The 72,089-nt window shown below is 39.2% G+C and overlaps 3 protein-coding genes across 5 annotated transcripts in view; 1 reads left to right on the top strand and 2 right to left on the bottom strand.

Annotated features, from left to right (window-relative positions):
• The window catches only part of ANKUB1 (ankyrin repeat and ubiquitin domain containing 1), a 10,655-nt gene extending 5,620 nt beyond the window's left edge, over positions 1–5,035 (bottom strand). Inside the window, exons 1-2 of the mRNA XM_081329597.1 lie at positions 4,808–5,035; positions 1,178–1,321 (exon numbers count right to left, since the gene is read on the bottom strand). Of these exons, the coding sequence (XP_081185723.1) occupies positions 1,178–1,321; positions 4,808–4,897 (234 nt within the window). The 5' untranslated portion in view covers positions 4,898–5,035. The remainder of the gene's footprint in view (positions 1–1,177; positions 1,322–4,807) is intronic.
• Positions 5,036–12,787: 7,752 nt separating this feature from the next.
• On the top strand, positions 12,788–60,637 carry RNF13 (ring finger protein 13; the record flags this gene model as incomplete). 3 transcript variants are annotated; one of them, XM_081329840.1, is made up of 10 exons in its annotated part: positions 12,788–12,879; positions 22,488–22,614; positions 24,532–24,612; positions 34,912–35,037; positions 40,622–40,709; positions 41,906–41,996; positions 42,964–42,988; positions 46,621–46,714; positions 59,456–59,536; positions 60,261–60,637. In XM_081329840.1, the coding sequence occupies exons 2-10, from the start codon at positions 22,501–22,503 to the stop codon at positions 60,635–60,637; spliced, it is 1,077 nt and encodes a 358-aa protein (XP_081185966.1). In that variant the 5' UTR covers positions 12,788–12,879; positions 22,488–22,500. The 3 variants fall into 3 exon arrangements, with proteins under 3 accessions (XP_081185966.1, XP_081185965.1, XP_081185967.1); XM_081329839.1 differs by having other exon boundaries at positions 42,964–43,069; XM_081329841.1 differs by lacking the exons at positions 12,788–12,879; positions 22,488–22,614; positions 24,532–24,612; positions 34,912–35,037 and having other exon boundaries at positions 40,420–40,719; positions 42,964–43,069.
• A 4,681-nt stretch (positions 60,638–65,318) lies between these two features.
• Positions 65,319–70,292, bottom strand: PFN2 (profilin 2). Its single transcript, XM_081329845.1, has 3 exons — positions 69,903–70,292; positions 66,935–67,127; positions 65,319–65,557 (listed from the first exon to the last, which is right to left on the bottom strand). Exons 1-3 carry the CDS (start codon positions 70,032–70,034, stop codon positions 65,460–65,462), a joined length of 423 nt encoding a protein of 140 aa, XP_081185971.1. The 5' UTR covers positions 70,035–70,292; the 3' UTR covers positions 65,319–65,459.
• Between the last annotated feature and the right edge of the window lie 1,797 nt (positions 70,293–72,089).

The raw sequence follows: 72,089 nt of genomic DNA, 5'->3' as shown, positions 1-72,089 counted from the left end.
GGCACAGCAATTCTTTATATTTAAAAAAATAATGTGCAATTTTGGCACATAAGTCATATCTCATTTTCACACTGCAATCATGGTATAACCATGATTTATTCAAGGTTCTATCTTACACAAAATTATGTATGTATCCTTCTGCTCCTTATGGTGGCAGAAAAGTATGATGGCAGTTAATTTTGTAAGACCAGTAAAATCATGACCAAAAAAAGTTCAAGAGTGGTAGGGCAACAGAAAGGTAAAGGGGAAAGCAGAAGAAATGCACAAGGCGTATTCAGGAAAATTCCCTCCTATAAGCACCACCTGGTATGGACTGCCATAATGACCCCAAGAGATGAATTATGCCTTTTGTACTTATCTCTCAATGTTGTACACAAGCATAATACCCACTACTGTGGGATTTGTACGGTAACGTCATTATATATACTTCCTCATTTTCTCCCCTGTCACCCTCCCACTTGGACCTGTTTCATCCCCAGTCCAGTCTCCATCCCATTGGGCTATGTTTAGAATTGTATTCAAGCATTGTTTGAAGGACCGGTTGCAGGGAAGGAGGAAAGGTTGTGAAAGATGATGTTTTGGGTGTGTTGCTTGGCTCTAACTGAAACCTATCAACTGGGCCTGAGATTAAGACTGTGTAATGAGGACAGTTTTAAAAAGCTGTAAAAACAGTTAGTAGGTATCTTCATGCTGCACTTAAGGGATGTGCGGATGAGCTATGTTTGTATGTTTTTTTGGAAACGTGCTGCTGCCACTAGAGAAGTGTATCAGATTCCACCAAAGACTGTTTTTTTTTTGCTGAAGATTCCATTAAACCTGATATACACCTCCATCCACCATTCTCAACCACTCTTATTAGGCATAGTATCAAGCTTTGCACTACAATGATGGAGAACAACTGATGAACAAATCAAATTTTAGAATACATAGCATACCAAGACCCCAAAAATATATGAATTGTTCATTTGAAAGAAAACATTTAAAAGTTCATTGCAATCAGAATGAGATTAAGGATTCTCACTGTCTTTATGCATTCTGCTTTATTATTTGAAGATTACTGTATTTCATTTGAAGATCAGATTCTTCTGATTACTCTTAAGTGATGCTAGCATAAGTTCTATAAAGTAGAGAGAGAATTTCTGTATTAGGCAGCCTTTTTGTTCTTTTTAAATCATACCTTGATGACACATTTAATTGAGGAAGAAACTGTAATGCCTACATCAGCAAGTACCCAGTTGTCCTTTAGCACTGCTCCTGCATATATCAGCTCCAAGTATCTCCTGCCTTTTTTGTCTTCAGAAAGTGGAACATGAAAATAATCCTTAACAGAAGAAAACAGATTCTTTTAATAAAAAAAACATAGACACTAAAAGTTTAAGGTACTATCCAAGTTATCATTCAATAGCCATAGTTGTAGAAACTATGGGGAAGGGTTGGAACTCAATAACAGGGCTATGGTTGACATATGGAATGTTTAGGCTCTATCCCTGGCATCTAAATGTAGAGTTGAAGAACCCTTTTCTAAAATTATGGAGAACAACTATCAGTCAGTGTGAACCAGTTTCCTTCAATCTGTCACTCTCTATTGCGACTAGACCAGAGCTCTCCAACCTTTCTCGGTTGGTGGACCTGAGGGAAAGGGAGGGGGGAAGCATTTTATGCATGTGCGTGCGCGCACACACACACACACACACACACACACACACAATCGGGGCCATGAGCATGCGCGATGCAAATGGGGCAGTGCTAGTGCCTGCATGACACTCACTAGCACCACCCTGTTTTCGCGCTGACGTAGTGCTCCGTTTTCACGCTGCACGGTGCCGCGTTTTTGCACTGCACGGCACCCCATTTGCATAGCGGCAGTGCCCCGTTTTTGCCGCATGGTGCCTCATTTTTGCCACACAACACCCCATTTGCATAGCGGCAGCAGCGCTAGCATGAGTGGGGGGTGAGTACATGCATTGGCCAGCCTGTTCTACGGTCTGATGGCCAGGAGGTCACAGCCCAGTAGTGGTCCACGGACCGTGGTTTGGGGACCCCTGCACTAGACCTGTTTCCATTATCCTACACAACATCCCATGTAGAAGTTAAAGTCCAATGCATTCAAAGGGCAAGGATTTGAAGAAGGTGAGTGCAAATATTAAGCTAGATAAATCAGTGCTTTGTTTTGGTATAAGGTACTTTCCTATGCCCATAACTAATATAAACATGTCACAGTCAACAATGAGATTAAACACAATTTAAGCAGAGCAGGGTAAAAAGCAACTCTCACATAGAATGAATGGCAAGTGTCAATATTGTACCTACATAGTTAAAAAAACTGGTTTATCTGTATGAGAAACATGGACCTTGAGCAAAGGCATAAAATAACTATGCCTGCCATACACAGATTTTGTTACTAATTTTTAGAAATACCAAGAATTGTAGCTCAGCAAGTTATAGGATTCCCTAGTCTTGTTTTACAAAGTGCCAAGAGTATACGTTTGGTTAAGATTTAACATTATTTCGATACTGCTGTTCTTCTTAGTTTACTGCCCCAAATAATTTACCATTAATATAAACTGACAGCAAACCGCACTCCTTACTAGTACCGATTATGTTACCTAGTTTGGATAATGAAATGTCTGCAAGAAAACAAAAGCTCAGAGAGCACCGTAGACCCCTCAGTTTACCATTAAACCAAAGAGGTTTGCTTAAAATTACTTGATATCAGCTCTGTGGCACAGTTATTCCAGTGCTTGATTTAACATGCATTTCCCTTTACGTGCCCTCTGATAAATAGTATAATGCAAGCAAGGATGTATGTTGCAATAGACAGTTTAACATCTTCTGCAAGATAAACTGGCCAGCAGTTTACAGTGGATTACAATGGATTCTGTGAAGAATCCCATATGCTTACCAGTTCTGCTCTGGCTCCAAAATTCTCTGAATAATATTCTAGGACTACAAAGTATTTAGCTAAAAATTTGAATCAGTAACAACAAATGATTTCTGCTCTTGCATTGGAATCAATCTGAATGGTCCCATTGTACTTGCAGTGGAAGGTGCAGTACCAGATCCTGTACTCTTGTTGTTTCTGTGCGGAGCATCTTAGCACCAGGCTCTGTTCTGGTAATATTAATGGTCTGAATTTTTTTATATGCACTCTGTTTTAAATCTGGTTTTTTTTTACTCAATGGTTTCTACTATTCTATAAGTAAAGTTAAGTTACATAGGACTGAGTTGTTTTAGCTGCAATCCTATGCCCACAGTCAGGCTTCTCTAAATTCTACTGTGTAGCTACAGCATTGCCTTCATGGTGTAATAAATAGTTTTTCTGCAGAAAAAGAGAGCCATTAACAAACAATAAAATCTGCAATTCACATCAGTTAAAGTGTGTGTGTGTGTGTGTGTGTGTGTGTGTGTGTTCTATACTCCAGGTTTAAGTCCTTGATTTCTTTTCATTCTACCTTTTGTGGCATTCTCTTCAAGGTCATGGAAAGCAGCTGCAGTTGAGATATGTTTCCATAATTATTCTCTCCAGCTTGAGAAGTGTATGGTCCCTTCCTTGCTAGTTTCAGCCCTTACATTTCCTTCATAGGGAATCCCTTTGAATTTAATACGGCATCATTTGGAGTAAACATGTTAAAAGGAATGCAGAGTGTGCATATTCTTTGTATGTAGCTATTTTGCTATGCCATGTTCACACATATTGATATAAGTTTAATGGTGGCATAATAAATTATGAAGATGAAAAAGATGACGTTTTACTTTTCTATTCTTTTCAACCCAACAGAATGTTAGAAAATGGCTCAGGACTTTGCTCATCTGTTTTTATGTTTATCAACAAGGTAACTGCAAAAACTGAATAGAACAGGGATCCCCAACCCCTGGTCCATGGACCGGTACCAGGCCATGGCATGTCAGCAACCGGGCCGCACAAACAAGCAAAGCCCCATCCGTGGGATGCAGGCAGCACACAAAACCGCACACCCTCCGGTCTGCGGAAAAACCTCTGTCCATGGAATGGGTCCCTGGTGCCCCAAAGGTTAAGGACCTCTGGAATAGAACAAGAGAAAATTTGGTGGGAAGAATCTGAAAAAAAATTGAGTTTGAAATCAGGTCAAATCAAGATTGGGGGGCTGCAGAGAAAAACATGTAGGAAAAAAAATCCTTCAGTGTATTTCTCTAAGAGAAGCATTTGGGCAGTTGCTCAGAATGCTGCTGACTGTTCCATTCTAAGTCTGCTTTCTCACATGACTAAGAGCAGGGCTATTATTAAGGAGTTGGAAAAAAAAATCCCAAGAGCCAAGTTCTGCATGCTTTCCCTATCTGGTTTGTATTCTGCAATTAAAGGAAATAATACTAAATCAAAAGCACAGGAATCCTTAGGTTCCTTATGTACTTCAGCTCCAATGAATTCTGTGTAAATATGCTACTCATGTAGCTTGTGTTACTAGTTATTTTTTTTCTTTTTTAACCTCTCACATTCAATCAACATAAACAACTCTCCCATATAATGTATGTTGAGAGAGTTTTCAAATTATTTGCAGACTAATTTTCTAGAAAGTAACTGCTCAAAAGGGAAAAAAGAAGTCCTAAGATAATTCTAGTTTCATGTAACTTAGTGATAGCAACTTAAACAAAAAGCCTACAGGAAGCATGGTAACAACAGTTCCTTGTTTCACAAAAAGCTTTGTATATGCCGTAAAAGAGATTTCTCTTCATTTTGGCAGTGAATTTTATTACTGATTTCAATTTTTCACATGGACAGAAAGTCAAAGGTTCTAAAAAGAAAGCAATTTGATAAAGTTCAAGTTCTTACCTTTATCATCAGTTTTACATCTTGCACAGTATTCTCCGGTGAAATATCAAAAGACTCACAGAGTCCTTCAAAAGCGACAAATATTCTCATTTTGAAAGATGTTATTTGAATTCTTCAAATGTCTTTAATAAGCCTCATCTTACCACAAAAGAGGTGAAAAAAACCTCCCAATTTTGTGCTGTAAGTATCCAGTCTAAACGTGCACATCCATCTTTAAAAGCAAAAGGTACCCTGGAAAATCCTCTGAAGCAGCCAGCCCATGGAATCTGAGAAATAGTAAGAAGAATTTGATCATAGGCTGAGTTAAAAAGAAAAAAAAAGTTTGCTTTACAAACCTGATTAAACTTTCAAACCACGTATTGACCAAGGCAAGCATGAACAAGATTTCAGCATGTATATGCCTGGTCCCAGCCAATCATACAGCAGTATTTGCTCAATGATATTTATTTAAGCTCAAACAAAATACAATCTCTTGGCTTAAATTAGTATGTTTACCTAATTGTTCAAAACAATCTTTAAACTTTCTGTAATGAAATCTAAGCTTTGTACTCGTGTTACCATGACAACCTTGTAAACCTGTTAATGTGACTAGCCTTGCCAGCTTAGTTTGGAAACCAGCGGTATCTGGCAACAGCTTGAGATTTTCAGCAATACGTAAGTAAGATAATCAGGGGGAAAACAAATGTATAACTATTTTATGTTCTTGTACTCTACTGTTTCCTTTAGAAAAGGGAAATATTTTTCTGTCTATAAGGAGGAAAAAGATTCTGGGAGAAGACCCCAGGCTTCACAGCTTTCTGAAAGGCCAAGAGATTTGGGGCCTCCCTGGTTATCAAGTGGGAAACTGACATCATATATCAATAAACACACTCAGCAAACCATAGGACATCAGTTTCTTACTCCCTGCTCAATGCTAAATCATTCACAAAGCATTTTATTTACTCTCAACATACTTTACTTCAAACACAGTGTTCCAATATCTCAGGGGCTGCCACAAAGAAGAGGGAGTCAAGCTATTCTCCAAAGCACCTGAAGGCAGGACAAGAAGCAATGGATGGAAACTAATCAAGGAGAGAAGCAACCTAGAACTAAGGAGAAACTTCCTGACAGTTAGAACAATTAACCAGTGGAACAACCTGCCTCCAGAAGTGGTGAATGCTCCAACATTGGAAGTTTTTAAGAAGAGACTGGACAGCCATTTGTCCGAAATGGTATAGGGTTTCCTGCTTGAGCAGGGGGTTGGACTAGATCAGACATGTCAAACACAAGGCCCGCGGGCCACAAACGGCCTGCCACATGATTGAACCCGGCCCGCACAACTCTCCCAGAAATTACAAAGGTCCGGCCCCCACCACCTTGGCGCCGGCCCAGCTGAGCACTTGCTCAGTAGGAGGCAAGTGCACGTGGGCTGGTGGAACCCAGCACCATTTGCATCTCATTAGTCTCCTGCGGCTCCAAAAAAAAAGTGGAGGAGGAGGAGGTAGGAGGTAAGAGGGAGTGAGGTGGGATGCGGGGGGGGGGAGGACGAGCAACACCCAGCCGGTGAGGGGGAGAGATGCCCAGGCAGGAAGGCAGACTTGAGGTAGCCGGAGAAAGAGCCACAGATGGCTCCTATGCCGGGCTTCTTTCGCACACGGGCTCCTTTGCCGGGCGCTGCTGAGAGTGAGCAGAGGCGCCCGACCCGGATCCTGCAAGGCCCGGCTGAGATGCGCCCCCAGCAGCGGAGCCGCTCCGGTTTCTCTGCCGGGATTCTTTCATGCACAGGCTCCTCTGCCGGGTTTCTTACGCGTGCGAGCTACTTTGCCGGGCGCTGCTGAGAGCGAGCAGAGGTGCCCGGCCCGGATACTGCAAGGCCTGGCCGAAATGCGCCCCCAGCAGCACCAAACAAAGTAGCTCGCACGAGAAACAAGCCCAGCAGAGGAGCCTGTGTGTGAAAGAAGCCCGGCAGAGGAGCCGGAGCGGCTCCACTGCTGGGGGCGCGTCTTGGCTGGGCCTTGCAGGATCCGGGACAGGCGCCTCTGCTCGCCCTCAGCAGCTCCCGGCAAAGTAGCTCGCACGCGAAACAAGCCCGGCAGAGGAGCCAGAGCAGCGAGCAGAGGGGCCCGGCCCGGATCCTGCAAGGCCCGGCCAAGACGCACCCCCAGCAGCGGAGCTGCTCCGGCTCCTCTGCCTGGCTTGTTTCGCGTGTGAGCTACTTTGCTGGGCGCTGCTGAGGGCGAGCAGAGGCGCCCGGCCCGGATCCTGGAAGGCCCCGGCCAAGACGCGCCCCCAGCAGTGTCAGGCAAAGTAGCTCGCACACGAAACAGGCCCGGCAGAGGAGCCTGTGCATGAAAGAAGCCCGGCAGAGGAGCTCCTCTGCCAGGCTTCTTTCGCGTGCGAGCTACTTTGCCTGAGGCTGCTGGGGGCGCGTCTCGGCCAGGGCCTTGCAGGATCCAGGCCGGGCGCCTCTGCTCACCGCTCCGGCTCCTCTGCCGGGCTTCTTTCGCATGCAATTCTGGGCCAGGTGCTTCTGAGGGCAAGCAGAGGTGCCTGGCCCGGATCCTGCAAGGCCCCGGCCGAGACGCACCCCCAGCAGCGTCAGGCAAAGTAGCTCGCATGCAAAACAAGCCCGGCAGAGGAACTGGAGCAGCTCCGCTGCAGCAGCTCCGCTGCTGGGGATGCGTCTTGGCCGGGCCTTGCAGGATCCAGGCCGGGCATCTTTGCTCGCCGCTCCGGCTCCTCTGCCGGGCTTGTTTCGCGTGCGAGCTACTTTGCCCGCCGCTGCTGAGGGAAGATCTCTGGAGAGGAGCATAAGGTGGCAGGGAAGCTGCATGAGGGAAGGCTGCTCCAACAAGCCAGCATCCTTTCCATGCATGAGTGGAAATGGGGATTCCCTTTCAAGAAGGGCCAGCCTCCCTCATGCAGGACTGGGAAGTGCTGCTCCCTGCCTCCTCTTGCTCTCCAGAGATCTGTCAAGGCAGAAGAAGGAACACACACACACACACACTCTCTCTCTCTCCAAGCTTGGAGACTAGGAGGCTATCTACATCTGAGCTAACAAACTACCAATCATGCCTGGGCTTGGGAAGAAGGCCCTTTTCATCCTCTGCACATGCTTGGCTGCAGATGTTTGGGGAGGTGAAGAGCTTGTGGGGCAATGAGATGTCCCCACATCAAATTAGCTGGTGCAACTTGTTCTCTCCTGACCCAGGCATTTCGAGTAAGCTGCGCTGAGTGAGCAGCATTGAGCTGGCCACGCCCACCCGGTCACGCCCACCCGGCCCCCTGAGGGCAACCATAATGCTGATGTGGCCCTCAGTGAAATTGAGTTTGACACCCCTGGACTAGATGGCCTCCGAAGTCCCTTCCAACTTTATTATTATTATTATCACATATTGTTCCTGAAGAATTCACCGATCAGCCTTCAACATTATATTCACACAAAACATTCTATAATAGAGGCTTATTCTGAAGCAGAAAATGTACAATGAGTCTTATGTCATTCATATATTACTCAGTGACTAAAAAGCACAAATATGGTTTACAGACCAATGTCTAGCATAAAACACTTTCTAAATGTTGCCTCTTGCAATCTTTTATATTCTTTCAATCAGATTTTTGCCAAACATCTTTCCATGTACATTTAATAATCTAATTAATACCTCATTTTCTACATTCACTTATTTTTATATTTATTCTTATCAGTGAATCACAAATGCAAATATTTTAACAACCCTAGTACTTTCCGAATTTGAACTTACAGTGTCAAATACAATACTCTATTTTCTAGTTCAAAAATCGTATCTTTAATAAATTTCCCTTCAGTAAAAAGAGTTGAAAATTGCTGTGGTCTGGTTTCCCTTCAATAAAGAGTTGAAAATTATTATGGTCTAGTTGACAATAACAGCAGAAGCACAATAGTTTTGACTTCCCTCAATGAGAGAAAAAGGGAAGTGCAATTGTTTTCCCTTTTCTGTAAAAAAAACAACACAGGAATTGGAGTTTGCGGGAGAAACATTGAAGTGAAACATTGAGAATGAAACCATTTTGATTCATGGTCCCATTTATTGTTGGAACCGCTATTACTGTTCTGTAAGTCCTAATGGAGGTAGTGACAGATTTTATTTTCTTGGGCTCCAAGATCACTGCAGATGGGGACTGTAGCCAAGAAATTAAAAGACGGTTGCTCCTCGGGAGGAAAGCCATGGCAAATCTAGACAGCACACTAAAAAGCAGAGACATCACCCTGTCAACAAAAGTGGGTATAGTCAAGGCTATGGTCTTCCCAGTTGCAATGTACGGCAGTGAAAGTTGGACCATAAAAAAGGCTGAGCGCCAAAGAATTGAGGCCTTTGAACTGTGGTGCTGGAGAAGACTCCTGCAAGTCCCTTGGACTACAAGGCGATCAAACCGGTCAGTCCTAGAGGAAATCAACCCTGACTGCTCTTTAGAAGGCCAGATCCTGAAGCTAAAACTCAAATACTTTGGCCACCTAATGAGAAGGAAGGACTCACTGGAGAAGAGCCTAATGCTGGGAAAGATTGAGGGCAGTAGAAGAAGGGGACGACAGAGAATGAGGTGGCTGGATGGAGTCACTGAAACAGTAGGTGTGAGCTTAAATAGACTCCAGAAGATGGTAGAGGACAGGAAGGCCTGGAGGAACGTTGTCCATAGGGTCGCGATGGGTCGGACACGACTTCGCAGCTAACAACAACAACAAGTCCTACTGTCTGGTATAACTTTATAGCATATTTTCTGGCCTTTTGATTTCATGAATATCTTGCCTCCAGAAAGTTGAAACCAAATCTGTCCTTGACTACCTTTCCACTGCTACATTCTGATATACCAGCAATAAGTCTAGATGTCCCGCTGTTTGAAGGGGGACAACCTCCCTTAACTCTAATTTCTTTATATATCCTATTTTTTTTATTTGAAACTCAAATAACAGGATTTCTCTCATTCTTCTTCTTGTTGTTGTTGGGAAGACTATTGTCTATCTAAAAAGTGGAACGAAAATGCAGTTAAATAAAAAAATAATTATTTAATATAAAATATGCATGAACTACATTTTTCCCTCTCTGTTCCCGCTTACATTCTTAAGATCCTCTTAAGATTATTATCCCAGTTTGGTCACTTAAAACAATTAAAACAATACAAGATCTATAATGTTCTTTATTTTTAATAAATTAAACCAAACAAGCCTATCAATAAAAACAACAAATGTTCTCTCAACCCGTTCATTATGAGATTAGGAATGTTTTAAAAAATTTATAATGACTGAAAAATTTGCAAGAAAGTTAAACATTCTAATTAGCACTCCAGAAAGAGCAAAATAATGATTGGTTTTCAAATGTTCAGGGGTTGTTTTGCTAACCATTCTTGTTGCACTTAAAAAAATTGTTAATATATAGGCCAGATCTTCCTGATATAGCACCCACAATTATTGCTATAACTGCAGACACTTCCCTGAGCATCTCTCAGACTTTCCTGTTCTTCTGTATTTTAGGGATTTAAAACACACACACTGTTGAAATGAAAAACAAACTTGTTTGTTTATTTCTACTCCCCCCATTATTTCTAATTCTAATGATCTGCAACATTAATTGTAAGGCTTTAAATACTGAAATGTGTGTTATTAGAATTCATCACAAATCATCCCTTCTTTGATTTTTCATTTGCCTCCATAAAGAGCCAAAGCAATGCTAAGAATTTGCATCCACCTGTTGCTGAAAGAGAAGTAGAAAGAAATCAAGAATATAGAACTTCTTGCAATGCTAATTTTTTGTGCATTTCCTGCTTCATTCTTTTGCTAGTGGACAAAAAATGACTCAAGCATTGAGCTGCAGTATTAAGAAAGAAAAAAAATCCCATTTTTTGCAACTCCAGTTTATTTATAAACTCGTTGTTTTAGCTTTGTGTATAAGCCAGCATGTGGCTGTCATGGTCTGCTGACACCAATTATTCCTGTGCAAAGATATCAGACAACTTGAACACTAATCTGCCACTAAGAAAAAAGAGAATATGTAAGCAGTCTAATATTTGTTTGGATACTGCTTTACAGAAAATATTTATTTCCAACAGCCATTTCCTCATGACAGGAAATGATTTAGTTTGCTTGCCTTCTGTGAAATTAAAAATATTTTAGTCAGTCTTATTGATATTAACATATGAACATTTTGAGCAATATTGTGTCCTATGTCTATGGGACCTGGGCCCCAAATTTTGTAAAAGATAAGCAACGCCCTTTATGTCTCAGACTAGCAATGACTTCTTAACAGATTGTTCTTATACTTCCTAACAGGAATATCAGGATATTGTGCAATTTGTAATGGCTTTAGCACGTGTGCATTTTGATAGTGTTGTTGTTTTAATAATCTGAATGATATATTTGCATTAAAAGCATGTCACAGAACTGAATTAAATACTGTATACAAACAATTGCACAGACGACATTAAATGTTTGAGAACTCCTAATTCAATAAAAATAATTCACAAAATAATGACTGTCTCTGTTGAATACTAATATTGCAGTATATTGATCTTTCCCCCCCCTTAAGGTATATTTTAATCACTAAATGAATTTTATTATCTCCAATGCCCTGACCATCTGATGCTCATCAAACTTGTAGTACTTCAATCCCCAGTTTGTGACAAAATGAAGGAATTGTTTAATGGAAGGTATATCATTCTTTCACATATAAAAGCATGACCCTATAATCTTTGATATCCTGGGAGGGGGGTTCTTAAAAATGAAGATGAAAATAATAATCCCTATTTGTTCAAGGCATACTGTTAAAATTCTTAAGTTGTTTACCGTATTAATACAGAACATTATATGACACAATTATAGTATATTATTTGGGAGTGTGTGATGCCATATGCAGAATCCTTGCTATGATTTAGTGCCGTGGTGGTGAACCTATGGCACGCGTGCCACAGGTGGCACGTAGAGCCCTCTCTGTGGGCACGCGCACCATCGCCCAAGTCCTAGGCTTTCAGCTAGGTTTTATAAAACCTTTTCGCTTTAGGCCTCCACTGTGTTGTGCAAAAAAGAGGTTCAATCAATCAATCAATTTCAACTTCTTGCAGGGGGGAAAAAAGATCTCGCAAAGTTGGAATTGATTGATTGAATTTTTTAGTCCCACCCAGTCTACTGTTACCACCGAAGCCATGCCCATCCAATGGGCCATGCCCACCCGGCACCCGATGATACATAAGTGGGTTTTGGGTTGCAGTTTAGGCACTTGGTCTCTAAAAGGTTCGCCATCACTGATTTAGTGCAATACGAACTAAGTCATTTCACAATCTATGGATAATTTTTAATGTTTTAATACAGCTAATTATTATTTAATAAATATGACTCATCACTTAATGATATATGTCATTATTTAATAAAACCAAGTATGTCTTAGCCTGATAATATTGTCCAAAACCAGCCTCTATGGTTTGTTTATATATTAAGGGAACCCTGAACTCAATGAAACGTGATTCAATCATAGATGTGCATGCTGTTTAAGTACAGCCAGCACACTCACTAATCTTGCTTGTCAACTTCAGTTTATAGTTTTAATATGTTGCATGAATTCTACCAATTATATTTTACTCCGTAAGTTAGGATTAAACTACACTTAGCCCAATGTCTAAGTGCCACCATTGCCGTCAATAGAAAAAAAAATCACGTTCATTATCATTGTAGTCCAGAATTAAATTCTGACACAGAGGAAACAACAAATTCCAAGTCACCCGCAATTAACCTTAATCGCCTACCCACCTTCCACACATCTGCATCTTCCTTGTCTCCTTAACCTTCAGGAGGTGGCTGCTTCACTCAAGCCCCACCCCTCCCCAGTAGTCGTCACGTGCGACCAGCCGTGCGCAAACACCGTCCAGTTTGTGAGTGACAGGCTGAGAAAGCCAATCCACGCCATCCGCTTGATCCTCTGTGCCTATACGCGAGCCGGCACGCAAACGGGGGTGGGATTTCTGCAGCTCTCGGCTGGATCGCTGACGGACGGAGGGTGGGCTCGATTATGGCTTCTGGCTGAGCCGCCCTGCGGTCCTTCGTCTGGTCTGGGACTCTCTCTCCCTTTTCGGTAAGGGTTTTTCCTTCCCACCCAGGGCTTTGGGGTCACGGTCAGAAAGCCTAGGCTTCTTTCCGGAGTTGAGCTCTGATTGAGCGTACGTGTTATTCTTTGAGCCCCGGTCGTGGGGAGAGGCGGGGAATCTTATTGCTTTCCAGGGCGTGATTTTGTTGCCTCTTCTCCCCCCCTCCCCCCCCTTCCCCGTTGATTCTTCTCTTCTCTTGTGGGTCTTTGCAAGCGCAGGAGATTGTTGCACGTTCAGGTTGTGCACGGTTAAAAAAGAACCGGGGCGGTGCGGCGGGGGGGGGCAGGGCTGTTTTCTCCCAACTCTTTCCATCCCCCCCACGCTCAATAAAGTAACTTTCGTTTGACTTTGGCTGCCTGTTTTCGCCTTTCCGTCTTCGTTTTGTGGTTTAGGCGGGTCGTCGTGCTGACCGCGTAACCCTGCGTGGATAGGGTTCCCGCGAGCTTTGTCGCAAAATTCTTTCCGCAGTGCCTTGGCTGAAAATCGCCCCGATTTGGGGGCTTGCTGAAGTTTCATCACGCGCGACTGGGGGCGGGAGGTTCTCGCTTATTTTTCCCAATAAGCAGAAGCCGAACACAGTTGCACGCAGTGTGATCCTGGCGTCTTTTGTGATGCAGTGTATGTTTGTGATGACACGACCCTTTTTTTAGGGCCCTCTATTGATTGGGCTTAGCGGGCGCGGGAGAGTTTTATGCGTGCTCTTCAGCAGCGCGTTGAAGATGGTAGAAAATCCTTCTCTTTTGTTAGTTGTGGCAGCGGATTTGGGTTGCCTCGAACTCTTCTCCAACTTTAATAACGTTGAATCGAAAACGAGGGGGGGGAAAAGTCAATACAGTTTGGATATCGTCATGCAGCTGTTTAGTTATTTGCCTCTTAAGTTTCTTGTAGGTTTATTACATAGAGGGAGTGGCTTTTGAAGACAGTCACACTTCTTTCTCTGTGTGCTTATACCAAACAAGGGATTGAGTAGTTACAGAAATATAAACTGCTGTACAAAAGTTTGAAGTTAATATCTTGAGAAATCTCAGTTCTATCACAGGAGCAAGCTATAATGCAGTTTTCCCTAACTTGGTGTCTCCAGAGGCTAAAGACTTTTTTGGACCAAGGGATAAAAGGATTGGCGGAAACGCTGCCAAATCTTAAGGCATACTCCTGATGTGATTGTATTGAAAGTCATTTTCTGTCTTCTGTCTCCCTCTATGTTATAATTTAAACCCATAGATTATTAATAAATAGTCTGGGGTCAAAAAGTGAGTGGTTCCCTTCTCTCATGTGCTTGCTTAAAAAGAAATTTAAATTGTTTCTATATTGTAGTATAATGTCTTAAATATAGCACTTAATAAGAAAAAACTTCTTTCTTTTCTGCCTTTCTGCCTTTCTATCAGGGCCTAGTTTAGAAATTTGGTAACGCCTGGCCTTCAATACATGCCTGTATTACACATTTTTAAACAAAATTCATAACTATATTGGGATAATTTTTCAGTTTTTATCACCGCTGAAATGGAGTGGATTTTACAACTGAAGCTATAAGTGCTGGAAATATTGAATTTGAATGCAGTGACTACATAATTCAAAAAAACATGGTACTTTCTGTGTGTAACAACTTCCACTGGAGTTCGATAGGGGCCCATATCCCTTTAAGAAATGCTTCAGAAGTCTACTTCTCTTTGCACACAATCATTGTGATATACTATCTGCTTAGATATGTTAAAACAATTATTTGTGCTTGTGATAATTGAAGTTTTGAACACTCTAATGTCTCTCCTTCCCCTGCTTAACAGGACGTTGTTAACTCACCTGTAGATTCAGTAAGCATATATTTGGTATATGCATGTATATGACAATAGTAGCAATTTAATTGTCATAAAATGTAGAAACCTCATTGTTGGATCTTACTACGTAGAAGGTACATTGCAAATGTTCTCCTTGCATTTAGATGTGCGTGATACATTTGTGTACCATGGAAGCTAAGTATATAATTACCATTATGCATATACTCACAAAAACATATATGACACGGAGAAACATCATAGTCTAGTTTGAATGTATACACATACATGGCGGGGGGGAAAAGAATCCTGCAAATTTACAGGATGGATGGTATAAGGAACAAAGCTGTTACAGAATCTAGTAGTTCTGCTATAAATACTTTGTAACTCCTCCCAGAGGGGAGCAACAGAAACAGACCATGAACATTAGGAACTGGTCTATTCAATCAGAATAATGCTGGAAGGAAGGTCTTTTAGTCCAGCCCCCTGCCCAAGCAGGAGACCATATACAATTTGAGACAAATTGCAACTGTTCTTCATATGTTTTGGGCTTTAGGCCTAGTTGCTCTTCTCTGCATTTTTTCCAAAGTCTCAGCATCTTTTTTGTAATATTGTGACCAAAACTGGATGCAGTATTCCAGGTGTGGCCTTACTAAGATTTTATAAAGTGGTACTAATACTTCATTTAATTTTGATTCTATGCCTCTTTTTATACAACCAAGGAGTATATTAGCTTTTTGGGTTGCTGTGGCAAGCTGCTAGTTCACATTTAAGTGATCATCCACTAGCACTGTCAGGTCCCTCTCACAGTTACTCTTTTTGAACCAGGTTTTTTTCTAATCTGTGGTTTTATATTCAAATTATTTTTGATCTACTCTAGATTAAAAAGGAGTTCTAGCACATGCCCACATTTGTGATTTGGGGCTGAAATTATCTGAGACAAGCCCATAGTTGTTATGCAGGCTCTGAAATCTCTAGTTGACCCAGGCATAGAAGTTCTAGTCTCCCAAAACCAAATTTCAGTTTTTCCAATAGCAGCAGCAAGATAACTCAAGGATCTCATCCAGGGCTGTTGAGTAGCAGGGCAGTTACCATACTAGAAACAATCTCAGCTTCTATCTCTGTCCCATTTTCCGGGAACAGGTAGTCTTCAGTTTACAATAATAATTGGGAGTGGATTTCTGTCACTAAGCAATGCGGTTATGTAAAGATTGACATAATATGACCACATTGCTTCCCATTGCTGTTATTAAGTGTGTCATTAAGCAAGTCCCAGAAAGCTCATAAGCAGGCTGGCCATCAAGTTATGCAGCGTGAATGCAGCAGGGTCAGGAGTGGCTGCTGCCATGCAGGGCAGGGTGCAAGTGTAAAATATACACCTGGAGAAGCTGTGGGAAGGTGTTTTGGCAATATGAGCTTTTCCAGAAAGGGCCCAGATTGAGAGACTATGAGTTGCCAAGATGGATTGAGGGGGAGGAGGAGAACAGGTTCAGGTAGCCGCACCCTAGATTCTTTCAGGATATATGTAGTATTAGAAAGTTACAGCTTTAAATTGGCAAGATTCTGTCCATTAGGTGTAAGCAAATAAAAGATTAGATTCAGTCAGGATTTTGCTGCGTTGTCCTTGGGCTTGAGCCTGAAATCAATCTTGCCGAACATTTATTTCTTAGTAAGAACCAGGAAAATTTTCAAGCATGATTACAGATCCAAAAGTGTGCCAATAACTCCACAGCGGCTAGCAGCATTCTTACTCCAGCACTGTCAGTAGGTGGACGTGCAGTCAATAATTTACAAGCTGCTGTAGTGCAGTTGTTGCAACAAGTTATCCAGCAGTCGCAGTGGAGCCAGTGCTGGTGCACTCTATGGAAGCTTACCAGAGAAATACAGAGGAGATGTAGACCAACTAAATCCTTCTGGTTCAGTGTAAAATGTTCTCACAGCAGAGCAGCAGAATTTTGAATAGATCACATTAGTGTGACCTTTTTATTGAATTTGCTGAAGGGGTTGGCTGTGAAATGGGCCATTCCAATGATAGAAGGCAATGACCTGATATTGGATAACTCCCAGAATTTTTGTCAGGAGATTTAGAAACACTTTCAGCATTCCCATTCAGAAATCACAGTCAGTTGGGAGATTTGGAAACTCAAACAGAACAACAGGAAAGTAAGCTTGTTCGTTTCAGATTTTAAATAGTTAGCCCTGGATGGTGGATGGAATGAAATGGCACTTGTCATCCAATTTGGACTCGGATTGAGTGATGACACTTGAGGTGAATTGGTATGACAAGGGTCTCTTGCCTCATTAGATAAACCAGCATTGTTTGATGAATTGATACTTGTTTGGAAAAACTGAAGCAGAGCAAGGGCTCCAGAGGCAGAGGTGCCTACAGGTTGTCAGTCTAAGGTTTCTAACGGTCGCATTTCTGGACATGGATGGGGGAGCCAATGCAAATTGGAGCTGTCAATATGACCATCTCAGAGGAGGAAATAGGAAAGGCAAAGAGATCTGTGCTTCTGTTTTTACTTGGAGTTTCAGGGCATATTGTCAGGACCGACATGGTGAGAAAACCAACAGTGGGAACTAGAGCATCTGAACAAGCAAGTACGTACTCTCATCCACAGGTGCTAAACAGAGGAACACCACTAGCCTCCATCATGAGAGCTCACTGGAGGGAACCAGCCAGCAAATAAAAGAGAGCTCAAGACGAAGGGGGTAAGAATAATTTTTCTTACTCCTGTCACTATAATCTTAGAATTGGGGTATAAGGTAGAAATAAAAGCTTTCATCTCATCACAAGCTTTATAGATGTAGAGGTGGTGCATAAATTGCAGCAAAACTACCAAGATTTGTAGAAGAAGAGACTATAGACAGCTAGACTTTGAAGGTGGGTCCTATTTTGCAATTCACTGCTCTAGTGCAGCTGGCAATTGACATGGAATTCTTGGCCTTGTATGTAACGGCTTCCTTGCAAGTACCTGTGGTGCTAGTTCTCTTCTTGATTTCAGCTCCATAAACCATGACTGGATTGTGTGACGAGCAATCTCATTTCCCTCGCCATTGAGCGCAAACTTGGTGCTTATAGTGACCATCCAGCCAGAGTATGTAGAATACCTACTAAGAATTCTGATTTTGCGGATGTCTTTGGAGAGCAGAAGGAGGCCACTGCACTTCCACCTCATAGGGACTTTGATTGCACAATTGAACTGAAACCTGGAGCAAAAACCCCAGGCAAGAGACATTATTACATTATACCAGGGTTAGGCAACCTTGGCTCTTTTATGACTCGTGGACTTCAACTCCCAGAATTCCTGAGCCAGCCATGCTGGCTCAGGAATTGTGGGAGTTGAAGTCCACGAGTCATGAAAAAGCCAAGGTTGCCTACCCCTGCATTATACCAAAGAGCTTAGTATTTTAAAGGAATACTTTGATGGTTTGCTAAATCTCTCTTTAAGATTTCCCCCTAAGTCCCCAGCCTCTGTTCCAATCTTTTTCGTTGCAAAGAAATGAAAAAGTGCATACCAATAAGAACATGATCTGGGATCATTATCTGTTTCCTCTGAATAGCAGACCTATCAGACAAGCTGCAGAACATCTGCATCTTTAGACCTGAAGAATGTTTACAATCTCAGTCAGATAAAAGAAGGACTTGAGTATCTCACTGCCTGCCTTCAATATAAGATATGGAAGTTTGAATATATTGTGATGTTATTTGGATTAGCAAATTATGGAGCATTATTGTTGAGATTAATGAATCATGTTGGAGTACTTCCTTTTTTTTAAAAAAAAGAATATTTTAAATGTCAAAAGAAAAGCTATGGTGTCCAGCACTGTCTTAATTTTCAACAGGCCCTCCAAACCTCTGTAGTTTAGTGCAGTGTTTTTCAACCTTTTTTGGGCAAAGGCACACTTGTTTCATGAAAAAAATCACGAGGCACTCCACCATTAGAAAATGTTAAAAAATTTAACTCTGTGCCTATATTGACTATATATAAAGTAATTCTCTTGAATAGGAATCAAATAAACACAAAGAAAGTATTTTATAATTACTTTTCAATTTTTCCCACGGCACACCAGGCAACATCTCGCGGCACACTAGTGTGCTGCGGAACAGTGGTTGAAAAACACTGGTCTAGTGTTTAGTTCTATGATGGTAGGGGTAGGCAACCTCGGCTCTTTTATGACTCATGGACTTCAGCTCCCAGAATTCCTGAGTCAGTTGACTCAGGAATTCTGGGAGTTGAAGTCTATGAGTCATAAAAGAGCCGAGGTTGCCTACCCCTGGCCTAGATAAATGAAATATTAATAAAGAAAGGCTCAACTTGCTTTGGGGTAAGTGCATCTTTTGTGACTTAATCAAGAAAGCTATTTTGTAAGGGCACTTACAACCATTTTCTAAGTGCACCTAAATTAATTTTTCAGAGTTCTTGATATGCCTTTGGGGCAAAGGTTATGGCATCTAGGCTGTAATTAGATAAACCTGTCAGGTTTCCCAGTATGGGATAGGCAGTAAAATAAGGTCTATTACTTTATAGCTTAGATCAGGCATGTCAAACTCGCGACGTCTCGGAACTTTTTCCCATTGCCGAAAATGGGATGGGCGCGGTTTCTCCGTGACGCTCCAGCCTGTGGGCCGGCAGTTTGACACCCCTGGCTTAGATCAACATCTTGGCTTGGGAGAAGATGCATAGACACATCCCTCTCTCTCAGTCTCTTTTAAACATGACATCAAGATTAAGTGGTGACTTGCAGGTTCCGAATTGGTAAAACTGATTTACACATATCAAGGATCAATGGTGAAGGTGATATCTGGTTAGGAGCTTTACTTTATTGTTATAATAACAGATTTTTGAAAGACTCCCAGAATATCCCTCTGTCTCCCTTTACACAAAACAGAATCAAACTGAGTTCACCTTGAGTTTGTTTCACACCTCATCTGTCCCAGGACTGAGTTGATATTTACTTAGTAGTTCTTGGATTTCTTCTTCATGGTTATTGCTGAACTCTTATGTGTGTGATGGGTGGATAGGAAGGGGATTATATGGCTTGTTGATTGAATGCTTTGCAGAAGCTTTCTTGGTGTTTGAATTGGTCCATCACTGTAGTGGAGCATGGTTTCTAGTGGGTGACTTGGATAAGGGGGTCAAAAATTGGGAATAATTAGGGGTAAGTGTGCAGGCAGTGATATGGTGATGGCAAGCATGGAGATTTATGATAGGAAAAGAAAGTGTGCTCTCAGAGAATGTGACCTTATCCTTAGTATTGATGCCACATTCCAGCCTCTGTACTTGGTCCCAAGGCCTGGTCATTGGAGCAAAGTTCCAGATGCTGCACCCAAATGCAAAGTCAATCTGTGATAAGGCTGTGAGAGGGCTGACCTGGTGTGTATTATCAACCTTGCTGTCTATAGCAGCAAAAGATATTTGAGCATCACTAGAGGAAGATGAAAATTGAATCCAATTGGGCAAAGGTATGAATATTTATTAGGGATTACCATGTGGCAAAACGACTTGTTACTCCACTTTTATTGCTGCCCAGATAGCCAGTCAATGCCTTCTATTGGGTGCCTGGCTCCCTCTTGGGTAAGGAGCAGAGAAACAGTATTTGTACACCCTTAATCATACTTGTGGTTGATTTTTAGCAAGCCAGGATGAGAATGGTGTCTAGTTATTCTTGATCTTTCAGCAGCTTTTGATACTGTTGATCTTGATATCCTTCTAATTGGTTTAGGAGTTTTGGGATGTGGTGTGCTGCCTTCCTTTGAGGCGGGTTCTAATGGGTTTTGGGAGGGGGAAGAAATTGGGCCATGAGCCATTTTTTACCCTTTCCTATTTAATCCATATGAAGCTATGAGATCATCTGTTGACAAGGGATTACCGGTAAGTGTTATCAGTATTTGTTTGTTCGTTTATTTTTATTCTTCCTTTATTATTTTTACAAATAACTCTAGGCAGAGAACATATCCATACTCCTCCTCCTATTTTCCCCACAACAATAGTATGCTGATGAGACTCAATTATATAACTCTAATCTAGGTCATTTAGTATCTGGTAGCTCACTAGATGAGATGGAACAGGCTTGGACTCAACTTTTTGTAGAGAGTAAGAAATAGGATTTAATGATCTCTCCTGCCCACTCCCCCACCCTCATTTCTGGAGAGTGTCTTTTGTTAACTCCAGGTGTAGTAGTACCATTCTCCTAGACCGGGTTGGGCAGGGCCAAGGGGTCCTTTGCCTAAATCCATGTTGTGCATAAGTTGTGCCTATTAGATTGAGAGATTCTGCTAATGGTCACTCATGCCTGAATCATTTTAGTCACTTCCCAGATGGACTGTTGCAGTGACCTCTACACAGGGATACCATTTTTAAGCATTTGGAAGCTGCAGCTTATCCAAAACATTTTGGGTGCACCATGTTATGCTCAGGTAACACCACTGCTGTGTGGGCTGCTTTGACTTTCAGTAGGTTTCAGGTGCAATTCAGCATGCTAGTTACCACTTTTAAAGCATTGGGCCAGAATACTTGGTGGGCTGCTTGTTTATCTCTGTTCCACCTGATTTGCCCATGTGCCAGAACCCTTGTGTGAAACACTGTTATCTGATGAGACCTAAGAGGTATGCCTTTTCTGTCACAGTGCCTGTCTTGTGGAACAGTCCTCAGTCCCACCCCTGAGGTTTGGAAGGCCTCAACCTTATTGGCCTTTCAGAAGTCCTTAAAAAGGGAGTCATGATGACAGTGGAATCCAATTTATGTGTTTTGCTCTGTGATGATTGAAGAACCAATTATTTTATCAGGAGTCTTTTATTGTTATTGTTGCTGCTTTTTAATGTGTTTATTTTTATTACTTGTTAGCCACTTAGAATTATTTAATTAAGATTGGTAGCCATGTACATTTGTAAAATAAATGCATCTTGGCTGGGTTAGAATACTTATTTCAGATAAAGTCATGATTGCCCCCTCATTGCCAGTGCAAAGGTGTACTTTTAGGGATTTGAACATAGGTTTCTTCTTCTTACCTTCATGAATTGTCTGATCCTTGGTGTAAATACTTGGTGGTCTGTGTGCAGTTCCTGCATGCTTATGTAATGCCCATCTCTGGCCTGGAAACTTGTTTTCCACCTTGCCAACCTTACTCTTTACAAAATCTGTGACAAAATTTCCTTTATAATTCAGGAATAGTATCATGCAGGTAGTCCTCTTTAATGGCCATAACTGTTACCTACAATTCTGTCATTAAGCAAAGCAATTGCTAACTGACACCATGACTGCGATTCTGATCGTGCTTCAGCTTTTCTTTGCTTTACAGGCCTGCAAAGGTTATAAATGTGAAGACTGATCATAAAATTTACTTTATCACCATCATAACTGTACATAGTCGTTAAACCAGAGTCACCTTTACTACACTGTTGTGACACCTAATACAATCATACTTCATGACTGTAAAGATAAAGGATTATGATAGTAAAGTAATAGAAAAGCTGTTTTTACCTTTAAATCTAAAAACACCCTGTGCTGCTTAAAATACCCTTTGTCAATAGCTTGTTAGACTGTGTGCTATTTATTTAACAACTGGAGACTTAGCTTGCTTGTATAACTTGTGGCTATAATAGGATCACCTCAAAGCATTTCTATACTTTTGTGATGACATGTTTCAATTATATTAGAGTGTGAATGCTTTTACAGCAACATCAATTAACAGGGGTTGAGGCTGCCAGAAGAGCCAGAACTTTGTATCTTCCTTGACACCTGAAGTGGTAAAAGAGAAAGTAAAGAAGAAGGAGAAGTGAATGCTTTTTTTTCATATCCCGATTCTTTTGTTCTTTTTTTCAGGAATTTCATTAAGATGCTGCTATCAATAGGAATGTTAATGTTGTCTGCCACTCAGATTTATACTATTCTCACAGTTCAGCTGTTTGCTTTTTTAAACCTATTGCCAGTAGAAGCTGACATCTTAGCGGTAAGTTTTATAATTATTTTATAGCATAAAATATTCTTCAAAAATGGTACTCAACCCTTTAAACCTAGTTGCATGTTAGATACACTCAAATAATTTACCAGATCCTATGGCTAAATTTTTCCTAGCACATATCCTGACATTTCCTACTGATCTCTACTATCTCAGCTATGTATGACATCCACTACCTCATTATATTGCTTCCCATTTAGCAATAATCCTTTATATTGCTGTTCTGTCCCTTGTCTTTCCCACCTTCTTGGCTTTCCTTTTATGAACCTTCTTGCCTTCATAAAAAAATGAAACTCTGTGCCCTTCTTTTGACTCTGATGCGACTTCACTCATTTGCAGAATGGCTCTATCTATCCCATTTAGAATTTAGCCCTAATGCTTTATTCAAAGGCCATTGCGGCCCTCAGTTCAATTTTGCTTTTCCAAAGTCTTATTCCACAGATGTACAAACTGTCAATGGCCAAATATAGTTTTAGCAAAATGAGTTGAGAGCCTCTTTGCTACTAGGGCAAAGTGGAAACTGTCCTTGCTTATAGCAGGTGAATGTATCCACAGAAAAGCATGCACACAAATTTTTGTTCAACCACTTTTTTTATAAATTGTCTTCCATCTTCTCCCAATTTAAGTCTTAAAAGCACTAAGTTAATTGTAACTTATGAGCAACATGTGATATATATGAGTAATGAGTTGGGGAGCCACACAGGGCGTAATCTCTGGGTCAAAGTGCCCATATTTTGTCTAGTAGTTGTTCTGTACCAGCAAGAAGGCAAGAGGCTGGAATTACGCCTGCCAAATTTATTGCTACAAAAACAAACAAGACACAAACCAAGAAACAGGAGCTTTAAGAAACAGGAACTATCCAAGCGGTTGCCTTCAGCAAACCAGCCCTCCCACACATTCCCCTTAAATACAGTTCAGGGCGTGGCCTCTCTCTGCCTCCTTCCGAGGTGCCCCATTGCCTTCCTCTGTTTACTCCTGATTGACTGCCTCCTGCGTCGGGCGTCCTTGAACAGGGCCAGCCGTGGGTCATCTTCATCCACACTGTCAGGCTCACACAGCTGGGTCTGCATCGTGACCAGATGAGAGGGGCCTTGCTGGGGGTTCTCATCAAGCTGTCCAATCCCCTCAGCAAGCTCTTCAACACCCCCCTCCTCCTCCTCTGAGTCGTCTGACCCAACTGCCGAACCCACAGGCTGACCCTGAATCACAACACTAGTCTCTGCAGAAGTCTTTTTCTCCAATATCTTTTATCCCAGAAGAATCTCTATTGCGCTTTTCTGTGATTTGCTTTTTCAATGCCTGCTATGTAAGCCATGTCTTAGTACAGAATATTTCTACTTAATAAAAGAATTTCAGTATTTCTCAATAAAAATTAGTGCTTAGATTTCTCTCCATGTTTATTCTCTGCTGATAACAGGTTTTCAATGCTGTAAATGCACTGTAAATAATAATTTTAACTTGCTCTAGTTTATGTTTAAGTTAAGTTAATATTGAAAAAGTAATATATAAAATTTAAGTAAATTTTATATAATTGTTAATTCCCTTTTTTGAGTGCAGTAGACAGAATAGAAGCAAAAAGCTGATGGAATTTCTAAATGTTGGGTTTTTCTGCCTTCCTGGCAGTTTCTGACTCTGATTTTCCATAAAAAGAAACTAGTTTACACTCTACAATTATTCATCAATTTGGTTTAAACATAAGTCTTAATAAATGAAAACTATATATATATTATATTTGAGCTATTTCAAAATTTCAAAATTAGAAATGTCTTGCTCTTTGCTTTGTAACCATCTTTTTTGCAAAAACTATGCTATTTGTATTCTACCATACAATTATATAATAACATTTTATATGGCTAATTTTGCAGTTTAAAGCATGATATATGTTTTTGTGTTTCTTGTGTATTACAGTTTAATTTTGAAAATGCAACACAGACATTTGATGACTTACCAGCAAGATTTGGTTACAGGTTGCCTACTGGAGGTTTGAAGGTAAGAAATAATTTGAAACAGATTATGGAATATTTTTTTTTAAAAAATCCTAATTTATGACATTTTATGACTCTTTATCATAAATTTAAATAGGTTGTGATTTATTGGCCAGAGTTAACTGCAACAGATTTGTCATAGCTATGCTTTGAAAAACTGTAAATATAAGCACATAAATTTATGACATTTGATTCAATTACACAGCATGTATAAGTATAGATATATTAATTACAATTTGATCTAAAAATAGTGTAAGAAAAAACCTTCGAATTTCCCCAAGATTTTATTTTAAACTGGAAACTAGATCACAATTCCATTGAAACAGATTGTTTTTATTATGAAACAAGTAGTCCTGGACTTACAACCGCAATGGAGCCCAAAATTTCTGTTGGTAAGCAAGACGGTTGCTAAGTGCCCCATTTTACGACCTTTCTTGCCACAGTTGTTAAGTGAATCACTGAAGTTGTTAAGTTAGTAACATGGTTGTTAAAGTTAATCTGGCTTCCCCATTGACTGCTTATTAGAAGGCCATAAAAGGTGATCACATGACCACAAAACACAGCAACCATCGTAAATACATGCCAGTTGCCAAGCATTTGAATTTTGATCACATTAGAAGAATCTTTTACTTTCTAAAATTGCAGCCAAAATTAAAATCATAAAATTGAAATGGCTAGTGTAGGGTGTTGAGTCTTTACCCTATGCTCAGTGTGTAAATTTAGTTTTGAAATATTCTTCAATCCCAGTTACTTCTTGGAACTTTATTCCATGAGACTGGAACACTGCAGTGATAGTGTTACCCTGATTGTAATTTACTGACTATACAAATTGTCATCTGCTGCTCAAAGAGAAATTTGGGGATTCTTGTTTAAACAAAACATTAAATTCTTGCCATTTGAAATACTAATTGAATGCTTTGAGGTAATGTAACCTAATCCAGCTGTAACTGAGTGCATCATCTCTTACTCTTAACTACACTGTTAGATCTCTGTATTAATGAACATCTTCAGCATATTTATGTTAAATGTTGATTCTCTGACTGGATTGTTGCTCTGAGTGCAGTTCATCGTAGAAAAATGGAAAATAAGCCCATGTATAGTTTATAATTTTCTCTAGTGTCCCATAATCCAGAGTTCCCCAACCTTTCCAGGTTGGTAGCCTGGAGCACGGGGAAGGGGGAGGGATGGTCTTCTTGGGGGGGGGGGTAATGTATGTACATGTGTGTGTGCACATGAACACCCATTGCTTGCGGTGACACCAGTGCTTGCACGTGGACCTGCGAATACCCACAAGACTCGCAGCGACGGCGCTTATGTGAGTGGGGTCACAAACGCCCATGATGACAGTCGAACAAGTAGGGTGTGAATGCTTGCAACGATGGTCATGCGAGTGGGGCTGCAAACACCCATGACAACACTCACCACTCATGTGGCCAATAGCCCATGGCCCAGAGGTTGGGGACCCCTGCTTTATTCTCCATCACCTTGTCTTTCTGAGTAAGAACTCTCATTGTTCTGGCTATAGATGATACATTGATAACACGATGCCTGTTACCATCTTTTACATAAAGGTAAAGGTAAAGGTTCCCCCGCACATGCGTGCTAGTCGTTTCCGACTCTAGGGGCCGGTGCTCATCTCCGTTTCATAAGTACTTTTCAAATCAGAAACTAGGTTCTGAATGTAGGTCTGTTGATTAGGGTAATTCTCAGCTCCTGTGCAGTCTCTTCAAGGCTGTACTGAGCATTGGGTCAGTATATATTCTTGTGGTATTCCTATCAAATATCATATTCTCAACTATGGTAACAAATTATGCATCTTATTTTCTGTTGCACTCATTTTTCTCTTGGTTTGAATAGAACAGTTATTATACAGTATGTACTACTAACTTACTTTGATATCAGTTACAAAGGCTATATTTCTTAGAATAAACATTGAGAATTCTGTCATCTAAATTGCCGATGTACAGTCAAAACATTATACTTGTTTTCGGAAGGATTTGTTTCTTTATAGGCCTTAATATGCAATAATAGCTAGTGCCAAGATAAAAAAGAATTGCAGTATGTTGTACCTATATTTCTAGAGTGATTTATTCTGAGAATGCTTTGGTTTATTTCGATATTGACTGAAATCTTTGTCACTTGTCTACAAAAGCAATTACAAGAAAACTGGCAAATTAGCATCTCAAGGTAGATTTAGATTTATTTAATCTAAGGTAAATAATGTATTAGTTGTCAGATTGTATTTCTGGAAATGCTGTAAAATGCACCAGAAAACGTTAGCATGTACCAAAGAGATCTTGAATTATTGTCTACTGCTCTAATAGTTTTTAAAAGAAATTAATATATAGGCCCCTCATGGAACATCAGAAAAGTTCATGGAGAAAATCTGTGTGGTCAATAGGAATCAATCAGCACATATCAATCAGTATATCATGGAACAGTGCCTTGTAGCAATGAAAGACTTGCACATCTCAATGACATTCAGATATACCATTAGGAGTGTCTACTTTCAAAAGGGTACCCATGATAGGCCTGTCATAAAAAATGGAACAGATAGAATACAATCCATTTGAAAAGGAATGGGAACCCACTCCAGATTTCTACCAAGAAAGCCACATAGATTTTCAAAGCCAGGGTAATGTCAATATAGTACTTGAAGGTGAGCCCCATAGGTTAAGAAGGTATACTATAGAATGAACATTCAGTGGGAAAGTATTCCACTGCAAAGAACAAAGGACAAATAGGAATAGCTTTTTATGTTGGAGATGTGCCTGGATTCAAACTGAAAGAATATCCAGCTGCTGATGTCAAAACCATGAATCAAGTGAATATCAGACAGAAGTATCAGGATTCACCACGTTGACATTCTAGGAATCAGCAAAACATCCTCAAGTGATACTGTGTTAATTTTAGAAGAATGGAATGCTGAAATTGGAATCAAACAGCATCTGCACTAACAGGAAAAACAGTGTTTTGAAATTTTAGCAGATTATGATAGCAAATTACACTAGAAGCCAGCAAGATGAGTACATTTGTCACAGGATGGACAATACTGGAATCAAACTAAGTATGTAGTGTGCAAGCAAGGATGGAGGAGCTTTCTTCAGATCAAAAATGAGGCCTAGGGCTGATTGTGGTTCAGATCATGAAATAATTCTTACAAGATTACAAACAAAACTAAAAAAACAGGCCAACAAGATAATCTTATCAGTATTCTGCATAGTAATGCAATGGAGGTAAAGAATAGATTTAGATTTGATAAACGGATTGCTTGAAGATCTATGTTCCGAAATTTGCCAAACTTAAACACTAAGTTCCAGAGAAGAGCAAGGGGTAAGGAAATACATTTAAATAAACAATGCAAAGAAATCGAGGATAATTGATCTGGAAGTGCAAATTATTTAACAGGTTTACATAAATCAGTGCAATTTTCATGAAAAGAAGAAACACTGTAAAAGGCAAAGAAGACAAAAAGATATTGAAGAAAAAAGATATAAAGAAGTGATAGAAGAAATATATGGGAAAAAATGTATGAGAGGATCTCCATTGGTGAGATATTCTCATTCTCTCTCTCTCTCTCTCTCTCTCTCTCTCTCTCTCTCTCTCTCTCTCTCTCTCTCTCTCTCTTCCCCCCCTCTCTGTGTGTGTGTGTGTATGTGTGTGTGTGTGTTTGTGTGTGTGTTTGTGTGTGTAGTTTGATTTCTGAACTAGAGCCAGGGATCTGAAAACTGAAGTGAAATGGACTGTAGGAAATATTGCTAACAATGAGTTGTGAGATTAGATGAAATATCAGTTAACTATTTAAAGGTTATTTTCTTATTTTATTGATTAAATGTATATGCCACCCATTTCCTGGCTGAAAGCAACTTTTAAGATGATATGGTTAAAATGCTAATAGTTTGCTGCTTGTAAACTGATATGAAAAAATCTTTTATTCCAATATTAAAAAGAGCAGTGTTAAAGAATGCTCAAAGCACAAATTGCATTGATCCCACATGGCAGTAAGAAAATGCTCAATTTTTTTTTCTATCCAGGCTTTAGCATGCACAGAAAGAGCCGCAAAGTGTATAAGTTCGATTCAGAAGAAGCAGAAGCATCTGATATTATATTGCAAACATCTGATGGATAATGGAAAAGGCAAGGGAGTTTCAAACATAAATTATTTTTTTTTTGCTTTATTAATTATATAACTGTTTTTAACTCTACAAACCACAACAAAAAACCTTAAAAAACACTGGATTACCTCATCTGCCTGTTGAATAATTTATGCGATCACCAGGAAATAACTGTTAGAAGGAATATGGAGCCAACTAGATTCGAAAAGGAGTAGGCCAAGATTGTATGCTGTGGTTTCTTTAAAAAATAATTTTTATACAGAATGAGAAGAAAAAACAGAAACTGGAATTAAGGTTGTTGGGAGAAACATCAGCAACCTCAGATATGCTAATGATGCCACTTTGATGGCTGAAAGTAAAGTGGAACTAACTACAATAAGTTACTCTTATTGAAAGTAAAAGAGTAGAAAAGCCAATTTGCTGGTCAATATTTCTTTAAAAAAAAGATTGTCAACAAGCAATGACAGCCCAATGTGAACAGACAATAAGGAAACAGAAGTAGTAACAGACTTCATTTTCTTAGACTCAAAAGATTCACAGTGGTCCTTATAAAATAAAGTGATATCTGCTATGGCAAAATTCTAGACAAAATGCTAAAATGCAAAAATAACACACCAAGAGCAAAAATATGTTTCGTCAAGACTATGGTTTTTCTAGGTGAAAAATGTACTTTGAAAGCTTGTTTATCAGAAAGGTTGAACAATAAAAAAGTGATGCCTTTGAATTGTAGTGCTGGGGAAAATTGAGAATACTTGGATTGTAAGAACAAATAATTCAATACTCTATAAAACTGCAGAGCTCATCAGAAGATGAAGGTAAATGTTAAATATTTTGGACCTTTACCATGAAGACAAGAGTAATTGGAGAAGACCCAATGCTTCTATAATCAGAAACAATTAGTAAAAGGGTTGACAGAAAACAAGATGGCAAAATACTGTTATTGAGTTTACAAGAATTGACAGGAGAACTTATTGATAGACAATCCTGGTAAACTGATGTCCATTGTGTCACAGAAGCCAACTGAATAATTAGCAATTACATATTGGGGGTATAATTAAATACATCTAAAAGGCAGGCAGGCACATTTGAACTGTATTATCTGACAGGATTTGAATTCTATGTCTTAACAATTAGGCAATAGAAAGTTAAAGTTCACTTAATTACTGTGGCAAAAAAGGTGGTGAAATTAATAACTTACTTAATAACTGCATCACTTAGTGATAGAAGTTCCAGTTCCAATTGTGGTTGTAAGTTGAAAACTACCGTAGTTTCCGGCGTATAAGACGACTTTTTAACCCATGAAAATCTTCTCAAAAGTCAGGGGTCGTCTTATACACCGGGTGCTGAAACTTTAGGGACAGGGCTGGCTGGAAAACCTGGAGCGGATCTTCCATTTAGTCTGTGCAGGGAAAGCAGGACCAATTGGAGTAGAAGCTGCAGTCTGTGATTTTTTACAGGCTGGAGTCTGGGCGTCTTTCCTTCTAAAGTTGAAGAGCAGCTGTAGGCAGGTGGGGAATGCAAGAGCAACTTGAAAGGCAGGTGGGGAATGCCAGCCAGAGCAGCTGCTTAGCTCTAAGGACACATTTGACTCAGGAACTGGGCGGGCTGGCTGGAAAACCTGGAGCGGATCTCCCATTTGGTCTTTTTTTTAAAATCCCATTTACATCCCGCCCTTCTCCGAAGACTCAGGGCGGCTTACAATTTAAAGCACAAATCAATGTGCTTAGCAATAGCCTTCATTCTATGTATATGCCTGCTTATTAGAGCTTTCACCCCTCCCCCACAAGCAGCATTATTACAAAGTCAGCTTATTGCTCCCAACAATCTGAGTCCTCATTTTACCTACCTCGGAAGGATGGAAGGCTGACTCAACCTTGAGCCTGGTGGGATGAGATCCTGCACTAATTGCAGGCAGCTGGTGTTACTTAAGGCTCTGCGCAGAGAAAGGTTTAGAGTGAATTAGGAAAAGTGAAAAAGTGAATTAGGAAAATAGGAAACGGTTGCTGGAATTGGGTATGTGTAGTTTAACGAAGAGAAGGGTGAGGGGTGACATGATAGCAGTGATCCAATATCTCAGGGGCTGCCACAAAGAAGAGGGAGCCAAGCTATTCTCCAAAGCACCTGAAAGCAGGACAAGAAGCAATGGATGGAAACTAGTCAAGGAGAGAAGCAACCTAGAACTAAGGAGAAACTTCCTGACAGAACAATTAACCAGTGGAACAACCTGCCTCCAGAAGTGGTGAATGCTCCAACACTGGAAGTTTTTAAGAAGAGACTGGACAGCAATTTGTCTGAAATGGTATAGGGTTTCCTGCCTGAGCAGGAGGTGTACTAGATGACCTCCAAGGTCCCTTCCAACTTCTTCTTCTTCTTCTTCTTCTTCTTCTTCTTCTTCTTCTTCTTCTTCTTCTTCTTCTTCTTCTTCTTCTTCTTCTTCTTATTATTATTATTATTATTATTATTATTATTATTATTATTATTATTATTATTATTATTATTATTATTATTTTTAATCCACTTGCACTGTTTTATGTTTACATGTTTGATGACAAACAGCCTTATGTTTATAAGTGACAGTTTTCCTACTAAGTACCTGCATGTCATAAGCATTTGAATTAAAATTACTATATTAAAATCAAATCTGATGTTTTTTAATTTTTATTTGGTGTGCGTTGGAAGAGGGGTAGTCTTATACGGCGAGTATAGCCCAAACCCTATAATTTAACAGGAAATGTAGGGGGTCGTCTTATACGCCCAGGCGTCTTATACGCCGGAAAATACGGTACCTGAAGAGGGACCCCTCTATTTAAGCTTTGATTCAGTAAGTCTAAGTAATAGTTGTAGTGTATACTATTTCCTTCTCTAGTGATTACACCCAGTAGGGCCAAGGATCCTGAGAGGGTACAAAGTTTTCTGTTTTTCCCTTCTCAAGAGATATATTTAAAATGAAAATTAAATAAAATTCGTATTCTGCTTGTGAAAATACCTGAAATGCAATAATAAAAATGTGCTTAAAATACTATAGAATTGGCAGGCTGCAACAAAGCTTTTTAATATATGCTTAAAGCTTAAACTTTTATAGCATATCTGTGTAATAATAATAAAGTTGGAAGGGACCTTGGAGGTCATCTAGTACACCTCCTGCTCAGGCAGGAAATCCTATACCATTTCAGACAAATGCCTGTCCAGTCTCTTCTTAAAAACTTCCAGTGTTGGAGCATTCACCGCTTCTGGAGGCAGGTTGTTCCACTGATTAATTGTTCTAACTGTCAGGAAGTTTCTCCTTAGTTCTAGGTTGCTTCTCTCCTTGATTAGTTTCCATCCGTTGCTTCTTGTCTTGCCTTCAGGTGCTTTGGAGAATAGCTTGACTTCCTCTTCTTTGTGGCAGCCCCTGAGGTATTGGAACACTGCTATCATGTCACTCCTTGCCCTTATCTTCATTAAACTACACATACCCAATTCCAGCAATCGTTCCTTATATGTTTTAGCCTCCAGTCCCCTAATCATCTTTGTTGCTCTTCTCTGTACTCTTTCTAGAGTCAACATCTTTTTTACATTGTGGTGACCAAAACTGGATGCAGTATTCCTAGTGTGGCCTTACCAAGGCATTGTAAAGTGGTATTAACACTTCACATGATCTTGATTCTATCCCTCTGTTAATGCAGCTTAGCACTGTGTTGGCTTTTTTGGCAGCTGCAGCACACTGCTGGCTCATATTTACGTGATTGTCCACTAGGACTCCGAGATCCCTCTCACAGTTACCACTATTGAGTAAGGTGCCACCTATACTGTACCTGTGCATTTGGTTTTTCTTGCCTAAACGTAGAACCTTACTTTTTTCACCACTGAATTTCATTTTGTTAGATAGAGCCCAATGTTCAAGTCTGTCAAGATCCTTCTGTATCTTAAGCCTATCTTCTGGAGTGTTGGGTATTCCTGCCAGCTTGGTGTCTTCTGCAAATTTGATGAGTTCCCCATCTATCCCCTCAGCCAAATCATTGATGAAGATGTTGAAGAACACTGGGCCCAGAACAGAGCCCTGGGGCACCCCACTACACACTTCCTTTCATGTAGATGCAGTTCCATTGAGGACCACACGCTGAGTACGGCCTGTCAGCCAGCTACGAATCCATCTGGTGGTGATGCTGTCTAACCCACATTTTTCTATCTTATCAAGTAGTAGGTTGTGATCTACTTTATCAAATGCCTTACTGAAGTCCAAGTCCAAGTGTATTTAAGTATACACTTAAGTGGTTTGTTGGATCAATGCCCATGTGAAATAGAGTTGGAAGCATAGCTCAGTTGCACTTGAAAGTTGTCATTATAAGTTATACTGTACCTTGACATTTGATTAATTTTAATTTGTATTGGACTTTAGGATATAGGATTCTGATTTCTTCCTTACCTGGCAAAGGATGCTGGTTACAGTGATGTCATACTTGCACCATTAACAGTTTTGATTGATTTACATGAAACTTCCATCATTTTTTTATCCTGAAGAGAAGAATTTAAAACAGGCAATCTTAAGTAAACTGAACTAATTGCCATGTTTTGTATTAGAACCTTTGTAATTTAGATTTTAAAATGATGTTGTAGTTCCACAAAACAGATAGGATGAGTTGTCTTGTATTGCGCTGCATGACTCTTTTCTCATAAAGAGGGGAAGGGAATGTTTAGAAGAGCATCCTTTCCCAGCAACCGGTACTAGAGGTATTAGTGCTTATCTGGAGAATCACATAGTGTTAATTGTGGCAAAGGGCAGTTTCCTCGCCATGACAGTTTGGCTTATGAACATCCTGTAATTGATAGCATAATGAAGGTAGCTGTACAGTACAGGAACACTGAGTGTTCTCCTTCCAGCACAATATTTCTTTCTCAACAGAGAATACACAGAGTGTACGACAAATTTGCTAGATGGTTTTCTCTGTTTCTGCTGCTCTCTTTTCAAATTGGGTCATACTATAAGAAATTTGGCGTCTAGTCATGCTGGCCACATGACCACGGAGATGTCCTCGGACAAGCGCTGGCTCTTCGGCTTTGAAACGGAGATGAGCACCGGCCCCTAGAGTCGGAAACGACTAGCACACATGTGCGGGGGAACCTTTACGTTTACCTTTTTATAAGAAATTATCTCACAAGAGCTGAAATTCCGTGATAAAATAAGCCAGAGTGACTGCCTTTTTTAAAAACTAATGCCAGCTCACCACCTAAAACTATCATCTAGAGGGTATCATAGCAACTTCTGTGAAATAAAACCACTATAGATATTTTGAATGAAATGTTAACGTTTATGTTACCTTCTTAGGCTGCGTATATTTCGCTGATGTATTTTAGATTTCACAAATACCAGTGTAACATGTTAATTGTATTAATTATCAATATACCGACGATATTCGGTTATACATCACAGGCCAGACCAGGCCGGAGATGATTTGGAGGTGTTGAGTTGGTACTCCGACCTTAGGAGGGAGTAGATGGGATAAAACAATTTCAGATTAAATCCTAGCAAGATGGATATACTGTTTTTCTCAGGAACTCTTAGCTCTGACTCAATTCCAGTGATAGCTCTGGGCCAAGCTCTCCACTTCTTCAAAAGTCAGTCAGTCCTCCTTGACTTGTGGCTCCTGCAGCAGTGGTAGGGGGGGGGGGCTTTGTCTAGCTACAGTTCCTGGAGTGAGGTCGCTATTGAAGGTAATTGAGAAACTGCAGTTGATAGAGACTAAAGTAACCAAGCATTTACAGAGTCGTACTTATTCTTTTGTTGCTGCATTGGTTATGTATAAAGTCCTGAGCTTGATCTAAAAGGATTCCAAAGTTTTTGTATGGTGCAGCACTGCGAATTGGAGGGCCTGGCTCATTCAGGATGATTTTTTCCTGCCCTGTGACTTGTCATCAGGCAAGTTGCTGTGCAACGTTACTAGCCTGATTGTGGGAGGTGGGGGGTGGCATGACAGCAATCTTTCTTCAGGGTTTGGAATGCCTTCCCTGCAAAGAAATGTCATTGTCTTTCTGCAATCATTAAAATTACTTTATTCGATATCAAACCTGGATTGCTATTTTATAACTCCTTTTAATTATATTACATTTTTAGTTATGCTGTATAATTCCCCAAATCTGTTAAAAAAAATCTGTTAATTTTCCTGTCTTATGTCAAAATACTAATCATATCTTTTGAAAATGGTTTTCAGGGGTTCCTAATAAATTCAAAACCTGAGAATGCCTGTGAGCCTATAATTCCTCCACCTCTGAAGGATAACACATCCCATGAATTCTTTGTCTTAATCAGAAGACTTGATTGCAATTTTGATATAAAGGTAAGTATCCTTTCATGTCTTCAATTCAGAAATGTATGGAATTTCTGAAGCTTCAAAACTATATTTAAATATGCTGCTTGAAAAGAGTCACATTGTTGAGTCCATATGCATAAATCAAATTTGGGTAAATTGCTCCCCAAATTTCTTCTTGCTGAAGATGGTTGGAACTGAGTTTTTTATCATTTTGAGACAGGTAACCCGTTGAAAACTAGTAGACAATGCAATTTAAAATACATAGAAACCCACTTTAAAAAAGACAGAAAATAGTTCTCTCTTTTTTTGTATTTTTCTCCAGACATAATAGCATCCAGGTTGCCAAAAAATATTAAATGTCTCCCCCTTGACCCCCAAAACTTTGCCTACTTTTAATTAAATTGTTTTTGGGCTATCCACCAATTCTCTTGCTTGTGGCAATTTGCTTATATGTCAAGCATTGTGGGAGGAAACTCATTTTCTCTGAAGGTTTTCTTCTGCAACAACTTAATATGCAATATTTGAATGTCTTTAATGCAGGACTTGGAACTTTTTTTCTTGTGGGTACCTGTACTGTATACTTTAGTAAAGAAATGGCATTCTTTATATTTTCAGAAGTGTTTAGAGTTGGCACTAGGCTTTGTTCCAGAATGCAACTGCTTCATTCTTTGGGGGTTCTTGAAATGGAGTTTAAACTACAGTAAAATGCAGCTGTCTAGAAATAAGATTGCTTGGGGACTTCACAACTTGTACATTAAATTATATAATTTAGATAGAATTTAAAACAGCTGGTTCATGTTGAACATGCACATCGCTTTCTGGGATTAGTGAACATAGATGGTAAAGGTGATATATTTGTAAAATTAATACATTTGCCAGTCCTAGGCATATTTTCCTCTCCCTAATGTTACTTTCCCATTTCAAGTAAAAATAACCCAGGATCTGAAATTATGATTTGATTCCAATTTTTCTAACTACTTCCAAGTATATCACAATTCCTAGCACCAAGAACTGTGGCTTGGAGAAAGTCTATTGCTGTGGTTTATAATTGAAAGCAAGCATAAAAAGAAAAATGACAAGTGTTGTAAAACTTAGGTGCCCGGACAGTGTGTTCATATGATTGAGGGTGCCTTGCATGTGCCATTCACATATTTTAGAGCAGTGCTAATACAATAACAAGCTGGCAGATGACTGGTAACGTTGCTAGAAAAGTGGAATGCAAAAAGAGTGCGTACTCCCACTGCAATTAATAAGGGTGCCATACTGAACACAATGGTTGTATGAGCATAATTAAAAGTGCATTTTTGTCTTGTTTTTTATTTAAAAAACAGCTCTGAAGAATTCTAAGCAGCCTGGGGGTGGGATGGGGAGAGCTGAACTCTACAAATGCAAAATAGAATATTTGGAGAAGTTTTCTCTTCCCTTATGGTTGTTGTTTACACACAGGTTAAATTGCATTCAGGATTGTAACCTCATCTGACTGCTTGAGGGGAATGATTTTGGATATTCTTAGCATAAAAGAAACGTCTAACATCTAAGAAAAAAAAGTAGCAGTCAAGGGAAGATTCTGTACTTGCCCATGCTGTTGTACCTGAATGGTTCTTTTGTTTCCTTACTATCTCAAGCAGTATAATCAAGATGCTTACTGCTAGATCTATTGAATGTATATGTTGATCTTAATGCAGTATATGAAAAGCTTACTTTACTTCCAATAAATATATATTTGTGTTTGTAATACTAAACTTTTGCTTAGGAGAAAGTACACGAAATGCATTAAATTGTCATGGCCAGAAGAATTTTTGATATAGATTAGCTTTATTTTCTAGAGCAGTTGGCTTGTTGCATAGAAATCAGAGAGTGTAGTTTTAAATAAATCCTGATCACTTCCCAAGCTGAGAACTTTGTTAGTTTCATTCATTATCTATTTTAAAATTGTAGTTGCCATGTGACAGCTGTTTTTATACTGAATACTGAAATTAATACTGCAAAAGCATTTCTTTTGATTGACAACAGTGGCATAAGGAACTAGCCCTATAGGTTATAGGAAGTGAAATGAGCTTGATTTAGCCTAATGCGGCAGCTCTGTAAGTTATATTCAGGAATCTGTGGATCTAATAAAATGTTTACTGAGGAAAAGAAACTAAACAACATAGTACAGTAGTGAAATGTTAAATAACTTGTTTTACTTATTTATGAAACTATTATATTAAACTGTACATTATATTATATTATATTACATTACATTATTCAGTTTATGAAAATTTGCAAATGATAATTTGTAATTGAAATCTTCAATACGTCTGCATTAAACTTGTGTACTATAGTAATTATCCAAAACAGACACGGTTATTAGGGAATAAAGCTTATTCAACTGCTTGATAAGACTTACTTCAAAGTAAACATGTTTGATAACAACAACAACAACAACAACAATAATAATAATAATGTTGGAAGGGACCTTGGAGGTCATCTAGTCCAACCCCCTGCTCAGGCAGGAAACCCTATACCATTTCAGACAAATGCCTGTCCAGTCTCTTCTTAAAAACGTCCAGTGTTGGAGCATTCACCACTTCTGGAGGCAGGTTGTTCCACTAGTTAATTGTTCTAACTGTCAGGAAGTTTCTCCTTAGTTCTAGGTTGCTTCTCTCCTTGACTAGTTTCCATCCATTGCTTCTTGTCCTGCTTTCAGGTGCTTTGGAGAATAGCTTGACTCCCTCTTCTTTGTGGCAGCCCCTGAGATATTGGAACACTGCTATCATGTCACCCTTCACCCTTCTCTTCGTTAAACTACACATACCCAATTCCAGCAACCGTTCCCTATATGTTTTAGCCTCCAGTCCCTCAATCATCTTTGTTGCTCTTCTCTGTACTCTTTCCAGAGTCTCCTGCCTAAATGTAGAACCTTGCTTTTTTCACCATTGAATTTCATTTTGTTAGATAGTGCCCAGTGTTTGAGTGTCCAGATCCTCCTGTATCTTAATCCTATCTTCTGGAGTATTGGCTATTCCTGCCAGCTTGGTGTCATCTGCAAATTTGATGAGTTCCCCATCTATCCCCTCATCCATATCGTTGATGAAGATATTGAAGAGCACTGGGCCCAGAACAGAGCTCTGGGGCACCCCGCTACACACTTCCTTCCATGTAGATGCAGTTCCATTGAGAACCACACACTGAGTAATGCCTGTCAGCAAGCTATGAATCCATCTGGTGGTGATGCTATCTAACCCACATTTTTCTATCTTATCAAGTAGTAGGTTGTGATCTACTTTATCAAATGCCTTACTGAAGTCCAAGTAAATTATATCTACAGCATTCCTCTGGTCCACTAATTTTGTCACTTGGTCAAAGAATGCAATAAGATTTGTCTGGCATGATCTGTTTTTGACAAACCCATGTTGGCTTTTAGTGATGACTTTGTTTGCATCAAGGTGTTCGCTGATTTGTTGTTTGATTATCTTTTCCAGAATCTTCCCAGGTATTGAGGTCAGGCTGATAGGTCTGTAGTTTCCTGGATCTATTTTTTCCCCTTTTTTGAAGATGGGAACTACATCAGCTCTCTTCCAGTCCTCTGGTAGTTCCCCAGTGCTCCAGGATCTTTGAAAAATATAGTTCAGTGGTTCTGAGATCACGTCTGCCAGTTCCTTGAGAACCTTGGGGTGTAATCCATCTGGTCCTGGTGATTTGAACTCGTCTAGGCTGGACAGGTGCTCACTTACCATTTTCTTGCCTATCTTAACTTGCGTTTCTATTCTGTTTTTTATGGCACTGGTTTGGGTAGGTTGGACTGTTTTTTCCCTTTGTGTAAAGACAGATGCAAAAAATGAATTAAATAGTTCTGCTTTCTCCCTATTGCTTGTCACCTTCTTGCCACTTTCCCCCACTAATGGACCAATCATTTCCTTAACTTTTTTCTTGTTTTTTATATGTTGAAAGAAGCATTTTTTGTTATTTTTGACTTTGGTCGCAAGCCTTAGTTCATTTTGAGCCTTAGCTTTCCTCACTTCATCTTTGCAGGCACGGGCTATTTGCTGATTTTCCTTTTGTGTAAAGACAGATGCAAAAACCGAGTTAAATATTTCTGCTTTCTCCCTGTTGCTTGTCACCTTCTTGCCACTTTCCCCCACTAATGGACCAATCATTTCCTTAACTTTTTTCTAGTTTTTTATATGTTGAAAGAAGCTTTTTTTGTTATTTTTGACTTTGGTCGCAAGCCTTAGTTCATTTTGAGCCTTAGCTTCCCTCACTTCATCTTTGCAGGCTCAGGCTATTTGCTGATATTCTGCCTTAGTTATGTGCCCCTCTTTCCACTTCTTATACTTGTCCTTTTTATCTTTCAATGTTTTGCACATAGTTATTGCCTGTCCAATGGCAGTCCTTAGTTTTAAGATTTAGAAGCAAAGGCTTTCCCTCCTTGCTTCTGTGACACTGATCAAATATATAAATAAATATATTGATCATCTCATATTACCTTTTGAAACTAAAAAGAGTGACTTTTGGGCTTTTTGCAGACTGCTGATGACAAACCTGAGACTTGAGCAAGCACAATTCCTTCCATAACAACTCTTTTTGATGCATAACAAGTAATACCTCTTAAATCTAGTACTAAAAGAAATGGCACGTATGTGTGGGGGAGGTCAAGAAAGCATTGTCTAGGAACATACACTAAATCCTGTGTAGGATAACATAGAATAGCTCAGATTTACCTCTAGATAAATTTGTAAACATAATAAAATTGTAAACATAAATGATTGGTTATCTTTATGGACTTTAGCTAACTTGACTGTCTCCCTCTCAAATTTACATATGATTTTGAAAGCGTACGGTAAGGTTCCTTGAAATATTTCTGAAACAAGCCATTAATTAGATAATTCCTGTAGTATTGTCATGGTTTAAAATAGACTCCTTGCGCCTGTTTAAGAACAGCATCCAGGCATATGAAAACTGTAAACTAAAGATACACAATTTTTGTAACTTTACAGACTTATCTGAATGGCTGATATAGGCTGATATACAAACTTGTCTGAGTTTCTCTCCCATTGAGGAGAGTCCAGACCTAGAAAGAGATATTGTAAGGTTCGGTTGTCCTTTAAAAAGCAGCTTATTACCCTGTGAGACAATGCCTGGATGTGTAGGATTAACTATGGAAATATTTGGAAATATTTGCTTTCTTTCAATATTGAACATGACCTAGTGAACCCAGGATGGGTCTGTGAATCCAATCAAGTTTTAATTCTCAGGATCCTATTTACATTCGGGATTAAACTGTAAAATAAAATAGCTGATGTTGAAAACAGCTAATTTGTCTTTTGTAGAACACATTGAAGTTGCCTGAGGCAAAAGGAGGTTTCAGCGGTGCTCTTACATATAAATACAGGTAAATGGGAGAAGGTATTGTGCTCAGTGGTACTAGGTTTGTCCAAGTTCCAGTATTGAGTCATTGTCAGCAGGGTGACAAAAGGCAAAATATATATCACTCACTTTCTTTTGTACAGTTTGCATACTATAAGAACAGTTCACAAATAAAATAAGTTAGTTCAAGACGATATATGGGTAGCAGGAGTAAATCATGTATCTCTAATGAATATTTATTACAAGTGTGTTTGACATGCAGGTTTTAAATGCACAGAGAGCTGGATTTAAGGCAGCAATTGTTCACAATGTTGACTCTGATGACCTCATTAGCATGGGATCTCAAGACAGTAAGTACAGGTATTAATTCTCTCCTGTTTGAAAACTATTCTGTTTCTCAGTGGTGATGGCATATCATTTTTTTGTTCCCACTAAGAATTTCAACAAAATAAAAAAAAAAATTATTTAATATGAACTTTATGGACACATCATTACAATCAAATGAGAGGAACACAGAATCAGACGTATTATGCCAAGTACTCTTCTATCTTTTAGCCTGTGAATGCAGGTAGTTTTACTTAACAGTAATTAAGTCTGAGATTGGGACTGGGATTTCCTTCGCTACACAATGTGGTCATAAAGCACAATGTCATGTGACTGTGCTGATATAGCAGTTCCAGCAGTCCCCAGTTACTATTGGTAAATGAATCTCTGTGAGTCGCTGATGACTTCATCTGTCTGCAACTTTCAATTTCATGCTGGTTTCTCCATTAATATTGCTTGTGGGAAGCTGGCAGGGAACATATCAAATCACAACTGACAATGGAATGCTGTGACAGGCTTGTTGCCAAACACTCAGATCATAATCATGTGACCATGGCCGGAACTTTGAGTACTGGTTGTAAGTACCACTCATTTAGCACCATTGTAATTTGGATGGTTGCTGAATGAGTGGTCGTTAACTGAGGGCCACTTGGATGAGATGTATTGTAAAGGAACTGCAGTTCCAAAAACACAAAACTATAACTGGGACAGATTTGAAAATCTGTCATATGCCGGGACAAATAGAAGGTCTAATGTTGGAAAAATGCCCAATTACGTAAGGAACCAAAACATTTAGAGAAGGCAGGCCCCACTGTGTCCCCCACAGAGCTTCCCCCCTCCATGCACGCCAGGTCCCCAAAGGGCTTGGGCCTCATCCCCATCATGCACTAACCTTTTGAACATCTCTGGACCTCACATTGGGGAAGATTGGCAGACCCCTCCATCCCTTAGTGCTCCCGGGCTGCATGGCTGGGTCCTGAAAGTGGCTACCAATTTCAGAGCAGCCTCAATTCCTTGCGGCTGCACTAAAATGGCAGCCACTTATGATGTGGTCATGCAGCCCAGCGATGAAGCGATCTGCTTTGGCAATTTCTGCAGCACTATGCAAACCACATTAGGGAAACAGCATATTGCTTCATTGCTGAGATGGGCAGCGCATAAATTTAATAAATAAATATCACAGTTGGATTAGTGATTACTAGTTATCTTTTTTTAAAAACAGTTGAAATTTTAAAGAAGATTGACATTCCATCAGTTTTCATTGGTGAAACATCTGCTAAATCTCTTAAAGAAGAATTTACTTATGAAAAAGGGTATGTATGAGATGCCTCACAAACTTTCTATTTACTATGGTGATAAACAGAACAAAATATTCAGCTTTAGTGTAAGGATGTTATGTTTTGCTTGCTTTTGATGCTGAAATTGCGAGAAATTTAAGTATATTCCCATATTTCAAAACCTTCTATTTTCTTGTGAGTTATATGAAATTTGTAGATTTAAGTGTTCAAATTTTAAACAAATTTATGGAAGGGTTTTTATGCTAGCTACCTTCTAAAATTATAGGATTTTATTTAAAAATAATGCTGGCTTATAAACATATACAGTATAAAAGTGCCCACAGATACGATCTGTGTAAATTTAAAACTTCAAAGAAATATATAACCAAATGTAACAATCATGTGTCTTAGCAGAAGAAAAGTGAAGTATTTTCAGAATTCCTTACAGATATTCGTACAATGAGCGTCTCTGCATTTGCGGAGCGGCAGAGGTAGAGGACCTGGCTCACATCCTATTTGACTGTTGTTTGTATAAGAGGGTGAGAGACAGGTATCTTGGTCTATATACCAAACGAATGACCCATTGGGATCCCCATATCAAAATAACTTATCTTATGTCCGGCCAGAACTTGAAAATAACATTTAACGTAGCACAGTATTTAAACAAAATGATCCGGTTAAGATCTGCATATGTGGGACTGATTGGGGTAGATTGTAAGGGCGACTCCAAAATATATTGTTTCCATATTTTATATCTTAAATTTGCATTTTATTACTATTTTAACTTAAATTGTATTTTAATTCCATTTTAAATTGTATTTTATCAAATTCCATTTTGGATTGCTTTTATCTAGTTTTGGTGACGGTTTGTTGCTGGAACTTTGTACTTTGATATGGCCCAAGGGCTAATCAATAAAGTTGTTGTTGTTCCTTACAGATATTCTTATCTGTATAACATGTTGGTAGAATTTTTACAATAAATTATTTTTCCTTTCCTTCACAGAGCCCATATTATGCTAATTCCAGAGGTCAGTCTTCCTTTGGAATATTATCTAATCCCATTCTTAATTATTGTGGGAATCTGTCTCATCCTTATTGTTATATTCATGGTAGGTATAATCTTTTCTCATTATGTTATCTTAGGTTTTCTCTACACATATGAACACATTTTTTATTGCTGAACTCATTGTTTTAATGTTTAGCATATGTATTTGTGAAAGATATTGCTGGCATTAGGTAAACTGTACATTAGAATCTTTAGCATAACTTTAAAAAGCTGTTTGGATTATCACTACAGTTGAGTTTTCCATGGATTCATCAGTTTAAGAAGAGCTTCCTTATGGATAGTATTTATATTCAACTTAATGTGATATGAATCCCCTTATATGCCATCTACAAGGTTTCATGTGCAAATATTATAAACACAAACTTTAATTAAAATATGCTTGTTCTTCTGATGGTATATGAAGCTTATAGTTTTTGTCACAATTCTTTTTCATTGTTTTAGGAATTGGGGTAGACTATAATTTGATTATCATAGTAGGTTAGAGAAGCAAATTAAAAGTTAAAATCCTTTTTATGTTGCAGGTTCAGGGAACTATGATTCCAGATATTTTCAAATGTATCTGTAATACAAGAGTTTATTATGCAAGATTAAATGCATCAGACCTTTTAAGAATTTTATTTTATTATTTTTTGTGAGGATTACTGCATTTCTTTTATATTTATTTATTTATTTATTAAATTTTTATATAAGCAAGTGAACAAAACGTAGCTAGTACTTAGAGTAATAGATAATTTTTTGTCCGGCAAATTTATTAAAATAGTACTAAATAGTACTAATCACATGAAGGTGAACTGGAAAAATATTTTTCTCTTGAAATAAATTTTATTTTCATATCTAAAATATAATCCAGGATAAAGGTGTGGATAGTACTTCAGAAATTAAATAAACATAGCAAACTGCTCCAAAAGGAAGATTTCCTGCTTATTTATGGATTATGCTTTTAGTCATTAATGACTGGTTTAGCTTCTGAAATCTTCTATCTCTTGAAACAGCTGGTGATGTAGAAAAACCCTCAAATGGTTGCTGTGAAACAGAGTTCAGCAAATTCTGTGAATGCATATATATGACTATTCAAAGAATGGGTTATAAATGGGCAACGTTTTCTTTTTGGACTTTCTGCATCCTATTTTTAAATGATTGCGAAGTTCAATATTAGGCAGTAGGACAGGTGCCTATCTTGACAGGAGAAATGAAAGCAAACACTGACATCTAGTTGGTAATGCTAAAAAGAAATTCTTTTGAATTCAGTTGTTATGGAGTTCTCTGAGCATGAGAATGAAAATTTGCAAAACCTTTAGAACAAGACTAGATGGACATTCTGTTTGTATCTTATAAATGGCTGCCTTAAATAAAAAGAGAAATGGAAAGAGGATCAAAGGCATTAAAGAGCAGTACTCACTGATTTGGGTTGGGAGGGCTAAGTATACATATGTCAGTTTCCAATATTTTGTAGTAAACCCCCTTTTTTTTCCTTTCAGGAAGCTTGGTTAAGGAGACTTTGTGACAATCTAGCTTCTTTGTTTAATGAAGAGTGTTAATGTCATTGTAAATGTATTAGTACCAAGATTCCAGTTACTTCCACTTTTTTCAATTACTTTCTCCCGATAGCTAAGGATTAGGTCCAGCAGAACAAAACCCATGTTGGTGCTGCATTCTGACAAATGAAGTTAGAGACGAGAGGAAAGGGATTAATTGCAGTCTGATTCTTGTTAAAGTTACATTTCACATGCTTGTTTGAAATTTTAGTCAAAGTTATTTAATTACCTTCTACCTGTCCAGGCAAATACTGTATATTTAATGAATTTCTATATTCTATATTTCTATATTTTGATTCATGACATTTTGGGCAAGCATATTTTTGTTATGCATAGTTGCGGTATCTCTTCCTTTTGGGTTGTTTCTGTTTCTTTTAAATGAGTTCTATCAGTAGGAATAGGTACGTATCAGTGGTTTAAAGAGTCTTGTATCAACCCTGGATACAGGGACTTGCAATGTGCCTCCCTCAAAATTATATCATGTTTTCCAGATTGCAGCCTTCATTTCTCCCAGCAGGAATCATTGATCACCATAGTGCTCTTCTTTCTTAAAGTAGAGTTGGGGTTTTTTCAACTTGTGGGGGACTGTTTTAAGCACTGTTCTGTGAAACTAGTAGATCTTTTCTTGGTCTAAATGACAGAGGAGCCATATGGAAAACTTTCATTCCATCCACATAGAATGCAGAAGTATGAAATAACTATTGTAGAAGCATAGAAGGGTTAGGAAAACCTCATTAGTATTAGTACTGATTGATATGGGATTCTGAAATGACTGTAACTAGGAATGAAATATCTGGCTTTAATATTAGCATATCAGAATAGACCAGAAAGTAAGAAAAATCTTCTCTTAGGATACAGATTTTACTCACTCTTTGAAGTGTAGGGTGATAATCACAAGAAGCCTGACTTTTAACATCCAAAAGTTAAATGACTTGACCATTAATGAAGAAAGAACTATTGACAGTCTCCATGAAGGGATAAGTGCATGTACAGGAGAAAACCAAATTCTGATACAAGTTTACTTCCTCATACAGGAATGATAGGCAGGAGGCTTTTTTGCTTTTCAGAGCATGTCTGTGTTAGAATTCAAGATATGTGCTTGTGTCTTATCCACACTGCTAAATGCAGAAGCTGGAGATTGAGATGGAGCATAAGTAGTTCTATGTGGAAAGAAAATAGGGGCAGTAAGAGAGAGGAACATTGCTCGTGGCAGGAGAAAGAGTGTGGCAAACATGTCTACTTTAACTGCTAGGGAACAATTTGGATTGCAGTCCTTTGCACTCATTTAAACATCCTGGCTGCAAGGGGAATCCATCAGAATATGCAGTGGAGATTTTCTGCGCAAATGCATCCAGTTTTAACATGAGATCATGGCCCACCTGAAACATAATAATAAGAAAAGGGTTTTGTGCCAGGACTCAAAGAAATAACTGGCCTTTGGTGTAGAAGAGTTGCCAGGCAGTGACCAGCTAAAGCTGCTTGCTATATTTGGATGTAACCCTGTTCGTATACTGCCTACCCTTTGCAGTTTACATAGATTCACAGAACAAAACTATAAAATCTTCATTACAACTTATTACTGAAACTGTAATAAAACTATTTTTCTACCAGTTTATACAATTTAAATATAAAGAGCAAGCAGCAGAATACGGTAGGCTTTGTAAGATTACCCCTAGGAGCCAGTAGTTGAGTTAAAGGTATATTGAACTTCTGCAAGTCAAGGTGGCTTCCATATCACCATATAATATATAAAACCAAAAATGAAATAGTTTTGAAATCTAAAAAAATGATCTGAAATTCTGTGTAAGTATCTGTTGTACATCTTTGGGAACAGTAGAAGTAGGTGGTTCTTAGAGTTACCATATGTTCTTCTTAGCAGTCCATAACTGCTGAAAGTTTAAACATTATTGTATTATGTTAACTGAAGATTTGAATTAAGAATTTACATGTAGGAGTCTTATTGTTGTATTTTATAAATAGTTTTATTATACTTCCTTCTTTTTAGGTAACTTGAAAAAATTGAGTAGTCCTATACTTTATTTTATTTTTCTCTTTCAAGATAACAAAATTTGTTCAGGACAGACACAGAGCAAGAAGGAATCGCCTGCAAAAGGATCAGCTTAAGAAGCTTCCAATACATAAGTTCAAGAAAGGTAAGTGGAATGTTTTAGAAATTTTAAAATAATCTCTACCCTGGCCGTTTTTAAACACTGTTAGAGCTGCAGAAAACAATTTGATAGTGTTTTGCACACTGACAAACTCTAATGCTTTCAGACATGGATAGCATTCATTCATAGTATAGGAGTGGTATGCAAAGCTCCTGACTGAAGTCGAGAATAGACAAGAGCAGAACGCATGTTGGGAAGAATGGAAAATATGGTTGCCCCTTTCAGCCCCCTGACCCAACTTCCTCAACTAAAAAATGTTCTGTAGAAGTCATATGGAAATAAGCACTTTGGCGGGCAACCTGGAGTGTCTTTTTTATTTTCCAGTGGGAACAGTTTATTATATTCAACATTCTGTATTTAATCTCCAAGCTTGCTATTTAAACCACCAACTAGCAGGAGCACAAAATGCTCCTTTAGCCAAAGTGAAGATCTGCTAGTAATTTGAATTTATGATTTTTTAAACTGAGTCATTGATGTAGTACTAGTCTTTTAATTGATTCAGTCTTTTAATAATTACTTAGAATGTAGTTCCGTGATGTAAGAAAGCAGGATGTAAGTGTACTACAAATAAATCATAAAAATGTTTCAAGATAAAATATTGTAATTTCAAGAAAGGAGATGGTGATTTTTTTCTTTATTCTGTAGCTTATGACAGCTTAATTCAATGAAGTCTGCCCTCTTATATAATATGAATCATATAAACAGCTCACAAAAGCAGTTATTTGTCAGCAGTCGTGCAATAACAGCTCTTAGAAGAACTAAAGTAGTTCTTATATATTTCAAGTACAGAATGATGTCTTCTACTCAGAGCATAAAGGTTTTGATGTTGGCTGTCAAAAGGAGAAAAGAAGCTTGCTGTATACGCTATATATATTTTCCCCTACTGCTTTGACAACTGTTTGAGATTCTGATTTGCAGAATTTCCAGGTAGTATGCCAGCAGTTTCAAAGAATCTGCTTCTGCATGTCTGAATGACATCTTATTGCAAAAGTGTACTGTATTAAGTTTTCAGAAATCAGTCGTTAAAAAACTGAATAGGATCTTTCCTTTGACATGTGCTTGAACTGAATTTTCCCATTGTATATTGTACTTTTTCTTCATTGTGTACTGTTCAGGGGGGAGTGAGGATGTTAGTTTTTAAGGGTTTTTGCCTTATAACATGGTATAATTCAGTGGACCATCTATTGTAGCTTATAAACAGATCTATAACTACATAATGCCACTATCAACAGAAGGAATATATATGACATTGTATGAATTCAAGGCATAACTCTAGCCTGCATGTTGTTTGCCCTTGATAAATATCTTGCATTATTCAAGATATTGTCAGTAGTACTACTGCAAAGCAGATATTTGATTGAAAAGGGTATTTGACATGATGTGCAGAATTAATTTCTTCTAGTGAGATTCACTATGCAAAGCTGAGTGATCTTTGCTGAATAGTTTTGTTTCACTGGGCTTAAAATGGACTATAAAGGATTATGAAAGATGCCAAGGTTTCTTTCCCCTTTCCTTTCCAACAAATACATAAATATACTAGTAGGACTGAGCCTTACACACCCTAGGTCCAATTCCTGATGAGTCAGGGTGGCAGCTTCCTACCGTCCAAAATGATACCTTTACCTGTTCTCCTCCACGTGACCCAGCATGTAAAAGAGATAGGGCTCCCATCACCTGGGGACAAGAAAAAGGGGGGAAATGGTAAAAGAAAATGAATGGCATAATGCCACCTCTTCTGACTTTATAGGCATGTGGTTAGGGAAATCAGTTCTACTTTCATGTGAGGAGACTAATCTTACAAGCAATAAATAGAATCACAAGCATTAAAAATATAGACAGCATTTCAGAATAACTGCCAATAGAAAAATGGAGTGGCAACCATAAGACTGTTTATATTAACCATGAGATTATGGTGGTCTTTTGTCCAAGATGTACAATTACTGAACTTGCATAGAGAAAATTTATATCAAAGACAATAAATTAGATTAATATCATATGCAGCCACAGTATTCTTATGCAATATTACTAGCTCTCAATTATGAAGTCAGTTTGGTGTACAGATAGTCCTCAACTATCACAATAATTCGGACTGGAATTTCTGTCATTAATGTAAAGTATGGCTGCACTACTTAGCAACGGCAATTCCTGCAGTCCCAGTTGCTGTTAACCGAACCCCATGCTCATTTGGTAAGGCAACTTCCTGCCAGCTTCCCATAACCAAGTCATTGGGAAGCCAGCAGGAAGTTGCAAGTTCCAGGCTGGCAGGCAGGTAAATGTCTGTTGCTGGTTAGGGGGAGGGACAGAGGAGGTGGGGGAGAGGGTGGGGAAGGATGCAAGGGAGGCTTCATATGGGTCAGGGAACATTCATAGTATTATGTGAATTAACAGCAAAGGGGCTTGGGAGGATGAGCAGATCACGGAGATTTACGCCAGCAACTTGCAACTTTGCCTGCCAGCTTCCCGACTGACTTTCTGGAGAAATTGGCAGGGAAGGATGAAAATGGCAATCACATGATTGAGGGTGTTTGGCAATTGGTCAAATACGCAAATGATTTGCCAAGTGCCCAGATGGTGATCCTGTGACCGTGGGGGTGCTACAATGGTTGGAACTCCAAAGATTAGTTGTAACAATCATTTGTTCATCACTGTCATAACTTTGAATAGGTCGGGGATTACCTGTGGTGGTTAAAGTGTGACTTAAAAACCAGGAGACTGAGTTCCAAGTGTCCCTTAGAACTCATGAAAGCTGGCTGGAAGACTTTGGTCCAGTCACTGTCAGCCAACTCACCTGGCAAGATCGTCGTTATGGGGAAAACAGAAAACAGGGATATTAAGTATGTGTGCCACTTTGAATTATATATATATATATAAATTATATATATATATAAATCATATATATAAAAGTTGGAATAAATAGGTGGATAGAATGCAAATCCAGTCTAAACATCTGGCTAACTTCAACCAACCATAATAATAATATTGTTATTATTTGTTTAAAACTGTTATAGCTGCTGCTTATAGCAGACTGTGTTACCTGCTTTCTGGAATGATCTTTGAAGCTAATGTTTCATTCCTTTTGTGCCTTTTTTGGAGCTTCTTATAGATTACCACATGTTATCAGAGATTCAAGAATAATCTTTCTTAGCCCTGGTATCACAGTTTTGGTTGTGTTTTTCTATTTGGAGAATGGTCTGCAGTCCTCAAAAGAACAAACTGTTTCTCTTCTACCAGAAAGGCAGAGGGGTTAATAACTAACTGTATGTATGGTGCAGGGCATGCAGCTGTCCCTCTGAAATGAATGAATGAATGTAGGTTGAAATTCCAGTGCATCTGGCTGTCAGTGAATGTGGGAAGGAGCTGCCTGCCTATTCACTGCAAAGAATAAGTATTACTTTGCTCTTATGTTAAACTAAGTATCTTACATTGCATTGAATTCATAGGATACACATGTACCTAAAAATTTATACCTGTTTAAAGTAACCATAAGTTGTTTGTTTCATTGCAACTTTAAGTTGAAAAGTGCCCATGGACTCCACATTATCAAACTTTTAAATAGCTGCTGCTTGTTGACTTCTTATGCTGCTACTTCAGGTCCTAATTTAGAGAGCCACTGTGCTATTTTACTTTCAGATATGGAGGGCAGATAAAATGGGAGACTTTGGCACTGAGAAGAGAAGCCCCTCTATTGATGTTCTTTGGAGATAATTCTACCTTTCTGTCTTTACAAAGTGGACATAAATTAGAGTCCATGTCCATGGACACTTAAGGGGAGAGCAGTTGGCATAGGGGGCCACTCTAGAGTTCTATGCCAAGCTGCCTTCAAAAAAATCTGTAGTTAGCGCCATTCAAAGCTTTGGTTTATTTATTTTTATTTATAATTATAAAGTATAATTTATATATTTATATTCATTCCTCTGGCCTTTGTATAAATTACCTTTAATAGAAGCAACCTCACAAATAGAAATAATTTGCATGTTACACCTTCCTTTCTATAATTGTAAATTTTGCAATAAAACAGGTAGTTTTCTCTATAAATGTTTACTATTTAGCTGAGGCAATTTGTTTCATATTATAAAGAAGGAAATCATCCCAGACAACTGAAGAATCATTTTCATCAAGTTGTAATTAAATGCAACTACTCTTATCTAATCAGCCTTTGTGTGGTTGCTGCCTTGGCTGCTGAAAAGGAGAAAATTGCAGAACAGCCAACTGGAAGCAGAGCTGCTCTTGTAGGGAACCACCTGGACTGCTGGAAAGGAAGCTTGTTGTGGCTACTTTGCCCTGTCCTCGCTGTAGAGCAAACTTGGCAACTTTCCCTGCCAGCTCGCCCACTGACGTTGCTGGCTCAAGAATTCTGGGAGTTGAAGTCCACAAGTCTTAAAATTGCCAAGTTTGGAGACCCCTGCTGTAGAGCGAGATGGGACTTGCACTGAGTCTTCAATTGGTCATATAAAGATTGTTTTTGCCTATACAAAACATAACAAGGAGAAACGTGTTCCTCACTTCACCCGACGTGGACAAAAGCATTTTCATCTAGAGTAGATGTTATCATAGGTCTTGCTCCTTCCCTATCATTTGATTCTCCAAGTAAATGGATAGCTAGGTACAGTCCCTAAACCAAATCTAATTCTTTACTTCCAGGATAGCTCAAGAGACATTTAACTTTTTGCATAGATAGAAAACTATAAATGCTCCCTTCCCCCACCTCCTGGCATTGGGAATAGTTGTGTGTTTCTTTGGTGTAGATTTGGAGTGGTATAATTTCATTTTAAAAGTGACATTCAGAAACAGTTACCTCTTCCTTTGCTTTTGCTGCAATTGATTGGATCAAACTTGAGGTGGGTGGGAATAGCTGCTCTTGGCAAGTTGCTCCTTTCAGGTTCATGTAAACTGTTGAGTTTGCCGTTTCCATTAACACATCCACTGGCTGCATAAAAAAAAACACCTGTGTGCCAGCTGAAAATCCCAGGGCACAAACTAAGAGAACCTTTTTTCCTGGAGATTTGTAAATTATTGAATTGTACTGTATTTTTAGGGACGCGGTGGCTCAGTGGGTTAGGACGCTGAGCTTGTCGATCAGAAGGTCGGCAGTTTGGCGGGTCGAATCCCGAGTGCCGCGTAACAGAGTGAGCGCCTGTTACTCGTCCCAGCTTCTGCCAACCTAGCAGTTCGAAAGCACGTAAAAATGCAAGTAGAAAAATAGGGACCACTACGGTGGGAAGGTAACAGCGTTCCGTGCGCCTTTGGCGTCTAGTCATGCCGGCCACATGACCACGGAGACGTCCTCGGACAAGCGCTGGCTCTTCGGCTTTGAAACGGAGATGAGCACCGGCCCCTAGAGTCGGAAACGACTAGCACACATGTGCGGGGGAACCTTTACCTTTACCTTTTTACTGTATTTTTAATTGAAATTATTTTTAATAATTGCTAATACTTGTTAATTATACATGGACTTTTCAATACACAACTTTTAATATATAACATCCAGTCTATTTGAATTCAAAATCACTGCCAATTATTGTTTAGAGCTACAGGCAGCTGGAACAGTTATAAATATTTGATCAAGGGTGAGTGTTACATTGAATCCATTATTAATGGAGTCTGTAAAACAGAGCTTTTCATTTTGGTAGTGCATAATGGAATTAGCAGTAGAACTTACACTCATCTACCTTTCAAAGTTTGAAGGAGATTTTGAATCTGGGATGAATATTTTAGTCTTCACATTACAGGCTAAGTTAATTGTAAGATACTTTCTGGACTCCAATATTTTTAATTCTACAGGTAGCCCTCAAATTATAAGTGCAATTAAGACAAGAATTATGATTATATGCCATACCGGTCGTTAAGTCTTCATCATGTGACTGATTTGATTTTACTACATATTTTGTGGAGGTCATTAAATGACTGCCACAATTGTTAAGTGAACACCATGGTTGTTAAGCAAACGCCACAGTCATTAAGTATGGTGCTTTTTGCCAGAGAGCAGAAGTAAATGTCAAAATATTGTAAATTGCGCTCATGTGACCATGGGATGCTGCAAATTGTCATAAATGTTGGGTGGTTGCTGAGCACACCAAAAATGCACTCATAGGACCATGTTGGGGGCTGGATATTTGAAATCTGAATCTGGGTTATAAGTATCTTTCTAGGTGTCTGTTTATAACCTAGAACACTCACTAATCAAACAGTCATTAACCAAGAATTACCTGATTTAGTCACAGCTAACATTTTGTGTGATGTATTTTCTGGGTAACTCCAGTTGCAACAATCACTTGTAAATATTATTTATTCACAACAATCACAGCTGCCAGTTCTTTAGTTGGTGTTGGCCTTTGTTCACCTTGAGTTCTTCCGAAGAACCTAGGATGTCATAATATATCAAAGTATACAGGTGAAACTCGAAAAATTAGAATATCGTGTAAAAGTTCATTTATTTCAGTAATGCAACTTAAAAGGGGAAACTAATATATGAGATAGACTCATTACATGCAAAGCAAGATAGTTCAAGCCGTGATTTGTCATAATTGTGATGATTATGGCGTACAGCTCATGAAAACCCCAAATCCACAATCTCAGAAAATTAGAATATTGTGAGTATTAGAATTAGAATATTATATTAGAAAATTAGAATATTGAGCCTATTCTAGGCTCAAAGTGTCCCACTCTAATCAGCCAATTAAGGCATAACACCTGCAAAGGGTTCCTGAGCCTTTAAATGGTCTCTCAGTCTAGTTCAGTAAGAATCACAATCATGGGGAAGACTGCTGACCTGACAGTTGTGCAGAAAACCATCATTGACACCCTCCATAAGGAGGGTAAGCCTCAAAAGTTAATTGCAAAAGAAGTTGGATGTTCCCAAAGTGCTGTATCAAAGCACATTAATAGAAAGTTATGTGGAATGGAAAAGTGTGGAAGAAAAAGGTGCACAAGCAGCAGGGATGACCGCAGCTTGGAGAGGATTGTCAGGAAAAGGCCATTCAAAAGTGTTGGGGACTTTCACAAGGAGTGGACTGAGGCTGGAGTCAGTGCATCAAGAGCCACCACACAGAGACGGATCCTGGACATGGGCTTCAAATGTCGTATTCCTCTTGTCAAGCTGCTCCTGAACAACAAACAATGTCAGAAGCGTCTTACCTGGGCTAAAGAAAAACAGACCTGGTCTGTTGCTCAGTGGTCCAAAGTCCTCTTTTCTGATGAGACCAACTTTTGCATCTCATTTGGAAAACAAGGACCCAGAGTTTGGAGGAAGAATGGAGAGGCATACACTGCAAGATGCTTGAAGTCCAGTGTGAAGTTTCCACAGTCTGTGTTGATTTGGGGAGCCATGTCATCTGCTAGTGTTGGTCCACTGTGCTTCATTAAGTCCAGGGTCAACGCAGCCATCTATCAGGAGATTTTGGAGCACTTCATGCTTCCTTCCACAGACGAGCTTTACGGGGATGCTGACTTCATTTTCCAGCAGGACTTGGCACCTGCCCACACTGCAAAAGCACCAAAACCTTGTTCAATGACTGTGGGATTACTGTGCTTGATTGGCCAGCAAACTCGCCTGACCTGAACCCCATAGAGAATCTATGGGGCATTGCCAAGAGAAAGATGAGAGACATGAGACAGAACAATGCAGAAGAGCTGAAGGCCACTATTGAAGCATCCTGGTCTTCCATAACATCTCAGCAGTGCCACAGGCTGATAGCTTCCTTGCTACGCCGCATTGAGGCAGTAATTGCTGCAAAAGGGGCCCAAACCAAGTACTGAGTACATATGCGTGCTTATACTTTTCAGAGGTCCGATATTGTTCTATGTACACTCCTTGTTTTATTGATTGCATGTAATATTGTAATTTTCTGAGATTGTGGATTTGGGGTTTTCATGAGCTGTACGCCATAATCATCACAATTATGACAAATCACGGCTTGAACTATCTTGCTTTGCATGTAATGAGTCTATCTCATATATTAGTTTCCCCTTTTAAGTTGCATTACTGAAATGAACTTTTGCACGATATTCTAATTTTTCGAGTTTCACCTGTATGTGTGGATCCAAGTAGTGTGGCCTTTTGAAATTGACAGATGGAAATTTACTAAATGCCATCCAATATTTTTTGGCACGACACCCAGTGTGCCACTAACCATTGAACCACCATGGCTGGGTTATGCCATAATCTTTCAGTTTCCAGTTTGTCATACTTTGAGATGTTGTCCAATACTTAGTCTTGAATTGTATTATCCCCTTGTATTATCAATTATCCACAGTTTATTATTTTCATTCATTGAATAATTAAATTTTATGACCTTCCAACTCATACATGTTAACACTGTCAGCTTATACAGCATTAAAAATCCACAACATAAAACCCATAAAACATCACCTTTCCCCCTCCTCCCCCCATGGGAATGAAGGTGTAGTTTGCCTCAGTAATAAGCAAACAGTTAGACACACAGCACTGGCAACAAGAGCCTTGGTGGAGCAGTGGGCTAATGCCTCCTTAAGTAACACCAGCTGCCTGCAATTAGTGCAGGTTCGCATCCCACAAGGCTCAAGGTTGACTCAGCCTTCCATCCTTCCGAGGTAGGTAAAATGATGACCCAGATTGTTGAGGGCAATTAAGCTGACTTTGTAATAATGCCCCTTGGGCTGTGTGTGAAAGCCCTAATAAGCAGGCATATACATAGAATGAAAGCTACTGCTAAGCTTGTAAGCCGCCCTGAGTCTTCGGAGAAGGGCGGGATATAAATGGAATTAAAAAAAAAACCAGAAACATTAACAGGTGACTCCCTTTTAGCAATTCCTGATTTTTTTTCCTCCCTGCTTAGATCTTTTTCTGATGCTCATGAGCTCTAGAGAAGCTCCCTCAAAGGCTCCTGTGTTCTTTAAATGCCTGCTGCTTTGCTCCAAATCCCTATCCTTTAAATCAGGCAAGTCAAACTGCCAGCCCGCAGGCCAGATTCATCATACTAAAACCGTGCCCACCCCATTGCCGGCAATGGGGAAAAAGTCACGATACATCGTGCGATGCTACATGACGTCGCGAGTTTGACAAACCTGCTTTAGATGATTTTACTAGTCCTGGTAGTGCAATGGTTAGAATGCATTATTGCAGGCAAACTGCCCATAGCCAGGAATTCAATCCTGACCTGCTCAAGGTTGACTCAGTCTTCCATTGTTCCAAGGTTGGTAAAATGAGGAGCCAGGTTGTTGGGGGCAAACAAACAAAATGTATTTGTATATTAGTATATTTGAACTGTTTGAGACTTCTCTGTTTCTAGAATGACTTTTTTCAAATCTCCTGAAACATTCTAATAACAATGATAATTGTTTTTCATGTAATGGCTATATACACTATAATTCTTCAATTTATCTGATTTAGAAGGGCAGAGCAGATACTATTATTACCTTATTTACACAAATAATTGCCTGAAAAATGGAAGCTAAATAACTACTTAAGGGTTTATAGATACCCCTTATAATTTATGTTTCGGCATTAACAAATTGCAGGGTATGTCACAAAGTGTTAACACCCTAGTTCCAATATAACTTGATTTCTATTGCATTAAACTAAAGGTCATCTTGTCTGACATTACTTAAACATTTCTACCATTCCCAGCTTAGAAATATAAATTCTCAATTAACATTTTCACATTAATGCTGCTTATACTTACTGTGAAAATACATTGATGACATTGTGTTAAAAGAGCTATAATAATAGTTAATAATCTTAATGTGATTTGTTGGATGCTTACAGACCTACTTGCCTATGGTATGTGAAGCATTTTTCTCTCTCTTATGGGTAGTTAGGCAGATTTCTTGCCATTTCACAGAATTTGCAGACTTGCTTGTATTTAATTTAAAAAACAAGTTTTTAGAGTTTTTCCCCAGCAGTTTTAATTGGGAAGCATCAAGATAGAACTTACTCTCCCATTAATAGTTCAGTTGTCAATGCTAAAATATAAACTAAGTTGCTTGTAAAATCATGCATACTAACCTCCCAGAGGAAAACAAAATGTGATTGTGGAAAAAGGTTAACACAAAAAGGATTTTAAGCTTCTTTAATCAAAGGCATTGCTATGAGAACGAGGGCATCAAAACAAAGCAAGCCTACCTAATCCCCGTGGTTCCTGGCACGAAGAAGTTGTACCTTAGAAAACCTATTTCAGAATTAGCTCTTTGCGATACTGTATTTGGCAAGAGAGGAGCCAGAAATGCTATTTGTTGAAGATAAGATTTCCCGGGGCACTAATGCAAAATCCATTAGCACCGATTACAGCTGCTCAAACCCTGTTGATACTGAAGGGTTAATTATTTGTGCTTTTTTATTTCATATTTGGATGGCAGATTTGAGGGAGTATAATCTTGGTGTTAGGCATTCCTTCATTTACTTTAAACTACAACCCATTCTGATTGCCTGCAAACTTTATGCCCTTCTTTGCATTCAGATGAGACTAATTATTGGAACTTTTTAGAAGGAGAGGGATTCTTTCATCTCCAAACTGAATGTGTGTGTTAAATCTGAGCCAACAGGTTCTAGGCTGTTTCTTAGCAACACTGAGACTTCTTGTATGGCATAAAAACTAGCTTTCCTGGTGGGTGGAACAGGAAAATGTCCTGACAGTTATGTCACAGTAATGAGACTAGGGAACCTGGAGCATTGTTAGTATTTAGGATGAGGAAGTCTTGCATTGTTACCAGCGTTAACTTGGGTGAACCTTTTTTCTATATGTATATTTGCACTACAATTTCTGCTGTGCTTCTGGCAGGATGCAAATATCTTAATAATTAGATTACTCACTCTACAGAGAAATAGCCACTCAGCCTCTGATTATAACTCTTTAGTCTCATTAGTTGAGGCTCTTTTCCTCCATAATACAGTACTTCTAATGTTTTGCTAGATCTATTTATTACAACTTTAATCCACTGATTCTAGTCCTGTCCTCTGGAACAACAAAGGTGAATTAGCATCTTAGAGCTAAAATGCCTGGACTTATCCACACCTTTCTGAGTCTTCATTAGGCTTGGTTTCCAGGCTGCTCATCATGGTTCCTCTTTGTGGACGTTTCAATTTATCAGTTTCTTTCAGTGTGGTAAATTTGACATATTTCTCTAGTTGAATAACTGTTTCCCATGAAAAACAGTGTGTGATTGCACTAATCAATGAAAATTAATAACAGTCACCTCATGTTCTATGTAGAATATCTTAAATCATTTTCATGTCTACATGTGGATCTGTTAACAAGGGTAATTGGGACTGGAATTTTCAGGGTTAAGCAATATGGTTGTGAAGTGTGGTATCACATGAAAGTGTAGCAACAGAAATTTGAGCATTCCCAATTGCCATCATTAAGCAAATCCACATTGTTAAGCATGACATCACATGGTTACCATTTGCAGCTTCTTGCTGTCTTGCTCATTGATTGCTTGTCAGAAGCCAGCAATGAAGGTCACAAATGGCAATCATACAATCACAGGATGCTGTGATGATCAGAACGTGATCCAATACCATCATTAAGTTCAAACAATTACGGATGAGTGGTTGTTAAGTCAAGACCATCTGTATTGTGAAGAGCCCATGTAATATGTATTAATTTAGCCCATTTGTTTATTAAATCGGTTTATATGGCCACCCAGCTCATGAATGCAACTATAGTCTGGCTTCCATTTTTAATTTTTGGTAGCTCAATTAAAGCTCACACTAGCTTCAGCTCATTGTTCCAACCTGTCAATATCATTTTGAGTCATGTCTGTTTTCTGTAGTGAGATCACCCTCCTTGCTTAATAAGCGCAAATTCAGTAGCCACACAATTTACTTCATTGTCAAAGTCACTTAGCTGACTATGTAATGAAATTTCTGACACTTTGGGATGGCCCTGTACTCTGTTAGCACAGCAGTACCCTTTATTGCTGGCAGTTTTATCTGTATCTCCTGAAAGCAAATCTGACAACAGTGTCTCATTTTACTGCCCTAAAGACTAGAATACTCTATATTCCTTATTGGGAATTGCTTCGGAAATCTGGCCAGGATTTTCAGCCACAGCTTGAAAAATTGAAATGTTTCTTAGATTCTTGGCTAACATAAGTTCTTTTGGACTATTCAATTCTATGCCTCATTCTCCATAAAAATAATCAGTTATTTGGGGAAGATTTCCCTCTCCCTTAAATATCATTTGCAGAGGGCCAGCTTGACGTAAGTGATTTAAGACAGCAGACCATTAGTTCTAGTCCCACCTTAAACACAAAGACAGCCATGTGACCTTGGGCCATTCATTTTCTCTCAGCCCTAGGAAGGAGGCAAGGGCAAACCACTTTTGAAAAACCTTGCCAAGAAAACTGCAGTCTCATCTAACGCTATCGCCAGGAGTCAAAATACTGATTTGAAGGCACATGACTCGGAGAAAGCAAATGCTTTTATTTTAGCTGAATAAAGGTTTATTTTTAAGACTAAAGATACCTTGATGGTGCTATAAACAATTTGGCACTTTGTGTTTCCTGGGTTTTTGCAGTACCTAGCTAGGAAAAGAAAGCTTTGGTGTAATAAGTTTCAGGTAGCTTCTTGATTGACACTCCATACATCGTAAAATATTTTTCACCAAAAGTGCTCCATTTATTCTTGTATAGCAGCTGCCATCCTAATACTAAGTATTAGAATTCTATAAAATCGTAAGTTACTCCTGTCATTTGTATATTTTACTTCTGCTTCTGTACTGTCTTTCATTCAAAACTTCTCTGCTTCAGGAGATGAGTATGATGTTTGTGCCATTTGTCTGGATGAATATGAGGATGGAGATAAACTCAGAATTCTTCCTTGTTCTCATGGTAAGTGGCTACATTTGATTATTTACTGAATTCTTGTTTTGCTGGGGGATACAAGATTTTGCTTATTATAGACAAGGAACCAAATGTATATTTGTAAATGCAGTTGTTTTTGTATTAAACTAATAAGGCTGGTTCCTACAGAATTGTTATTATTACAACTCCATTCCGAGCCATCTTGGGAAAGACATATAATGAAATTTATTACTGTTATTTCAAGAATCATTTTAGAATATAATAAAGTCGGGGTGTGGCAGGTAAGAGAAGAAACTTAGTCTTATAGTTGTAGGAATTTTTAGTGTTATCAGTATCCTAGGTTTGATTGTATAGGTCACCTGAAAAAGGTGACATTTTTAATATTAAATAATGTTAAGTGGCTGCATCCAAAATTCATATTTATAAAATATTAAGTACTGGGTGACAGTTTGTACCTTCTCAAGAGATTAACAGAATGGCTGGACTGCCTAGATTTTGTTCGATACAGGTCAGCATTTGTTACCTTTTAAAAACTCAATTGTGCTATTTTTAGTTTGTATTTTGAAATGATAATCCAAAGAGATCCCAGTCATAAGCGTTATTTGACAGTACAGATCAGTGGCTGGTCTGAAGGTGGGTGGCGCAGAATGCCTTAAAAATCATAGAACATGTAAAATTATCCCCACGCTGCCTATATCTGCCCATTTTCCCCACTCTCCTTAAAACAACTCTCTCCTTTTTTTTCTGGCAGCCTACCATTGCAAATGTGTGGATCCTTGGCTAACTAAAACGAAGAAAACATGTCCTGTCTGTAAACAGAAAGTGGTCCCTTCTCATGGAGATTCCGATTCTGAAACAGACACCAGTCAGGAGGAGAATGAAGTCTCTGAGAATACCCCTTTGCTTAGGCCAATTGCTTCAGTTAGCACTCAGTCTTTTGGTGCATTATCAGAGTCATACTCACATCCAAATATGACAGAATCTTCAGACTATGAAGAGGAGGAGGAGGAGGAAGGAAATGAAGATATTGACAGTAGCGATGCAGAAAATGGAGTGACGGAAGAAAGTGTAGTAGTCCAGCTACAGCCCAACGATGAAAAGGATTACAGAGCAGCAGATGCTGTTTGAACCGCAAAGTGGGCAGTGTTACATGAACTCCTCTCCCCAGAGACCTCTCATCTTATGTACCTGTACATAAGAGAAGTGCATTGCAGCCCTTCCATTGCTTCACTAGAAGCACCTGTTCATATAGCATTCTATATAGTTTAATCTCATTACAGGTTTCCTTTCGTTTATTCAATTTGTCTTTTGAAGATAAGCATTTTAACAGGACTTCACAATGTTAGTAACGGGGCTTCCACCACTAAATGCACACACACACATCCCACACACACACAAAAAGGTTTATCAGCATAGTTGAACCAAGACCATACATGTGTTTTCCCTGCTACAAGAGTGTAAGCAAGCAGTGACTTATTCAGTTGTTAAATGTATGGTACTACCCTAAACATCCATCCAACCAAAAAATGTATGGGTGTTATGTCTGTGAAGGCTTTCTCTAGAACTAGCACCTTTTAAAGAAGAAGATATACTTGTTCTGTATTTGTCTGCCAAGATTATTTCCCAACAAAGAGGAATTGAAGCTTTGAGCATTGTGAAGGATTTTGACTCTTTTCCATTATCCTATTGCGTTTGCAAGCACCTGGCAAAGAAATCTCAACATGATTTAGCTTAACCCATCTCTAAGGAAATAGGATAACCCCATGTTCGTTGGGAGTACCTCACTAATACTCTGCTTTCTTCAGACAGGGATTGGGACCAATGCAGAAAGGCAACCTTAAAGCAACCCATCTACTAGAACATTTAATTTTGTGTTTGCCATATTTGGAAACGTATGCAGTACTGATTTACAAAAGAGGTATATCTTGTAATAAGAATGTCTAATACTAATTCGCTTGGTAAAAACTGCAGAGAAATAAATCAACCTACATATTGAATTTGAAAATAAATGCTCATAGCTAACAGGATTTTACTTACACTGTATCATGAAAAGAACCATTATATAGAAGTGTAATTATGTAAAAAGAATGTAGCCATGCTTCTGTATAGTCAAACTACAGGGATTTTTTTATATGGTCTTGTACAGGAAAGTTTGAAAGGATGTTAATAAATACGTTTTCCACTTTATAAGCAATTTTGCTTTCCTTTGGGAGCTTCTGAACAAGTAAGAAATATCTGCTCTTTCACGTATTTATTATATTTTTATCAAGCCTTTATTTTTATATCTAAGATGGCAAACATATTTAGTACTTCTTCCTCCTCCTATTTTCTCCATAACAATGCTATGAGGTGAGTTGGGTGAGGGAGAGTGGCCTGGCAAAGTCACCCAGCTGGTTTTCATACCTAAAAAGGTTCAAGAAAGTGAACAAGAGGAAAACAAAATCACAAACTGTTTGTAAATAACGTCAATTTTCACATTGTACAATAAAGGCTTTATTGTGTCAACACAAGTATATCCTATACTTTAAAGTACTGAAACTTAATTTTAAAGGGCTTGAGATATCTTAAATAATGGGTTGAAATGTTTGATTTCTAAAATGTGCAAAACCATTTATCGCCTATGAGCAGACACCATTAGAATTAGTGAGTATTAATTTATTCAGGCAACTGTTTTGCAAGCTTTTGAATTCATCCAATTAATGAACACAATTCTTTCCCTGGGAAACATTTCAATAGCTGTTTATTATTTTTATACTTTTAAGAAATCTGTGCTTTGCCATTTTTCTGAAACCAATTCCTCTGTTGAACTTACGACTCTTTAAGCCTAATATTTTTGTTTTTAAACAGATTGTCAAATTTCATCCTAAAGTTTTTTTAAGAACAGTATTACTTAATGAACATGGCAGACATTTTTAAAATTATTATTTAGCAAGCTGCTTGGGATCCCGAGGTGCATCCCAGCATTAAGTCTAAGTGCTATTAACGAAGAGTGAAGTTGGCATTTAATTTTTCATCTAACAGGTATCTTTCTTTGTATGTACAGTTATTCCATTATCCATGGATATAAAGGGACTTCAAAGATTAGATAGCTTACATCAAACTTTAGACAGGTTTTAGATTGCGAGGCCTAATGGTTTATTGGTTTGCTATGAAAAATATGGGAAGAATAGTGAGCAATAGTGCATGGCCATGTTTCCTGGTAAACTACAGAATGCTTTCCATCACTGAAAAAAGCCCTTTTTTCCCCCACTTCTGAGTTTATAAGAGGGGAATGGTAAGCCTCTGTGTTATAACTGCCGTTTCCTTTCTTAAGTTATCTTTAATATGATTTAAGAGATTTGGGGATTGTTTAAAGGTGGAAGTGTAGAGAGTTGCTTCCTAGACACTCCTTAATTTTTGAACATATAAAAGCTTGTGGTTCGTGGACATCCATTTGTATTACCATATTTGGAATCTTCTCTAATTGTAATAGACATAACCTTAAAGCCACCAAGATGTAAATGGTTATGTGTTTATTAATATATTTATGATTTCATTTTAATGTTGTAAGCCACCCAGTTATTTTGTGGCAAGATTGGCGGCAAGCAAATTTAATAAAAAAATGCTATTTACCAGAAATCAATTAAAATTAAAAAATGATAATTTTGGGTAATAAAAAAATTGGAAGGATGATTATGCTAGAAATGGAGATCTTCCACTGAAGCTGGACAGTTTTCAAAACAGACAAAAATCTAAAGTTCAGAGTATAGTTATATTAATCAAGATTCAGCAACAGCTCTAAATTTGGCTAGCAGCTTTTTCTGACAGTTGATCAAACTGGCTTTAAGGACTTTCAGTTGATGTACAGCAAAAGCAATACTGACATATTGAATACAGATTTCTTCCCTCCCAGATCTGTTGAAAAATGTGATTGATATTCATTAAAGGGGAGGGATTATTCACTAAATTCAACACATTGTATGAAAATTAAATTTATATTGATCTTAATAGAAAAAAATTAGTGTAAGTATAGGATAGATAATCCACAAGGGCAATGAAGAAAACCCCCCCCCCCATATAACACACATTCATAATTTATTTGGTTGGAATAAATTTATTTCATCTGTCTGTAAACAAGGTGTTTAATAGTTATGGCATTTTTTGAAATGCATATTAAATCAGATGAGTTAGACTGTATCCCAGATGTAACAAAGTGCAGGGAAATAAATGAACAAATCAGCAACAAGAATTTGTTTAAGTCTGTACATTATCCACAAGGCTCAAACAACAGAAGCAAATACTAGAGTGTCCCTAAAGTAGTGCCATTCAGAAGAAGCCATTCTTGTAGTTAAAATCCATCTCACAATAGCAACAGATCATTTTTTTAAACATTAGTATGGCACAGAATACATATTAAAAATTTATCACAAGACAGCCAACTCAGTTATTCCAACCAAGACCATCTTTCATTTTCTGTACACAGAGTTCTGCAGTTCTCTTTTAAATGGACATACATGTTAGTACCGTGCTCAAACTGACAATTTGGTTACACATGTTTCAGATGACTAATGCAAAAGGTAATTTACTTCACAATTTCTGCAGCTAGGGCATGACAGGCCAAATGAAAATTAGATTTGAAGTGGTATTTATTTGGACTTATTTTAAAACTACCAACCTTCAAAGTAGCAAGTCTTAATATCCTTTCAATGTTCCAACAGACTGATGTCAGTCAAGATGCTACCTGTATAACCAAAGGTGGCAGTTTGTTGACAGTGACACTGCAGTATATAAAACCCAAGCTGCAAATCAAAATTGGTCCTATGAAAAAAAAATGAAACTGGACACACTCCAGATGGTTACACTGGGATATCTAAAGTCCATGATGGCAGCCTTTTTACAGTTCAACTATAGAACAGGAGCTGGCAAAGAAAGTTACGTGCCTGAGCTATTGTGGTGATGGAATGTCCCTGGGGATTCATTCAAGATGGTGATGGTGATTAGGTGATGGGAGAAGTGCATCGGCACCTTTTCATAGTTTTGCAGTTACCCTTTTAAAGCAGGATGTGCTTCAGACATCATGAAGAGTTTGCAAGTCTACACAGAGGAGCAACAACAAAACTAGAGCAACAATTTTAACAGCTTTCAAGCAGCAAATTGGTTAAACAAACCAGGCACTGTATTTTAAAAAATGTATTTATAGATAGAAGATGAAAGCAAAGAAAAAAGAAGTGGATGAGGACAAGGGGAAAGAAAATAGATATGCATGCACTTTACCCCTCCCAACCATGCTCTACAAAGGAAGACTAATGAGCTGTGTAAATGCTCAAAGTGCTGAAGAGGCATTGATCAATCTTGATTGTACAATCGGCACCTTTATTTCACTTCATTTAAATTGGTTTAGTTCTCAATGTCACATTAATCGCTAAGACAAAGTAAAGTCTGGACTTAGCATGATTTTCTTCCCAAGGCTTCAATGTATCATGCATATCATCTGTTTGCAATAGATGGTGCCAGATACAGAATATGGATACAACAATGATTAACGTACCAACAAAAAAGAGTTAACTGAAGCCATGACATCAGGGAAAAGATGTGTAAATAAATTGCCATCTTTAGGCTGGTAGTACAGTGAACACAAGAGGGTTGTGGTGAGAGTTGCTATGTGAATGGGGAGAGGTTGCTTAGATATCAAACCTCTGCAGGTATAAAGCCAGTTCGTTAGCTTTCTTATTGTCCTTCTTTGGACAGTTTCTCTTTCCCATAACCATAACCAATGCTGGAGTACACAAGGAAACAAGGATGAACAGAAATAAAGAAAGAATAACACCTTTCCCCACCAATAGAGGGATACAAAGGAGACACAGGTTCATTTCCCATCACCCTGCATTGCTAATAAAGTTTCCACAATATAGATTACTGTCAGGAAAGTTTAATAGCAATTTCCCCTAATACTTAACAGTCTGCCTAGCAACTAGAACCCAGAGTCTCTCAAGTATTTTGCCATTGAGTATGCCTTCTTATTCAATCCGCCTCCATGGACCCCTTCTTTGCCCATTACAAAGACCAAGACTGAAAGAGAAGAGAAAAAAAATTATTAAGTGTGTTAAAAATCATTCCAAGTGTTAATTAAGCACTGTAATAAGAATACTCATATGTTTCACATTAGATCATTTACATAGGATTATTCTTTGAATATTTCTTTTTCAAATGTTTTAATAGGAAAAAGTGCAGGCAGATAAACTGTTTAATGTCTGATAAGTAGCATATTTATGACATGGGAATTATAGCTGAAATAAACTATATAAAACCACTTGGTTTAAATATGGTCAGAATTATTTGCAGTATAAAAGTAATTCAGAATAGTATAGTTCAGAAATATTTAGAAACATATTTGTATGTTCCCCTGTATGCCAGCAGATGTCACTAAAATAGTGTAATTCTGTTAAGATGTTCTCACTACAAAAGTGTGTCCATGTATATACTGTTCTACTTTTTCTATACATTGTACACTTAAAAGTCTCAGCTGGTTAAGATGCTGGACTTGTATCTGAATCATATTCACATCCACATCTGAGCAGTGACTTGACAATTAGTAAGTTACTTTCAACTTACTCTATCCTAGAGGACTGTCTGGAGGAAAAAATAGGTCCTTGGAACTTCCAGAGGAATGACAGGATGTAAATGTAATGAATAAATACTAATTTTCAGTATTTTTCAGTACACATTTCTTATTTATACTAGAAATACAATCCACAGAAGTGTTTGAAGGGACCTTTTGAACTCTGAAGCCAAAAGTAATACAGGTAATCATTAACTTACAACAATTCATTTAACGATGATGCTGAAAAAAATGACTTATTATCAGACTTTGAACTTAGGGTTATCACAACATTGTGGGTTATGTAATCAATATTCAAGTGCTTAGCAACTGTTATGCATTTACAATGCTTGTGGCATCCTGAGATCACATGATCATCATTTGTGACTTTCCCAGGGGGTGTCCAACAAGCAAAATCAATGGGGGAAGCCAGGTTGATTTAACAACCGCTTCAATTAACAAAGGAAGTTCTGTTCCCAATTGTAGTCATAAATTGAGAACTATCTGTACCTACACCAAGCTCAGAAAATGATTTAATGGAATGCCTGCGAGCTTAATATAAGTTTGTGAATTATTTAAATGAGCACTAAATGGCTCAGGATACCCATGCTCTCTAATGCTACATGTATATGCCACAGATTAAAAATTTAGGGTCTTTTTGAAAGTAATGTAGCCAACTCATTTACATTCTCAACATTAAGCCTTTATACTGTGAATCTTGCATTACAACATGGACAAAACAGTTTTATGAACAAATTTTTGGACATAATTTGAAGTTATTTATTGCCTGCATATTTTCTACTATTTAACAAAAAAGCAAATCAAAAATAGTGGAAGAGAAAGCTTACCTCGTCCAGCTCTGCCTACAGCAACATTATATGTTGGTTCGCCACCTTGGCTCTTTGTCCTGATGTCCATTGTACAGTCCCCATCCACATAGAGGCTATCTCGGATCACAGAACACTTCTTTGCACCAAGAGTGAGACCATTGGTAAAAAAACCCTCGCGGTCTTTTCCTACAATCATATCTATTTCTATAGGCTGTCAAAGAGAGAAATCCAGAATTTTAGTTGATTCTTTAATGCTGCACACTGAAGAATCTATGGATCTAGAGATTGTGCAAGATCAGTAGCAAGTTCTCAGGCAATTTAACATAAAGGGGGAAATCTGAATTCAAGGCATTGGTCTTTTAACTATGAATCTCTAGGCAGAAAGCACATTTTGAGTGACATGCCACAGTTGCACTCTAAAATGGGTGAACCCAGAACAAAGATTTAAATAAATGAAATGTAACATAAAAATAAAATTTACTTTGTGTTTTTAATAATTCTCTTTAGTCGCTTTAAAATTTACAAATTGATGCCAGCTTTTGTATAGGCTCCAACATTGAATCCAATCCTTTCATGGGATGCATGAAATACTTGTGGTTAAGTAATACACCTTTGCTTGGAACTCTACTGTGTAAGTTATTTTGAGAGGTAACAAAATTATATGCAGATTAAGGAGTTATTTCTTAAATATCAAGAGAAGTATATATGAATAGGCACCACCTTTAGATTCAGCACATATCAGACAGAAGGTGAAGCAATCCATTAACAGCCTTATGCTCACCACAAACCCTCATAGATGCAATGTAACTATAGCTTTAAGGCATGAATAGTATAAAATAATGAAGGACAAAATGCAAAATATCCTTAATTATTTATAGAGAGCTTTAGGGCTTTTTAAACCAGGTTTCTCAAATGTAAAGTACACATGGTTCTTATTCCCTTTACTGCAAATTTGTGCTTTTGCAAACATATTGTAATGCATTTTAGCAACTCCAAAGCTACTGAGATTGTTCACAGACAAAAATGGATAGGTTTTCAGAACTGCCAAGCATTGGATAGCTATATAGAAGAGGGAAATGAAGTAACAAACATGGCCTGTTTTAATAGCTGGAAATAAATTAGCAAGCTGCTTACAAATCATTTTTTCTCTAAACCCAGTCCAGCATTTTGTTCAAACAATACAGGCAATAACAATAGAAGAGGCAGCTCAGCTAGAAAATGTGTTCCCCATACGTTTTTCCATTGGAAGGCGCCTCCTTCCAATGGAACTGCAGAGTCATAGCAGGCCCTAGTCATTCCCAAGTACAAGCCAGGAGTCTACCTATCATGATCACCATCTCAACACTAGAGAAAGACTAGCTCAGCAGCCACCAAGGGCACTGCTTTTTTAACCCATCCTATACCTGCTGCAGATAAGGCAATTTTTAAGCCTTATCTTAACATTCCTGATATCTAAAGTAAAATCCTCAGTATTATTGTAATAGATTATTAAAACAAGAGGAAAACATTTGCCTATAGTTTGTCAATTCTTGCACATGCCTGCACAGGTAGGCAAGCAGTTAGCCAAAATGGCATTCCGGAGAGAGAGTCAGCCATTATCAGAATTGTAATGCAACATCAAATTGCACTTCAAATGCATTGAGACGAAGATCATGTGTACAAATACTTATATGTCAATAATTGCGGTGTTTCAGCTTGCAAACGCCGGCTGGTCAACACACAATAACGGAACCTTCTTTAGAGGGATCATCCCTCTCCTTTATCAGCTCTACTTCTATGGACCAGGGCACTTTAGGATAAGTCCGAAAGCCAGAATGGGGGGCGAGAGAAGGAAGAGGCGAAAAAACGAAGACTGCAGTGCAGGAACGAGGTGATTAATATCTCGGGAGAGGAGTGAGAAAAGGAGGGGTTAAAAAAAAAATCAGCGGCAATGCGCCATCTTGGAGGCGAAAAACCTGGAGCAACTGGCGAGGAACGGATTCACAAAAGCCTCCTACGCTGCATTCGCAAATCCCTCCCCAACAGGGCGAAGCAAACTAAGGGATTCCTACGCTAAACTCCCTCTGAATCATCCGCGCGCCCGCCCTTTCCAGGGTCCGGCCTTTTCCCTCTTCCTCCTCCCGTTCTGTTGCCGGGCATGACTTGTTCCAATGCTGGTAGTAAAGCCGCCCCCGCACCCTGGCGTGCAAAATAGATAACCCCTCCGCCCCTCGCAAGAAGAATCAGGCTTTTTTACCTACACCTGGCCCCACGTGTGCCTGAAATCTGAGGCGAAACTCCAACGGCAGCTTTCCCCAACCTCCCTATTGCCCACCCCCCCACCCCCGCCTCAAGTCACGGCTTGGGAAAGGCGTCCCCCCTCCAGGGCCAGCTCTCGGAGGAGTCTTTCCCTTCCAGCCCATAAGCCGGGAGGGGGCGGGGGAATAAATAAAAAAAACAAGAGGGACTCGCTTTCAGTTCACACGTTCATCCCGCTGGGTCTCTCGGGAGACGGCTTTCCGCGGGAAGAGGCCAACGCCGTGGCCGGGAGCAAAAACCCTTCCACGAGGGAACTCCCCGCCCTCCCGCCTCTTCCCTCTCCACTTTCCAAGGATTTTCTTTAAAGGACGGCGTGGGGGAGGGGGAGGCAGAGAAAGGGAAGCGCCGGACTGGGCAGCGGGCGGCCCTTCCCACACCGGCCGGCGGTGGGGAGGAGGGGAGAGGGGGCGAGCTCCTCGGAAAACGGTGCTGCCGACTCGTGTGAAGCCAGGAGACGGGAGGGTGCCCGGCCGGGCTTGGAGGGACCGGGAGCCCCTCCGCAGCTCCGGCTCCGTTGCAGCCCTGCCACCCCACCCGCGGAGCACCCCCAAAAGCGATGCGGATCCACAGCCCAGCATCTCGGAGAAAGGCCCCCGGTCCCCTCCCCAAACTTCCCTGCTTTTCCTCACCCCCGCCCCTCCGGGAGGGCTCCTTCCTTTCTTCCCGGGTGCCGCGGGCTTTCCCTTACCGTAATGCTGTGAAAGATGCCCCCGGCCGTCGCTGCCCAGACGTACTTGGCGTCACAGTAGCCGACAATGGCGGCCTCCTGGCAGCAGCCATCGCACATCAGGTTATCCACGTAGCTCTGCCAGCCTGCCATCTTCGGTGGGTGGGGGGGGCGGGGGGCGGAAGCCGGGGCTCGGCGGCAGAGGCGGGCGAGAAGGGGGGACGGAGGCGGCAGCCGGAGCGAGCAGCCCCGCAGCGGACAGCTTCTCTGCGCGGCGGCGGGGAGGCGGCGAGGCAGGGAGCGGGGGAGGGGACCGAGGGGGTGGGTCCACCTGAGGCTCTGGCGACTGCCGCTATGGCCGCCCGCCCGCTTTTTAATGGCCGTTCCCCACAGACAGCCGGAGCCGAGGCCACCAGGCAGCGCCCAACCGGCCCCGCAGCAAAGAACGGCGTCAGGAGGAGGCGCAGGAGGGGGAGACGGGCGGGGAGGGGGGGAGAGCAGTCGAAAGAGTGCGGGCTGCCGCTCGCTCTTTGCTGTACCGCGAAGCCTGCGCTGGCGAGGATCCCTCCGCCGCCGGCTCCTGCCGCCGCTTCGCAACGTTGGGTTTGGGGCGGAGTGATACGCTGCACAGCGCGTGGGGAGAGGAGAAGGAGCTGCTGCGCCGATATTATTAGTGGGGAGGGGATTGCCGGACCCCGGCTGGCGCTGTCGGCGCGGTGGCTGCTTCTGAGGGCGAGGACTCGTGGCAGCTGCAGAACAACTGAACGAGGGTAACGTGGAATGGAGGAAAAGGTGGGGTGGTCGGTTCGGCCGGGTGGAATCTACCTGGATCAGCTTTGATGTCAGGCTTTGCTGTGCACTACTCCTCCTCCCTTTCAGCGCTGCTTTTTAAAGTTGGTTGTGGTCTTGTGAGAGCTTTGCTGCCCTTGGACACCTGCACGGCCAAACTTCCATTTTTGCGGGTTTCCGTGTGGCACCAGAGATTTTTCTGCATTCTTGTAGCTATTTCCAGCTAACAACAATCTGACTAAGCGTTGAGGTGGGGGGGGGGGGCGAGCGCTGATCTTACATCGAAGTAAGAACAGTGAGTACTGAGGCTGCAATATTGCGGATGTCTGCATAGGAATTCTTTGTATACAGTGGCGCTTTCCATGAATCCGTTACTTAAGGTGATGCAAAAACTATTATTAAAAGCAAAGCTATTTTGATTTCTAAATCTATTTGTTATTCGTATTAATCCTGTAAAAAGCATATTGACTTGAAATTAATTGCTCTATGAAACAAGTTCAACTTTAAGTGAGATGCTTCCTTTCAAGAAAGGGTATGTTTGCAGGCTGAGGGATCCCATTGTGGATTTCTTTTTGAAAAGCTTCGAAGGAAATTGTTTATAAATATTGTCTTGTCAAGAGCCAGAATCCATAAATGATTGTCTTAATAAATGTCTTTAATAAATTATTAAATGTCTTTAATAAATTATTAAAGAGCATGCATTCTGAGATTTGTTTATTTTCTTAACATTCCTCCATAAATAAATGGGGAATCTCTAATGAGAAAGTCTAGATTGTTTATCTATTCTGTTACTGCTAAACTTTTCAGCCTGAATTAGGAATCAAACCTGGATCCATATAAAATGTGAAAATATACATGGATTTGTTCTATTTATCCCAGGGTTGCCAGAAGGCTAGTCAGAGGACCTTCACATGCCCTGCCATTACCATTCTTTTTGTGAGCCCCAGAGGGGCAACATTGTGGTAACCTTTTTACATTTGGAGGGTACAAAAAGTAGAATGTGTGTCTGTCTTGGAGTGGCTTAAGTTTGCCTTTTCATATCTTAAAACACTTAAAATCCCAACCAGAAATGAACTGATTCCTTCCACTTAAGGAATATGACACCCCCACACACCAATTAACAAAAATTATGTGTTTTTGTGTGTGTGTATAATTTGTAGGATACCATACTGATTTATCCCACAGTATTGTAACTTTCCATTTCAGTTTCTCATTAAAGAACAAATCTTGTAGATTTGTTTCTCTACCAACTTTCCTTAGAGTAATTGCACTATCAATGATTGTGAAAGAGTGTTAGTCGGATATGAAACTTAAATACTTTGTACTTAAGCATATTGTGGTTTTTAAAGTTGTTATACTTGGCTGGAAGTGCATCCTATTGCAATTAATTGAGATTACATCTAGTCCTCAGTCTTTATT

This window comes from Vipera berus (assembly GCF_964194415.1).
Source record: "Vipera berus genome assembly, chromosome: 5".
In the NCBI taxonomy this organism is placed as follows: domain Eukaryota; kingdom Metazoa; phylum Chordata; class Lepidosauria; order Squamata; family Viperidae; genus Vipera; species Vipera berus.
The sequence above is the reverse complement of the archived record's forward strand: the minus strand, read 5'-3'. Positions and strand labels throughout refer to the sequence as shown.

Excerpts from the sequence above, each read along its gene's own strand:
- PFN2 (XM_081329845.1), bottom strand. The coding sequence starts at position 70,034 with ATGGCAGGCTGGCAGAGCTACGTGGATAACCTGATGTGCGATGGCTGC. Across the intron at positions 67,128-69,902 it reads GCATCTTTCACAGCATTACG|CCTATAGAAATAGATATGAT; the intron begins GTAAGGGAAAGC and ends TCTCTTTGACAG. Across the intron at positions 65,558-66,934 it reads TGTAGGCAGAGCTGGACGAG|TCTTGGTCTTTGTAATGGGC; the intron begins GTAAGCTTTCTC and ends CTTCTCTTTCAG.